Source organism: Amaranthus tricolor, chromosome 1 (genome assembly GCF_026212465.1).
Source record: "Amaranthus tricolor cultivar Red isolate AtriRed21 chromosome 1, ASM2621246v1, whole genome shotgun sequence".
NCBI classification, from domain to species: Eukaryota; Viridiplantae; Streptophyta; class Magnoliopsida; order Caryophyllales; family Amaranthaceae; genus Amaranthus; species Amaranthus tricolor.
In genome coordinates this window covers 2,425,735-2,497,823 of record NC_080047.1, presented here as the reverse complement: position 1 = coordinate 2,497,823, position 72,089 = coordinate 2,425,735, and the positions used below count along the sequence as shown (strand labels likewise).

General features: G+C 31.3%; 4 protein-coding genes and 1 long non-coding RNA gene across 6 annotated transcripts in view; 4 read left to right on the top strand and 1 right to left on the bottom strand.

The window, feature by feature from the left end:
* LOC130798764 (probable BOI-related E3 ubiquitin-protein ligase 2) overlaps positions 1-1,935 on the top strand; it is a 2,054-nt gene extending 119 nt beyond the window's left edge. The window contains exons 1-2 of the mRNA XM_057661865.1: positions 1-550; positions 667-1,935. The exon at positions 1-550 is cut by the window's left edge and continues 119 nt beyond it. Of these exons, the coding sequence (XP_057517848.1) occupies positions 101-550; positions 667-1,185 (969 nt within the window). The 5' untranslated portion in view covers positions 1-100 and the 3' untranslated portion in view covers positions 1,186-1,935. The remainder of the gene's footprint in view (positions 551-666) is intronic.
* Positions 1,936-31,079: 29,144 nt separating this feature from the next.
* Positions 31,080-34,780, top strand: LOC130798761 (uncharacterized). Its single transcript, XR_009039152.1, has 3 exons — positions 31,080-31,720; positions 32,190-32,920; positions 33,817-34,780. It is a non-coding gene; the product is annotated as an uncharacterized LOC130798761 (long non-coding RNA).
* An 11,797-nt stretch (positions 34,781-46,577) lies between these two features.
* On the top strand, positions 46,578-51,598 carry LOC130798753 (chloroplast protein FOR GROWTH AND FERTILITY 2-like). Its single transcript, XM_057661854.1, has 2 exons — positions 46,578-47,420; positions 50,504-51,598. The coding sequence occupies exons 1-2, from the start codon at positions 47,136-47,138 to the stop codon at positions 51,332-51,334; spliced, it is 1,116 nt and encodes a 371-aa protein (XP_057517837.1). The 5' UTR covers positions 46,578-47,135; the 3' UTR covers positions 51,335-51,598.
* Positions 51,599-52,720: 1,122 nt separating this feature from the next.
* On the top strand, positions 52,721-58,287 carry LOC130798742 (CDP-diacylglycerol--inositol 3-phosphatidyltransferase 1-like). 2 transcript variants are annotated; one of them, XM_057661844.1, is made up of 11 exons: positions 52,721-53,092; positions 55,186-55,274; positions 55,373-55,457; positions 55,575-55,624; positions 56,158-56,197; positions 56,702-56,746; positions 56,840-56,905; positions 56,991-57,105; positions 57,193-57,249; positions 57,334-57,432; positions 57,888-58,287. In XM_057661844.1, exons 2-11 carry the CDS (start codon positions 55,214-55,216, stop codon positions 57,945-57,947), a joined length of 678 nt encoding a protein of 225 aa, XP_057517827.1. In that variant the 5' UTR covers positions 52,721-53,092; positions 55,186-55,213; the 3' UTR covers positions 57,948-58,287. The 2 variants fall into 2 exon arrangements, with proteins under 2 accessions (XP_057517827.1, XP_057517832.1); XM_057661849.1 differs by lacking the exon at positions 55,186-55,274 and having other exon boundaries at positions 52,948-53,092.
* Positions 58,288-58,509: 222 nt separating this feature from the next.
* LOC130798734 (chloroplast protein FOR GROWTH AND FERTILITY 2-like) lies at positions 58,510-62,005 on the bottom strand. Its single transcript, XM_057661836.1, has 2 exons — positions 61,492-62,005; positions 58,510-59,437 (listed from the first exon to the last, which is right to left on the bottom strand). The coding sequence occupies exons 1-2, from the start codon at positions 61,774-61,776 to the stop codon at positions 58,607-58,609; spliced, it is 1,116 nt and encodes a 371-aa protein (XP_057517819.1). The 5' UTR covers positions 61,777-62,005; the 3' UTR covers positions 58,510-58,606.
* Positions 62,006-72,089: the final 10,084 nt, after the last annotated feature.

Sequence of the window (72,089 nt, the reverse complement as noted above, 5' to 3'; positions counted from 1 at the left end):
ATCTTCAATCTTGCAGATTGGCTCATTTTGTGGGTAAATTTTGGGTTTTCAATCTTGAAAATTGGTATTATTTTCTGGGTTTTCTATTTTTGGGTTATAAATGGCTATACAAGCACAGATATACCCAGAAAATCTTGGTTTACCATTAACTGGTGGTGGTTTAAGTTGTCAAGACTGGTTTTTAATGTCCAACAATTCAAACAACACCACCACCAACAACAACAACAACAATCTGAATTGTTGTGGTTATGATTTTAGTTTCAACAACAATCTTCAACAACAGGCTATGATGATTCAAGCTCAAGAACAGTATATTCAACATCAACAACAACTATATCAACAACAACAGAAGAATTCTTGTTTTGAGATTAATAAGAATGAAAGTTTTGGGTTATTATCATCATCCAAAAACTGTACAAGTACAACAACTGCAAGTACAACAACAACTGAAAGTGATTATCATATGCCAATAATTTTTTCATCAAATACATTACTTGTTGATCATCTTGAGAAACAGAGACAATATATTGATAGATACATAGCTGTACAGGTTGGTAACGAAATTTAATTTTAATTCCATTCTTTAATACCCTTTTGGATGACTTTTAATGGGTATTTGGCAGATTATGTAATTAATCATTTTTTTGTATTTAATTTTTTTAACAGAATGAGAGGCTTGCAAGAATTTTACAAGAACAGAGGAAACAACAATTGATTGTTGTAGTGAGAAAATTAGAAGAAAAGGCAATGCAATTATTAAGAGAAAAAGATGAAGAACTTGCAAAAGCAACAAAAAAAACATATGAATTAGAAGAAATCGTTAGAAAAATGGAGATTGAGAATCAAGAATGGCAAAGATTAGCAGCAGAAAATGAAGCAATGGTATTATCATTAAACAATACATTGGAACAAATGAAAGATCATGCTTATTGGGTAGCATCAGCATCATGTTCATCAAATGTATTGGATGAAGCTGAATCTTGTTGTAATTTCAACAATTACAGAGAAGAACATAAAGAAAAAGAAGAAATGGTGTTATGTAAAGTCTGCAAATCTGGGAAATCATGCATTTTAATGCTCCCTTGTAAACATCTATGCTGTTGTAAAGGGTGTGAAGCTTTGGTTGATGTTTGTCCGGTTTGTGAATCTCCAAAGGTGGGAAGCATTGAAGCTTTAATCTCATGATCATAATTCATAGGTAGGAAAAAAAGTTAAAAAAAAAAATTAGGATATTAGTTTTTTTTTTTATTATTTTTTTTATTTTTAGGAAAAGTAAAAGGAGAAATTGTTCAGATTTTATTCAGAATCTGACTTCTGAAAAGAAAAAAAAAAGGGTGAAAACAATGAAAAAATGCCCATTTTGATATATCGTAGTTGTTTTTTAGTGTTTTGGTAAATATTTGTCTTTTTTGGCAGTTAAATCAGAGGTGGGTGGGGGAAAATCACAATCAATTGAACAGAATTTTAGTACAACTAGTATCTTTGCTTCTTTTATATATTTATGTCTTTTGGTTTTTGTATTTGTTCATTTTTTAAAAATATTTAATAGTAAATATATGTATACATGGGTATTAATTAAAATTGAATTTATATTTTGATTTTGATTAGTAACTATATAAAAGGCATTTTATTTAATTTATTATCGCTCTCAAATGGTAATAGCTACTAACCCACAAATAAAACTTCAAATGCCGAATAAAAATCAAGTTATTTCTTGATTGTAGTATGTAACAGGTTTGATTTTTATTAGTCCTTTTCATTTTCTTAGCCTGCATTGTATCATAAAAAATCGTCAAATACTCATCTCTATTTGTTCCTTTGAATATATGAGATCGGAAAATGAGGGTGGGTAACTGGGTAAGTACATGGTTTGGCTATTTGGTATTCAAAGGTGTAGCATTTTCAAGTCCTTTTATGAAGGCATTGGATCATTCAAAGAGTCACTTCATGATCTCCAAAATTGAAGGTGACAACGGACTATTATTAATCTAATCTATTATTTACGTTTTTTTAATTTAGTTTTAAATTACTTTTTCAACGATCCTAAATTTAGTGAAAAACAAGAGATCGGAGAATATGGGGAGAAATGGGAATATATAATTAATAACCAATTGTAGTTATCAATTCAGTATTTTCTCATAAAATCGAAGTTTAAAAGAAAGAGACTATCAAGTTTTACAAAGAGAGATGAGCGATATCAAAGCCCAAGTTACTAGCTTGTTCCGCATCAAATAGTTGTGCCAAAAACTTCAAAAAATAAATTACTACTATTTAAATGGATATGTAATAACATTCAAAAAAAAAAAAAAAAGTCCTACATATATACAAAACTAATCCACTGTTATTTGCTACAAGTTTATTATTAATAAGATTTATATTTTAATAATCATTAATTTTGAAATACTCGCTACATTATGCTTATTGACACTATATATCGTTTAAGTTTATTTTATATATTACGGCTAATGTATAAGATTATATATAGACAATGTCTGAATGAATCTTATACTTTTATAATATTAAATTTTTATAATTTTTAAATGTACATAGTTCAATACATTGATAATCAAAAAAGACTTTTAATTACTTAGAAAGTTAAATATCACAACTCACAAGCGTAGTGGGATAGAGCAATTAATTCTTGGAAATTTTTTTTTTTGTTCATAATCAAAATGTAATTAAATAATACAAGTACAATTATTTTGTTTATTAGTATTAATTTAATATAAAATGCATATATCCCAATTTCCTTGATGAGTACTGTATAAATATACATTGACAGATGGGACTGACAGGAGCTTCTTGTTCAAACTTCACAGAAACCCAAAAGCAAAGAGATGGACAATTTTCTGTACCCCACAAGAAAAGGTGCAGTTGCAGCACTGTAAGTTTCCCTCGTATAGCCACTCATTTTTATTATTTTTTTATTCCCTCTTATTTATTTTTTTAATTACAAAAATGCAGTTACTTATTGACCAGGAGAACTTTGATCAACCTAGAATAACTTACCCACGCTTTCCAACTTTATTTACTTCCCCAGTCCCCCCACTCAATTTTCATAATTTCATATTTTGATGTATTTTAATTATTTTACTTTATTTTATTTATATATTTCAAAATAGGTTTATTATTTTTTTAATATTTATTATTTATATTTTTTCCTTTTCATTATTCTTGTTATATTTTTTGTTTACAAAATCTAATGGATAATTTTGATCATATATAGTAAAAAATTATAAAGAGTTGATATTATTAAAGTAATCAATTAGTAATTCAAACAAAATTGCACTTAATTCTATTTTTCTTAAGCATTAATCATAGGAAAAATTTTTATTTTTAATATAACTTTTCACCCATAAGTCGTAAATAATCTCACATTTAAATTATTTTTTTAATCTAACATTTGTCTTTAGTTTGTTATGACCATACCCTCTTATTCCTTGTCCTTAATTTTCTATTAACATACTCAATTAAAAGGCTGACAAACAACAAACTTACGTTGAATTATTAAGGTTAATTTTTTTCTTATTTTATACTCCTAATATATAAAATATAACTAATGTCACATGTATAGTAGAACGAGGAGATGGAATAATAGTAATTTTTATTTTTTATTTTGCAAAGACGGAATAATAGTAATTTTTATTTTTATTTTGCAAAGACGGAATAATAGTAATTGAATAAAAGAAAAGGAGAAAGAAAAGCAGTAAAAGTTAATGAATGGTTCAACTATTACAGAGATAATTACAGACAGACCTAATTGCACTATGAACTCTGCAACAACTGGGAAGAAAGTCCCAAAAAAAAAAAAGATAAAAATAAAAAAAATAAAAGTAGGGAACACCCGACTTTAATGGTGAGCATTGAAAAGGGAAGATTGCCTTGTCAAGTACGTGCAAACTTTTTATTTTTTTCTGGTAATATTGTATTTATTATTTTATTAAATTTATTATTTATATTAAAAAGTCACTCAAACGGTTACATGGGAAGTGGTCCGTACTGTTTGGTCTTATCAAAAGAGTTGGACTTTAGCATCCTACATTTATGATTTTATGTTTATCTTTTTTTATTTTATTTTATTTTATTTATGTCTTTCTGCCCATTTTGCACGGGAATGTGCTCTAATTTTTGCTTCTACTTTTGCTTTCTTTTATGCTCAATACTCATCCGGTCATCCCCTATTCTGTATTCTCTATTCTCTATTCACTATTCACTATTCACTATATTCAATATCCACTTTACCTTCAACTAGGTGATTTTGCTTTAGTTTAACTATTAATTATTAAACTTTAAAATTTTGAAAAAATAAAATAAATAAAATCTTAAATTTTTTAAGTATTATTGCTCTGACTCTTGACTTTTAAAAGTTATTACTTTACGTGTTTTTTTTTATTTTTCTTAGATTTGACTCTAATTTAAGACATAAAATCTTTCTACCTCCGTTTTAGTTTACATTCTTCGTCATAAATCCATTAAATTCAATGAATTTGAGTTCAACATTTTTGTATCGTAAGATCACAGTCTATTTAAAATAAAAACGTTTAAAGTTGTATTTACTTTGATTTAATTGAAGATCGTCTCTCCTTTCCAGTTTAATAATCATAAGTTGAAGTGGACATTCACATTATAAGCTCAAAATTTGGTTTTTATTATTTTAGAGCATTATAAATGAAATTGTTAAAATAATCTCAATTCTCAAGTATGACTTATTCGTTAAAAATAATCTATAGTATTAGATAAGCCAAGGTAAATAAACTATTGTTCTCAAAATAATCTAAAAGAATGCTTTTTACAAAAAATTAAAAATATTTTAAGAAGATGAATGAAACTTTAAATTATTATAAGAAGGTTATTCTAATAATATAAAATATTTTAGGTTAATTAATATTAAAATTTTTTTTAGAAGGAATGAGTTAAGAATTTTTTATCAACTATTAGGATTTTAATCTTTAAATCAGATCAATTTTTTTATTACCGATTACATATTATATATATATATATATATATATATATATATGCGATTAGTATTTTATTAAAAATAATACTCCCTCCTATTCATCTTAAGTGTCCCATTTACTTTATGCACTCTATCCAATGTATTTATTCAATCCTTAATAAATCGAGTTATGTATAATTAAAAATTATAAAAAGTTGATATTAATAATCTTTACATCAAAACGAATCAAATAAGATCCCACATGACTATGTTTTAACTTATAGATTAATAATAAAATGCAATTTAAGAGTGATAAATAAACAGTGTCTCAAAAGTAAATGGGACACCTAAGCTGAATAGGAGAGAGTAGTATATTTTTTTGATATCTAGATTTGGATGGAATGGAAGAGGGTTAATAAAAGTAAGAGCACCTAATATATAGGATGACATGTAAGGTGATGGTATATGATGCTTAGTCAAAATGGAAGGCAACGAGGCAAGCACATTCATTCATCCACTTATTACTCCTATATTCACCAAATTTATTAGGGCCTTCTATTGAAGAATGTAATCATCAATGCCCCCATTTCTAAATTGATGGATCTAAATTCATCTAATAAAAGTTATTTTACCTTTTTTTTTTTTTGGTATGTTGGGCAAGATGTTATCTATGTTTTCTAAAATTGTTAATTTGTTTAATCAGTTGAAAGTATTGACTGATAAATTAATTGTTTAAGTTAATTATTGTGGAGATATTTTAATAAAAGTTATTGTTGGTTGTTGGGTAAATTATTAGAGAAAAATAGGTCAAAAGCTAAAAACCATTGAAAAAAAGATATCATGGAAATTTATCAAATAATTTTTTCATTATTTGACCGATTAAAAATCTAAAAATCAACTAAAAAACCAATAAAAAAGCTAATAGTCAAACACACTTTATTTTATTTTTAACTATTATAGAACAAACTTAAAAATTATTGTCATGTATGAGTAGTTCTATCTACAAACGATTATATTATTTTGGGTATTTATGTTTATCCTATTTTTTCATTTTTTCATTTTACCTTTTTAGGTCAAATTTGATTAGTCATCAGTCTCTGCTGCATAATCATTTACGTATAAAACTTATTCCCTTTCGTTTTTATTTTTTCTTTCCACTTGAAATATATAGAAGAAACCATAGAGAATAGTAAATTAGACTACAATTGTGTAACTACTGATTGTTAGAAGTAATGAATAGATGTTCTGAAAATCATAAATTGCAACTATAAAGATAAAGTTTTATAGAAAAAGTCTTTTTAACATTTATTAAGAGGAAGGACTACCCATAAAAAGAGAGAGTCATGTTACTTTTTAGGGTTAAATATTAAATATGTGAGATCATTTTAATAATAAAAATTGATATATACAGCTCTAAAGGTTATGTATATAAAAAAATTTATTTATATAATTTTATTAAAGAAATAAAAATTTAATTATATTTTATTAGTTTACTATTTATTCTTTCTCAAATAATTTACCATTATACTACGTTAATAAATCTAAGCTTTATTTTCTTAACCGTCTCCTTTTTTTTCTCTCTTCTCTCTCTAAAAAAACTCAAAATCCCCATAGTTGGTTTGTGGCTATCATCAACCTTTTAGTTGATGGTAAGCCTCTAAATTTATCCGTTTTAAGCTTTTTGAATATGATTAGAATAAATATTTGTCCTCTCCCTACAGAAGAGTTGTTCAACCCATTTATTGGGTTGATTCTACCATATATTGAGTTTTGATCTCTCTCTTCGTGAGAGTTTGGTGTTATGAAGTTTGGTTTGTAATTGACTTGTTGGTAGAGATTAATGCGATAATGCAACAGACACCAAAATTGCAATCACCATCAACTACATCAAATTCAATTACATCTCAAGACTACAACAGATCGAAAACTTCTTTATAGAAGGCTGTGTCAAACAGCGATGTGGAAAAGGATATTCAGAATTGTCAGATCTCATATACAACGATCGTAGTGTTGTTAATTTTGAATTATCTTTGATTAAAGTTGTTATTTACTTGCTAACTTTTTTCTCAGATATAGATGTCGTATGACTCTTTATTAATGAATCAGGTATTATTCGAAAAAAATTTATTTTTACTAGGGAAGTTAAAATAATTATAAAAAATATTAATTGTTTTTTAATTTCTAAATTAGATTCTCTTGAAAAGTAAAAATTATTGATAAAAAATAGGTTTTGTTAAAAAATTTAATTTGAGACGATCTCAAAACAAGAAGCATATAAGTTAAAAAAATTTATTATTAGGGTATTTAGTCCAAGTATGAAGCATGTCTCAAGGTGAGACCCTCTCATATAAAAATTTGTGTTTTTGTTATTTTTTTTTATAATTCTAAAATACTATAAATATCATTACCCTTTAATAATATATGTTAGATAAATGAGATTCTTTTGGTAAAAAAACATATCGCTAAATATAAAGAACATAATGAGATCAACGTTGTAAAATTTTAATTTGAGAAAAATGAGAAGAATATTACTCAAAGTGAATCATAAAAAGTAATAAAGTAAATTAAAACATGCCCTCTTTTATTTATTTATTTATTATAATTCATAAAAATTATCACCAAGTTGGCTCTCAACACACCTCTTCCGCTATCCAAAACACCAATATCAAAACACAAAAACCTAAAAAATATATAAGCTATTGAAATTGGAATTAGTAGACAATAATATAGCCTTTCCATACATAACAATGCTATTTGTATACATCTATAAACACAATAACCAAAGATTGCAATGTCAAAAAAAAAAACAACTTACGAATATCATGATGTCAAGAATAAACTTAATTAAAAAAAATTAAGACTTTTAGCATATTGTATAATCCATTAATATACCCAAATAAACAAGTTCAATGACTAGTTTGGAATAAACCATTTTCTCCTAATGCTTACCTAAATTGTGACAATTACGTACCATCTAACAATTCTAACAATGCATATATATAATTATATGTAGTTAACTACCTTTTTTTTATACAATTCTTGATTCAATGGTTTTGAAAACAACATACTCCATTTTTATTTTTTTTTTATTATTATTTTCGTTTGGTTTTTTTGCATAATTTAAAAAATAATATTTCAGTCTTAATATGTCTAAATATGCATCAGAAAAAATTTAAAAATATATGATAAAAAACTATACATTAAGACTAATTTAACAATATTTCATATGATTATATTTTATCTTTATATTTCTCTCAAAGCCTTTGTCAAACTTTTTTTCTCTTAATAAGAAAACATTAATAAACAGAGAAAATAGTAAATATTTCGCGCCTCAAAAGATAAAATTAATTAAATTATGTGTGTTTTATATGTCATCAAAATAGTACCCAAGCATGGAAATAAATCTCTTCTTCACGTAACATGTGCTTATATAATAACCTTAATAATAGTACTTATTTGCATTAGTAGGTTATTAATTTTATAAATAAAAAAAGGACTATATTAAATATTAATTACTCAATACTTATTTGATGCTATTGAATTAGGTAGTTATGAATTGCTACCAAGTACCAATATTGCTTTGGATCCACTTACAAGCAACTTACCTTAGCTTGTGACCTTTCTAATTTGCCATGTCCTTGTCATGAACTTCGTAAGGAAATGTGACAAATTCATGTATATAGTCATGGGTTTACAAATTCATATATCAATTAATGTAGTATAAATTAATTATGATTATTCTACTATTGTTTAATTGTTTTTAAAAAATAGTATATTTGACTTGATTAGGATGCTTTAGCAAGGCCAAAAGGCATGGGATATATTTCTAACTTCTTTTACAAGAGAAATATTTAGAGTCAATTATTTGTCATTGAAATAATTTTAATTTGTTTCTATCTATTTGAAAAACGTAGATTTTTTTTTGGTAAATTACATACTTTTCATTTCAAATTTATTAGCGTATAGGATTTTTCACTTGTAGTTTTGAAATGCAATGCGCATTAAAAAATTAAAAATCACTAGCTATATAAAAATTATACATCCTTAAACTAAAACAACTTCAAATAAAATCATACAATCTGATAAAAAGACTGTAAAATATACATGGTATTCTCATAGTGATTTGTTATATAGAATAATTCTTACGAAAGTAAACATCAACTTATTTCTTTAATATATAAGTAGTGTATCACAATTAGAGCTATTATGGTAAATTTTCTTAAATAATTATATTTTTAAATTTAAAAGCTAAATAAAATTTTCAATTAAAGTTTCTTAGAGTATATATTTGCTTTTTTATGTTGAAATATTTGCTAATTAATACTACTAAAATTTTTTTATCAAAATTTTAATTTCTAAAATATTTCATCAAGAAATAAAAGATACATGATAATTAAAAACTATTTGAGAATAACAAAGAGTTATAATGGTAATGTTATTGAAAGATTACCCAACGTTGACTTAAAAAGAGCGAAAAATTATAATTTATGCTTACATTAACAACAATATTTTTTTCATCAAAAGCACTATATATTAAAAAATAATCTGTCTATAAGAAATATTATAATTTTATATTGATAACATGTAATTGCATCTTTATTTAAAATTTATATTTAGATATATATACTTTTATACTAACAATCATGCATTGCACGAGCTTTATACGAGTTAGGATTCTTTCCATTACTTAAAATGTAATGGAGGATCCATTATTCAAATCTAATGGTTAAAATTGCTTGATAGAGGAAAATAGGGAGAGTTTTGAGATTATATTTTTTATTCTAAAATAGGTGTCAAAATCTTAAAATAAGTAATTGAGAAAAGTAATAGAAAGGATCCTAATACAGTTTATACTATTTTACTATATTTATTTAAGGACAAAATAAAGAATTAAATATGTGACTTTTCAACCTACATATATAGTGATTTCATGTTAGGTTTAAGTTGCAAAAGCAAACATTTAAATGAGATATAAAAGGGCATCTTATTAAAGTCTTATGTGATGCATATATACATCAAACTCCACCAAATCACCAACCCAAATCATCCCATTTGCAAAACTATGTTTATGGACAAATTAAATCTTAATCTACAATATAAACAAGTAGATAAGTATGCTTCCAATAGAATTAATGATATATAAAAAGTAATTCTTTTTATATTGATCAACCTCATTAGTTGACTAGTTCTTTGTCATCCACTTCATATGATGTGTGAAATATCCTTTATTTGACAAAGAGCTCCAAGCCTCCAAGCATACAATGCACTCACATGATTAAAAAAAAATGTGATAGCAATTGTGTGAAGACCCCTCTTTTTTTTATATATAAAGTTTTTTTTATATTGGTACGCTAAGTGAAAGGAAGAGCTATATAAGAATATTGTGTATACTTGACTCAAGTCAAAGAGAATGAATTGTTGCTTTCCATTGATCTAAGTTTGCTTTTTTGTAGTTTATATTTTTTTCATCAAAATAAAAAAAGATTTTTATTTACATTTTACTATAGTTGAACAATGATATTTTTAGAATTATAAGTATTGTATATCTCTATATCTTCATTAAAGTTGGTGTATTTAAAGACATAAATTTATAATTACCAAGTAGGTACCATAGATTTAAAGAAAATAAAATAAAATAAAAAAATTGGGTACCATAGTAACTAAATTTTTACAAGTTGTAGGAATTAACTTCCTTAGATATTTTAAATACCTATATTAATTATTATTTGTTAAGCAAATACAATTTATTTTGACATTTCATAGAATTTTCAAAATTTATACAAGACCCTATATCAATATTTTATAATAAATTCAGAAAAGCAAGGGTAGTAATAGTACTTCTAGATGAAAAGATAAATAGAGTAATAACCACAACAATTAATTGGATATGTGTCTCACCCTAGCTAGATGTGTAGTGTGCATGATAAAAATTACTCCTTTGTGGCTAAATAGCCCTATTTGTTTTTTACACGATAACTAAAAAATTAGATATAGATAATAAAAAAGTAGAAATCTAGAAATAAGAGAAAATATAAAAAATAAAAATGATAGAATTATATTAAAAATAAACTAGTTAATTTCAATATGATGGACTAAAGTCAAAAATTAAACAAATTTAGTAATTCATATTCCAGCAAGAGACCGTATCACCGTGAGACGAGCTTATACCAGCAGCTCATTAATAAAAAATATAAATAAACAATGAAATTTGAATTGTACAAGGTAATAATTATTTTTTTAAAAGATTTACGCAAACCCAATTGAAATTGTCTCATGATAAAACAGTCTCAATAAAGAATTAGCGTATTCCTAAAAGAAAAAAAATAGGGATTAGAAATAATTGAATATAAAACATATAGTCTAAAATGACAATTATGATTTATGACCCCTCAAAAGGAAAAAATAAAAAAAAAATGATGATGAATGCGAAATGTGAAAAGATGGAAGTGGGTAGTACTTAAAATTGACGTTGACGGGGGAGATTTGGATTCTCCATCTGTGATGGCCTGATGGTTGATGGGCATCACCTTTTTTGTTAGTATTCGGTTTCCTTATTTCATGGTCCCTTTTGGGTTATTGGGCTTTGGGCCCACCCCAAAACTAATGTATGCTTCAAAAAGGGTGGGGACGACGGACTCCCTTGCTTTTCTGTTTTTGTGATAAGTCACATTTATTACCCTTCTTTGATTAATGCATCAACTACTCCATTCCAACCTATATCTTAACCAATATTACTCCATTTTTAGTATACACTTTCTTCGATTTAAAATACTCGCTATATTAGATATAATAGTATTATTTATCTTTCATGTTTATTTATATATTAACGTTAATAGAAGTGTTTGGATGGTAGCTTTTACTTTGGCTTTTGGCTTTTAACTTATTGGTTGATCAAATAGTGAAAAAAAGTATTTGGTAAATAACGGCTTTTAAGCCAGTTGAAAAGGCTTTTAAGCAAAAATAAAAAGTTAATCCAGTTAACTTTTTTTTGACTTTTGGCTTATTGACGCGCTTTTCTTTAATAAACAACCAATAATCAATACATAAAACTTACCGAACATCTCCATAAACAAGTTTCTTTTTCAGCTAGCTTAAAAGCTATCAAAAGCCAACGTTTTCACATGGTCAAACCAGCCAACTAAAAAATCCAACAATCAACAGCCAATTGCCAAATTATCCCAATGTATTAGAAGAAATATAGTCAAGTGGAATCTTATTTGAATCGTTCAATCATATACTTTTTTTATATCAAATATTTATAATTTTAGCTAAGAATAGTTAAAAATATAAATGATTAAAATTAAGCATTAAATTGCGTAAAAATTAAAATGTAACATCTATAATAAAATGGAGCAAGTATAATAAATCACCCATATTATTGTATGAGTAATATATATAGAGTTAACTAAATTTTAACTGAATTAAATTTTGAGTACTACTTTAATAGGAAGACCCTACATATACTTGTAATAATAATGTAATTCTACATCATTAGAGATTTATACTACTTACTTTTTCTTTCTTTTCGGATAATGTTGTCACTCATATCCTCTTTTTATAAGGTTTTTATTATTTGAGGTAAAATTGACCGCTTTTTTTTAGTTCTCCCTCTGAAGAGAGTACAAGTATGGATTTTCCTGTCACCTTCCCTCACCCAGACCCTGCTTTCGGGCGAAATATTAGATATGAGGACGATAATGACGATGATTCTCTAAATTTGTTATTGAAAATGTAATTTTCATTGGAAAATATTATTTATAATAGCAAACTCAAAAAGACATAAGAATACAAAGATTATTGTTTCGGTATTGAACAAGGAAGTGCAAGGGACACTTAAAATACCTTAAGTAAAGTCAAAGTCAACGGTCAACGAATTAAAAGTGAGATGTAATCCTTCCGTGAAAGTGACTTGAAGTCCTGCAATACAACACGTTAGCCTTGATTGGGGGTGATGTCTTGAAAAACCCCTCCGACGTTCAAGTCAGATAGGAGATGAGAGATCAATAAATGAACGATAATAAATTAAATGCAATAATGTAGATGTCAAGATATTGATTGTTTATATTTTGGTGTGTTAATGAAGAAGATGATGAGTAGATATTTTGGCAGAGTTTCGATATGGTATTTTTTCTTCGAGTGGTAAATGGTGATGACAACTTCTATTTATAAGGATAAAGAAGGAGTTACTTCAAAAAGTAGGTGGGACTACATGGGTATTGTGGCAGTTGAGGGGAGCAAATGGTTAGTTACTGTGATGAATGGGTAGTTACTTTAGGATTTAGGAAGCTGGTTACTTGACGATAAGTAAGAGGTTGTGAGAGTCAAGGTCAACTATAAACTCAACAAGATATTTTAAATAGTTTCACCATATAATTATTAAATAAATAAACAATTAAATTTTACCATATAACATTTATATAATGGTATCATAAATATCCAAGCAAGATAATTACACATATAAAAGTTTTTTAAAAAAATAGAAATGAAATTATGGGGTACATTTGATTTTTGATCCAGCTTGTACAATAAAAAAGTGGTCCCACAAAAAAAAAGTAAGATCCTTATAATGAGAAAGGTACATTTGTGTTTGTAATAGTAGAGCATGTAGTAGTAGCGTATACCGTGGGACTCAGACGCAGCAGTAGCATTGTGTTGTTGACGCAGATTGTACGGTCCCCCTTGTTTCCATCATCTAAAACAAACGCTTCCCATTAATCTATCAAGGAATATTTATTAAAAAATAAAAAAGTAAAATGGTTTTATCTTATGATAGAAATATTATATTTTCATCATTTAAAAACAAAAATTATTACTTTCCATAGTTAATTGTCACTTTCAAGTTTGGACAATGACTTTTGTTTTTTTCTTGCAAAAGGGATCACATTCAATTAATTAGATTAGATCCAATTTTATCTTAAATTTTTGATATTGACTATTAGAATTTTGATTGATTAGCTTACAGGTATACGTGTACAAAAACACTTCTTTCTAATTTGTACTTAATTGATTAGCATATAGTGTTACACGTATATGTAATGTAGAAGTATAACAACACTACTTTAATTTGTACACCTAATTGATTAACTTATGAAGTACATATAATATATGTCTAAAGAAACATTTTATAAGATTGATTAACTTCATCATCATTCATCATCATACTTAATATATCCCGCTCATAAGATTAGCTATAATCAGGATTTGAGAAGGAAATGACGTCGGTAGCTCAAGTACATATAATATATGTCTAAAGAAACATTGTATAAGTGTTAAGAGATATATGTAAATATCTTCTGCTGTAATTAGTTCCTTAATCCTCTCCTCTATTGTAGTTTGTTTCCATAATTATAGCCTAGAGGATTGCTTATACTGTGTATATATTGATACCTTATTGTATGAGAAAGTCAAGGAAAATATTCCCAATATTCTTTCATGGTATCACGAGACTAGGGTTCTCTCATCTCTTTCCGCTGCGCCCTTCTACCACCATCAACAAGTTACAACCGCGGTCTACACCTTGTGTCTTTTTAGGCTTTTCCCCTAATCACCGTGGATACAAATGCTATGATCTTTCTTCAAAAAAAATCATCATTTGTCGTAATGTAATTTTTGATGAGAATACTTTTCCGTTTGCTACGTTGCATACTCCTCCTGCGGATGCCTATGATTTTATGGGTGATGGGTTGTCTCCCTATGCTATTTTCCACTTACAAAATCCTGCTGCTCCAGACAATCCAACCTCCATTCATCCTCCAACTCCCCAACATGATTCTCTAGCCCACTCATCTCCTAGTGTTGCTGACCCTAGCCTACACGGCCCAACCACAGCCTCCTCTCCTCAGCCGGCCAACTCTCTAAACCGGCCCACATCTCCACAGTCTTCATCATCACCTAACTCCCCTTCCCCACCCATAGCTCAACATGACACTAGCCCAATTTCTACTATTCCTCCTCCTACTCCAATTTCTCGTCCCCGTATGATCACATGGAGTCAGCATGGTATTTTTAAACCTAACAAAAAGTACCAAGCTCATGTTACCATGACGAGGTCCCCTTTGCCTCGTAATCCGGTTGCAGCCCTTCGTGACCCGAACTGGAAAATGGCCATGGATGACGAATTTAATGCTCTTATTAAAAATAAGACGTGGGAGTTGGTGCCCCGTCCGTCTGGTGTTAATATTATTCGGTCCATGTGGATCTTTGCTCATAAAGTGAACTCTAACGGTGATTTTGAGAGGCATAAAGCCCGTCTTGTAGGTGATGGCAAAACCCAACAGGTGGGCATTGATTGTGGTGAGACATTTAGCCCGGTTGTCAAACCGACTACTATTCGGACGGTTCTCAGTCTTTCTCTGACTAAAGACTGGCCAATTCATCAGTTGGATGTGAAGAATGTCTTTCTTCATGGTGAGTTACAGGAAACAGTATATATGCATCAACCTTTGGGTTACAGGGATCCGTCTCATCCGGATTATGTATGCCTCTTGCGAAAGTCCTTATATGGGCTTAAGCAAGCACCCCGAGCTTGGTATAAGCGGTTTGCGGATTTTGTGTTGTCTATTGGTTTTACTAATAGCGTCTGTGATAACTCCCTGTTTATTTTCAGAAAAGGGTCGGAAATGGCATATATGCTACTGTATGTTGATGATATAATACTCACTGCCTCTTCAGATGCTCTCCGTTGCTCTATTATGGCCCTACTTAGTAAGGAGTTTGCTATGAAGGATCTTGGTCCTCTGAATTACTTCCTTGGTATTGCCGTGACACGACATAAGGGTGGTATGTTCCTGTCGCAGCGTAAATATGCCGAGGAAATCATTGACCGTGCCGGAATGTCTTCTTGTAAACCTTCTGCTACACCAGTTGACACCCAGCCTAAACTCAGCTCTACTTCTGGGGTTCCATATGAGGATCCGACTCTATATAGGAGTTTAGCAGGTGCTCTTCAGTATCTGACTTTCACTAGACCAGAAATTTCTTATGCCGTTCAACAGGTGTGCTTACATATGCATGACCCGCGGGACGATTATATGATTGCTCTTAAGCGGATTGTCAGGTACATTCAGGGTACTTTAGATCACGGCGTACATCTATACCCCTCCCATTTTTATGCTATTGTTTCATATACTGACGCAGATTGGGGTGGGTGCCCCAATACGCGGCGATCTACATCTGGTTATTGTGTATTTTTGGGGGATAACTTAGTTTCTTGGTCGTCGAAACGGCAACCTACTTTATCTAAGTCGAGTGCTGAGGCTGAGTATCGTGGTGTTGCTAATGTTGTCTCTGAGTCGTGTTGGATTCGTAATCTTCTCTTAGAGTTACATTGTCCAGTTAAAAAGGCTACTCTGGTGTATTGTGACAATATTAGTGCTATTTATTTGTCGGGTAATCCTGTTCAACACCAACGTACAAAGCATATTGAGATGGATATCCATTTTGTACGGGAGAAGGTTGCGCGTGGAGAGGTGCGTGTTTTACATGTCCCCTCTCGATATCAAATAGCGGACATCTTTACAAAGGGACTTCCAAGAGTTTTGTTTGACGATTTTCGAGACAGTCTTAGCGTCCGTAAACCTCCCGCTTCGACTGCGGGGGTGTGTTAAGAGATATATGTAAATATCTTCTGCTGTAATTAGTTCCTTAATCCTCTCCTCTATTGTAGTTTGTTTCCATAATTATAGCCTAGAGGATTGCTTATACTGTGTATATATTGATACCTTATTGTATGAGAAAGTCAAGGAAAATATTCCCAATATTCTTTCAATAAGATTGATTAACTTCATCATCATTCATCATCATACCTAATATATCCCGCTCATAAGATTAGCTATGATCAGGATTTGAGGAGGAAATGACGTCGGTAGCTCATACCCATAAGATTGATTAATAAATAAATAATTTCAAAATAAAAAATTAAGGCATTTGTGTTGAAATAGAGGAAGTATTTTTTTTATTGTAAAATTTTCAAATATTAATTACCTACAAAATTTTCATTTTTTCACAAGCTACATTTTATTTCCTTTTTTTCTTAAAATATTACTCCCTTTTATTTTTATTTTGTCAAGAAATACCTATTAAAATATAATTATTTTTCAAAGGCTACAACTTACAAATTTCATATGTAACCCTAAATATGAATGTAAAAAAATACTACATTTTATGTCAAAAATATAGCTACTAATTAAACTCATTTGTTTGTCAAAAACTATATTTTAAAATACAATACATTTGTTAGTCATAATCTATGGAGTAGTTTCTAGGTATTGATAAATAATTCTTTTTTAGTGTGTAATATTTGACAAAATTAAAATAAATTATATTTTTGAAAAAAATTTAATTTTCATTGGATTTTTTTAGTAATAATTTTACATATTTTATACTGACAAATTTATAATTGGATAATGATATTTACAATCCAAAAGATTGTATATAAAAATTAAAAATCTCTCTTTATAATTAATGTTTTAGTTTTTTATTAGAGAATTTAGCATGAAAATTGGAATAATTAATATTTTAAGTTTTTATGAAAGAATACAATTAAAATAATAAAATATAATAATATCTTATATTTCTAACACAAATATTATAGAAGTATTGAATTACGTAATTTACTAGATTCTTTCCGATCTTTAGGCTATATGATTCTCCATTTATAAATTACTCCTATAATTATCATTAAGAAAACTAAAAGAAAAAGCAAAAAATCACGGGGCGGGAAGATTAATGTAGTAGGAATGGGGGCCCGGGGGAGAGGGAGCATCTGAGGTAGCTTTGAAATCATGTGGGGATCGATAACGTGCGGTGATAAGACAACCTACTATTAATATTTCCACCCTATTTTTTTTATTAATACCTGATTCATTAATAAAGAGTTAATAAAGAGTCATACGACATTTATATCAGAGATAAAAATTAACAAGTACGTAACAACTTTAATTAAAGATAATTCAAAATTAATAAAACTACGATTGTTGTATATGAGATCTGACAATTCTGAATATTCTCTTTCACATCGCTATTTGACATAGCCTTCTACGAAAGGGTCTTTCAATTTGTTGTAGTCTTGAAATAGAATTGAATTTGATGTAGTTGATGGTGATTGCAATTTTGGTGTCTGTTGCATTATTTCATTAATCTCTACTAACAAATCATTTACAAATCAAACTTCATAACATCAAACTCCCACGAGGAGAGAGATAAAAATCCAGTATATGAATAAAATCAACCCAATGAATAGGTAGAACAACTCTCTTGTAGGGAGAGGATAAATATTTATTTTAATTATATTCAAAAAGTTTAAAAGGGACAAATTTAAAAGCTTACTATCAACAAAAAGATTGATGATGGCCTCAAACTAACTATAAAGATTAGGATTTTTCTTGAGAAAAAAAAAGAAAAAAAAAGAGGGTGGCGGTTATGCTAAGTTCCAACGCAAGTTTCCCGCATTGTTTTATCTTACTTTCTTATCTCTAAAAAATATTTCCACAGTACTCCTTAATCCTTACTCTTTTCTTTTTTTATTTTTCTTTTTCTTTTTTTGAAAATAAAATAAAAAATTTTGAGAGAGACCATATCTAATTGGGTAAACTCATTATATGTTTTTTAAAATATTATAAGTAAATATTTAAAATATTGAAGGAAGACATTCATTATATGATAAGTAAACATTAAAAGTAACATAAGTTGATATTAATCTTTAATAGACTAAACTTGAGATAAAAAACGGTATCTCAAGAGACTAGTTGTTAAATACGGCTTTATAGTATCACGCGATTCTATCCGCGTTTTTTTCTCTCTCTCTCTCATTCAAGTATCATGGAAGTTGGTGCTGCTGACCTGGATTCTTTAAGATTTTTCTTTCTTAAAGATTTTCCACCTCACCATAGCTCCAAGAATCCTCCTTTTTCCAATCAATGCATGTAATATTGTATATTTGGATTTTTTTATAAAAATTAATATTAATAATTCAACTTTTTAAATTATCTCATTTTGGAATATTTTTCAATAATCTAACTTTTACACTTATTTTGCTATTAACATATCATTTTATTTTATAATAATTTAATACAACTGTCTCCCTCTTCTTTTTTCTTCTCCCTTTCTAAAAAAAAAACCCAATATCCATAATTGGTTTGGGGCTATTTTCAACCGTTTTGTTCATGGTAAATCCTTAAATTTGTCCGTTTTAAGTTTTTTGAATATGATTAGAATAAATATTTGTCCACTCCCTACAGGAGAGTTGTTCTACCCATATATTGGGTTGATTCTACCCATGTACTGGGTTTTGATCTCTCTTTTCCTGAGACATTGGAGTTATGAAGTTTGGTTTGTAATTGATTTGCCAAAATTTCAATTATCATCAACCACATCAAATTCAATTCTATCTCAAGACTACAACAGATCGAAAGACCCGCCCGTAGAAGGCTGTGTCAAACAGCGATGTGGAAGAGAATATTTATAATTGTCAGATCTTATATACATCGATCGTAGTTTTGTTAATTTTGAATTATCTTTGGTTAAAGTTGTTATGTACTTGCTAATTTTTATCGCTAATGTAGATGTCGTATGATTCTTTATTAATGAATAAGATATTATTCAAAAAAAATTAATAATTTAACATTGCACTTAATTGCAAAACTTAATTTGTTAAAAAATCATCAAAAATTAAGATCATTCACAATATATGGGTGAAAAATTGAATTATTAATAATTTTTTCTTACTTTTTTCATCCCTTCTTGTCATGTGCTCCTTTGTCTCTACATTAGGCACATTTTTTCCATTAAAACTAAGAAATTGAGAATCGTAAGTTAAAGTGACGACATATTTAAAAATAAAAATGAATATATAAAGTCAAAATAATGAGTTAAATCAAAAATAAAAAATGATAAATTTAATAAAATAGACTAAAATAAAAAAATAACTAAATTAAATATCAGGAAAAAGTAATGATATTTTTAACACTGATTCTTGTTTCTTGATAAATATTCGGTCGCATATTATTTGTACATAGATATGTACTTTTAATTCTTTTATAATTTTTAATGTAATAATAAGTAGGAGTACTTTATAAAACTCATTTCAAACATCCGAGCTATAATTATACTTATTATATTTTACGCAATTAAATGTATTATTTTGATTATTTATACATTGAATTATACATGACTAAAAATTATTAAAAGTTAAAATAATGAAAATATGCGATTGGACTACTAAAATAAGATTCTACTTGACTATATTTTTTTTTTAACATTAGTCATAATATATGAAATAAGTTTTTTTAGTTAATATATAAAATAAATTTGAACAATAAATAGTACTAATAACCGTAATATAACAAGTATCTTAAAATAGATAAACTATTTTTTCATACAATATACATGATTGTATTTGATAAGTGCATTATTTGCACTTATTTATATCATTTTATACTCCTTAATGATGGTCGTTGTTAGTAATTCCGTGCTTATTTTGAAGATTTATGCTACTTTACTCGTTTTGGTTGTTCATGTTGATTTTGAGTGGTTTTGATTGTTTTAAGCATAATTATTATGATTTTAATTATGACGGAGTTTACTAAGAGGATTTTAGCTTGGGTGAAAATGTTCTACAAAGAAAATGAGCAAAAAAGTAAAAGTGTGTTTATAAGGCAAAAGTTTTGAGGTGAAATTTGATACATATTTACTCTTTTGGTCATAACTTTTTATAGGAAGATCGTATTAATACAATGTTTACAGCATTGAAAACTGGACTTCAAGATCTTTACAACAGTATATTATATGCTCACAATAACCGAGTAAGAAATGGCGATCGTTTGAAGTTTGCTGAAAACGTCAGCTAAAAAAGCCAACTCGGCTTCGTGGTCGTGGAAGAGGATGCCGACTAGGCTTTTTCTTCTGGAATCCATGCAGCTCATTTTTCAATAATTTAATTTTGTATTATTTTTTATCTTTATTTTTAAATAACTTCTTAGGGTTAATTTAGATATTAAGAAGGAGAATTAGGTTAAGCCTTTGGTGTGGGGGCTCCTTTCTCCTCTCCTCTCTTTTTCCCTATTCCTCTAGACTCTAGTTTACTCCTTTCCATTAGTTTTGCTGTTAAATTCTTCCTTTAATTTAATTTTTCATTAAGTCTACCATTAATCAATCCTTAAAGCGTTGTAGTTTTCTTTTAGTATTTAATTTCCTTTGTTTTAATTTCTTTGAATTAGTTTAATCTTCCATTAGTAATCCTTTGGTATTGTCATCAATCATCCTTTAATAAAAACTAGTTTTGTTCTTCATTTATTGCTTTTTTTGATTCAATTATTGTGTTCTTTGATATTTAATTATTGCTTGTCTTGTAATTTTTATTTTTATCATTCTTATTCATGTCTAGTCTCATCTTGGGGTTTATATTTAATGCTTTCACCATGAATAATGAGAAGATTCATTTTTTAGGGTTAGGATTTGAACCTAAAAGTGAAGTATGATTTAATGACTTAAAGTGTCTATGAAAGTAGGATTAAAGTGGTTAAATTGTGCTAACAACCCTAAATTAAATATGCTTTGTCGGACTAGTCAATAGAACTAGCGTGTGAGATTAGGATTGACTTTGCTTTAGGGTATATTTTAGTTAAATTCTTATTAATTCGTTCAATAAAACTAGCGTGTGAGAATTAAATTAGTAGGGTCTAAATCTAATAGTTAATCAACAGAGTGAGAGTTTGAGATTAACAAGATCATGTTTAACCACGTAATTAATTTAACATCTCATAGAAACTAATGAGAGTTTGATCATATAAGACTTTGGGGATTTTCAATACCCTAGATCTCTTCATCATATAGTTTAAAATTTCTTATTGCATTTTTAGTTTATTAGTCAAAAACCAATCAAACATATTTTTTCTCTTCAAGCAATAAAATTAGTAAAAATTAGCAAGTTTTTTGTCCTAACTTTTTTGTGTTCGACCCGCGACTATACATACACCGTGCACTTACGGTTAAATAAAATTTGCACATCAGTATTCCACTGAAATCAAGTATTAGCATTATATTTGTGCGAGAGACTTTAATTTAGTTGAGTTTAGCGATTTGAAGTGTATTACAAATCGATTAAAAAATAGTTATATAATTTTAAAATATTTATATTGTTTTAGTATTGTTTAATTATTTTACTAGAGAAATAAAATCACTAAATTGTTTTATTACTGCCTCCGTTTTCATATATTATTCTTAAATAGAATTTATAAATTTTAGTGTCAAACTTTGACTATAACTTCTAATCGATCTGTATGAAACAATATGTTTATGTGAAATTTTGATAGATTTGTTTTAATATATATTTTATAAATATCGCAACTTTTTAAAATTTTACAAAACTCACAATTAAAATATTTAATTATTAAATTTGCATTAAAGTCTGTACAAAAAATAAATGAAAAAAAAAATGAAAACATAGGGAGTATTTAACTTAAAATTCATATCGGCTCACTAAAGTTTTAGACCTTAATATCTTAATCGTTAGTACACTAATTTCGATTATATACGTGAATTTAAACTTGAGTATTAATAATTTAGTTTTTCTCTTATATATAGAAATATATATTACAATGAAAACTTTAAAAGTAATATAGACAACATCAAGTTTGATGATTGCTACTATTTTTACATATAAAAATATATATCAAAGATAATCAGATTTTGATCTCAAGTATGTATAAAAAAAGCAAAGTTTTTATGATTACATAAGACATAATTTGAAAAGTTATAGTACTAATCTACTCTTCCCGTCCTACTGAATTTGCAGCATTTTTAATTTTAATTTATTTTATTTAATTTGTATTATTTTTCATTTTAGACATCCACCACTTTCTTTTAATCTCATCCATATATTTTAAGTTTTTAACCATCTTTTACTTCTATATATATAATTTATTCCCTCTCTTTATTTATTATCACTTTTTTAAAATTATTATTTTTCTCTTTGATGCAAATGAGGACAAATAAGTACTAATTTATTTCAATGTATATTAAATTAATGAGTAAAATTATTACATCACTATAATTTAAATAATTTGTTTACATTGTGCCAAGTGCCACTACCATCAGAAAGCTACCCATACATACCCATCTTTGACATTCTTTTATAAAAAAGAAAAAATAAAAATAAATTTATAAAAAAGCATATGTCAATTTCATGGTCCTATATTGTTTGTCCCCCTTATTCCAAATCAACATCATTATCAATTCCATTTATATTTAAATGATTTGGTAAAGGTAACAAAAACATCCCTTTCATATTTAGAGGAGTGAAAGTTGGAAGGGATGCAATATTTTGGATTAAGACCCTACCCTTAATAATTAAGTAACCCTAGCACTTACAAAGTATACATCAATAATATGAAAATAAAATCTCAAATAGATTTGGTCCATATATTAAATAAGCTATGAATATGGTTGCTTGCCTTTATATGAACCACTAGTCACATTTTTGCAATTTGTGTTCCTACACCTCCTCCATTATCATTGTTGCCAATTCATTGGAAATTAACAACAGAAAATACAGCAATTCATTGACTGCTATGTGTATAGTTCCTTTCAATTATTTTTAAAAAAATTAAATTTAAAAAATAAATAATGGAGGACAAATTATCAATTCATTTATATAAGGAAAAATCAATTTCATTTCAATTTTCAACATAGAAGATAAGTTATTCTTCCCTATCATAATATATTTCTATGTCTTTTTCTTTAATATGTTCATTGAGTCCTTTCCGTTTAAATAACTAATACATTTCTTGTAGCTAGCTAATTTAACTTAATTAAAGGACATATAAAATTGAAAAATATTCTTTGTGATCATATTCAAACGTTATCACTAAATCATGGATAGGGCTGGTTATGGGTTTAAGACTCTATTGGATTCACTTCAAATTCACTCCTATTTTTAGGGTTAAAGTATATTTTTTTGAAACTTAGCGGATTTGGATCCAAAAAAGGTTTGAGTCTGGAACCAGACTCTAGAGTCATCAGGCCCAGATTCGACCCATGCTCTTTATGTAGATCCATTTAATTATTTAAGATCAAATATATATGATTTTCACCACAGTAAATTAAAACAAAATCTTATTTTTGATTAGCTGTTGATATAGTAAACTTCTACAACTTTACATATTATATATAAAAGTGTATATGTCTTAATGAGTTAGTTTATTATAGTTGATCAAATAATTCAAAATGATATCAAAATCATTGTAGATAATAAAAAATATTAATTTGTGCATTCAGATCCATTTTTGAAATGTTGTTTTACTTTTCTTCTTCCTAGTCAAATTTTAAAATGTATGTACAACATAGGCTAATAAATGTCAACAATTGACATTAAAGTTAAGCTACATAATTTAGGTCAAATTTCAATTGCCTTCCAAGAAATGCAAGCAATTAACCAAGCAAGAAAGACCCAACAAACCTTAATAATAATATGAGTTGTACACATGTCTATAAAATCTATTTATTTATGGAGAGTATAAATTTGTCCAAATCAACCTCTAATATGACCTATCAAAACCATAAATAATTAATTAATTAATTTCCCTTTTTGACTTGTATTTTGCATAAATCTTGCTTCTTTGTCTACTCTTTTTTCATCACTCATCTCCACAACCACAATAATGCAACCCACTTTAAATAATAAAATGTCAAATATAGAAATATAATTCATAGAAATTAAACTTGATTTGTCAATTTCATCTTAGCTCAAGATACCCACATTTTTAAAACAAGAAATCTAAATCCAAATACATGTATTTCTGTTCCTTTCAAGTCTTATCATCATATACTGTATTTAATGGACCATTTGGACAAATATATTAATGGTTCACATTAATAAGAAGATATTCTTGGGCACTAAATAGACTAAAACACCATCTACTAAAAAGAAAGCAAATTTGGTTCTTGATGTTTATGATATTTTAATTTATTACTCAACTTTTGGTTTGAATATTATTAGGATAGAATATTTTGGATGATGCAAGATGCTTATATCCATAAAATATAATTTGTTAAGCTTTTACATTAATATAAGGATTTTATTTCATTTTTATTTTTTTAACACCAAAAATACTTAATTAGAATGATCGTACACTCGATTATTAGACAAAATCAGGTCTATCTAGGGTTTATGTTGGTTTTACATAATTGATAATTCATTTTTTATGTTGAGTCATCTCAAATTTAATTACAAAGTCGAATAAATATCGAATTATCAGGTCTATTTTGCACATCTTCAAATTATCTTATTTATTTTGAACATCTCTAATAATAATTATTAAGTTTAATTGAGGAAGTTTTAAAGTTTTAGTCAATGAGTAGTGGGGCCTACAAATTCACATCTTGCACGTTCTAGACAAATGAATGAGACTATTTAAGGTAATCACACATACACCTAATTATTTTTTTGTGATTAGGAGGTGATTAAGCAAGATTTAATGGGATTTATTCAAAGTGGTGGCATTCAAAAAAGGCCAAGATTAGTCACAGTCATGGATGTCAACATGCAAAGCTTCAACTGTCGGTTACTGTTGGCATAAAGGACATACATTATATATTAATGTTACATCAACATTAATTTTATTATTAGACCTTTCGTAACACTACATTTAGGTTTTGCCATTTGAAAAATAACTTCGTGGGGAAACAATATAAGTAGATAAAATAATGGTCCAACTCCTACCTAGCCAGCTAATTAATTTATTGATTTTTAATCTATGAAATTTTACATATTTTCGTGAATAACAAAACTTAAATTAAGAGAGTCAAATAATTGATACACTAGTAAAATATTAGTTAAGTACTTAAAAGACTGATATTACATTAAAAAAATTATGTAAATATCTTAAAATTCTATCGTTCTTATTCCATTAAAAATCTAAGAGAATAAGTTCAAGGAAAATATCTATAAGTTTATAACAAAATATTAAAATTATATCTTGAAAGATTCGAATAACGAAACTTAAATTTCATTTTTAACATAGTTTGATCATTAAATTTTACTTGGTTTTGTGAATTAATTGATTTCTACTGTGCCTTTGGTTGCAATTGATTTCTACACTTGCATGGTAACAACTATTATCAATTTGTCTTAACACATATTTTTATACGTTGAACTTTTTATAATTTTTAATTATGTCAAAATATTAACAAATAAAATATGGCATTGAATAGTATGAAAATAAAATATATAATAACTAATTTCAACCATATGATATATTATATAATAAATTCAAAAAGGAATCAAATTAAAAATATAATAAGCCAAAGGATATAAGTTCATCTAATATATATTATCATAATATAAGTTTTTTATTTAATTTGAACTCGTGTTATTGATAAAAAGTTTTAAAAGAGTAATTGTACATTCATTATTTGAAAAAAAAAATTGGGCAAGAGAAGATATGGGCTAGTTTCAGGCTGCCAAAGGATAGTGATATGTGGGCACAAAGTTAGGCTACAAGTTAGTTGATGCATGTTTTGGCAAGACATATATTAACAATAACTTTGATATAAGTATCGTTTTATTGTTTTGTATTTTCATTGACAGCAACTTTTTATATTATGGAAAATCTACAAAAGTTATGATATATCGTACTCTACACGACAGCATCTCAGAAGAAAAAGTCGACTATTCATTTTTAAAATTTTTTATTCTTGGTATTACTATTATGCATCATAATAACTAGCTAATTATCAAGTTTTATAATATTTTAGGATAAAAATATTCGGATAATTATTAATTAAACTTATTATGTAACAGACTATTCTTTTCTAAATATAAGTTTAATATAACAAAATAGTAAGTAATACTAAAGCGAAAGTCTATCAAGTCGTTATCATTGCAAAAAAAAAAAAACAATAGTATTTTCAAAAAAATACAACAAAACTTAAAACATTAAAATATAACTTTACTTATTACATCTTGCTTTAATACATAATTATCGTTATTACACACCCATTATATAAATTACATACATACTATATCCTAATATCACATAAACGATACAATAACTTCTTAATAACCTTATGTAAAGTCACCTGTAACATCTGCTCTCATTATATGGGAATCGATCAGCTAATAAGCCGAGTATAAAAACTTGCCAGCATAATACAAGTATTTAAATATGTGCATTTCAATAAGTAATATGCAAAATGATTTATGCAATATAGAGGATTCATTTTTTTTTTTTTGTTAATTTTATACATGTAACTTCTGGTCCTTCTGCTTGAGTACCGGGGCGTGATTTACTAACACTTCTACTTGAGCGTTAGGGCATGAAATCCGATTACTTATTTAATGAATGCTACACATATCATCTTTGTTTGATACATATAAGGGCCTGTTATGGTGAGGTAAACCAAAACTCAACCTTAGTGGGAGTTGTCACTCCTCCAGTACAATGTTGTTCGAGCCACAGGTCAGGTTAAATAAACTTCCTATGTTCGCTGTATTTTACGTGCCGGAAAACACGTCCAATGTTTTTTACATACCAGAAGCATGATTCGACATTTCCGTACTATCAAGCCTTTTTATTATCATGTTACTGTTTTCATATAAATGCAACATTACAATAACATATAATAGAAATAAATTTATAACAATTTAAATATAAATAATCTTTTATTATAAGACTAAATCAAAAGATAAATGGGTCTTTAGTATTTAATTATAGATTAATTTTCAATTAGTTTTATTAATTTCTTAACAATGAATTTCTTAAATGTCTTTATCATAAATGATCAAATAAATAGTTTCATCATAAATTAATACTAAAAATATCTTTAAAAAGGACATATTAGGTTTATTATAGAAGCTAACTCATTTATACAAATTTTTAGAAAATAAGTTTTTATTTTATTTAATTAATTTCTTAATAGCTTAGTTTTACATTTAGTACATGAATAATTAATTTTCTTAAGATTAAAATCCAAAAAAAAAAATTTCAAAATTAACTTATTATTAAATGAGTTGCTGTATATTTTTATTTACCAAAATAAAATAATTTTAATTATTTTTTTCACTTTTCTTTCTTCTCGTCTGTTATAACAATTTAGATTAATAATTTATTTCTTTAAACTTTAAATATCACAAAATTTCACAAAAATTATTTAAATGAAAAATAAATGTGCAGTAACATAAATTATTTTTCCAGAATTATATATTATTAATCAAAATTATGAATTTCCTTATTTTATGTATTTTTTTATCAAAAATTTATAATAATATTTATACTCAAACATAATTCACACAATTAATACACAAATTATATCTCATTAATATTTATGTACAAAAAAATTTTCGTTCAAAAATGTTAATTATTTACTATTTTATTTAAAATTATTTCAGATTATGCGGTTTTAGGAAATTAAAATGAATAAATCATATAAATTAATTTTCAATGAATTAAATTACCAAAATTTACAGAAAATTTAACTTAATATTATAAACACATATTAAATTTATGATCATAATTTCATGTAAATAAATATATATAAGAATTTATAACTTAATAATTTCACTATTAATCGGTTTCTTTGTAGAATTTCTACCCACAAAATTAGCTTCCTCCCCTTGAATTTCTATAATTAATACTAAATACTATTATTAGGGAATGCTTGAGGATTTTTGGGAAATTTTCTAGGATTTTTAGCGATTTTATAGGAATTAGTTTTTATTTGTGATTAATTTTCTGATTTTCTTTTTGTTTTTTTTTTCTTTCTTCTCCAATGTTAGTTGCTGTATATATAAGCTTGTGTTAATTTTTATTTTTATTTTTTTATTTTGATTTCTTCATGCTCAAATCAGTATCTAGAAGATATATATATATATATATATATATATATATATATATATATATATATATATATATATATATATATATATATATATATATATATATATATATATATATATATATATATATATATATATATATATATATATATATATATATTCATAAAATAATATAGGAAATTATTATAGGTAATTTAGCTAGGATTAAAATTTTAAATACAATATAATTATTAAACCGAGAGAGAAAAAAAATGAAATTACCAGATATAATAATAAAAAAACTTATAATTTAAGCCTAAAATTTTATTGTAAGAGAAATAAAATATCAAATAAATCAAGAACATGGGAACAAGTGGAGGAAAACGGAATTAGAAATAATCAAATAAAATGATAATTGAATTTGTCAAAATATTTAAAATTAAGAAAAAGGGTCTGTTACAGATTAGCATTTTCGATCTCTTTAAATATGGTATAAAAATACTCTAACTTTGATTTTTCATTATATAGCAAATTCAAAGAGACAAAAGAGTATTATTTATATATGTTTATCTGCATTCGTAATTTAACCGACTATAAAATTAATTTGCAATTGTCTAAAAAAATTCAATGTATACACAATGCCCGATTTTAGGCTGGCCTAAAACACAAATCGGCCTGATAACCCGAACAAATCCCTTCATATTGGACCTATATAGAATCAGAGTATATGAGTTGAAATTTGGACCGTTTTAGATTGTTTTTTTGTTTGTGATGTGCGTTACTTTTAAGCTGTAAGAGATGAGGATATGAATCTGATGAATTCTAACAGCACAAAGAACGTGAATTCTAACATCACAAAGAACGTGAATTCTAAATGGAATGTATGTTAATATTGACAAAAGGTTCCGTTACATATTGATCAGTTTGTTAGATCATCTATCATGTATGATATGTGTCGTACATGCGACCTCGGCCGTGTTTAATAAGATATATTATCATTATCATTACCATGTAGCAAAGATAAAGGTAAATGACACATTCAGTATCCCGCACAAGGTAGGGTCTGAATGTCGGTTTTTTTGCTGAAAGATGCGGACAAACCATATCTGTTGTAGTAAAAAACGTATATATTTTCGTGTATAATGTGAGAGTATATACTATATAATCATCATCCATCGGTTTAAACTTTTGATTGAATTGGTTCCTCTATGTTATCAAAATTAAAGCGAATATGATAAGAGGTTACAATTCTTCTCACTCATTTCAAGTAAAATATTTGTCGCTTAGTATGAAGATGACATGTACTGTTTCTATACTTCTAGCCCTAAAAACTCTCACGTGAAAAGGTGTTTTAGTCTGTTAGAATATATAACATATCTTAAAACTTCAACTATCAACTTAAATTATTGATTGAGCTGGTTTATTGAGATATAATAAATGCACTCCCATTAGTACTACTATGTTAAAAGGTGATATGTTATGTATATATTTTTATGTGAACACGTTAAAAATAATCTTAGAGCTACCTTAACCCAAAAATTAGGATTGTTTTATGTGAACATGTGGTCGATATATACATAAAATGCACCTGCTACAATAAGTAACATATTTTTAGGCATTGACAATAAGAATAAGTTTTTTTTGGTTCCTTGATATATTAGTAAAATTTTATCATCATTTCATACAAGTGAAATTTTTAGGTTAGATCGTGCTAGAATCTTATGTTGCATTTTCAATTTTTGTCCATTGAATTCTCGTGTGAGTAGATATAATAGATTACATAACATACTATAGTGCTTCAATCATAAATTAATCCCTTTGATTAAATCAATTATGATCTAAAATTATTCAGACTCCAATATACTTCTATGTTATAAATAGTAATATCTATGTAAATGGCATACCTAATAAAATATTCATCTGTCTCAATTAAAACTTAGTCGGTGAATATCAAAATAATTTTTTTTTGTAATAGGGTCTCAGCATGAGATGTTATTTATATATGGATTGAATAGACTAACTAATACAAGTATTAATATAAAAGCTTCTCGTCATGAAGTTGTCTCACCGGAAATCGGTTTCTCGCTTGAGAGTAGCTCATCAATACATGCTAGATAGGGTTCTTGATTACACTAATTTGAATTCCATAAAAAGTCCTACGTTGTTAAAACGTGAAGGCCCAAATATTTTAGTCCACTAAGCCAGACAAAATAGCTAAATAGAAGCCCACAACGAAAAATTCCAGAAAAAAGCTAAATATTTTGGTCCACTAAGCCAGATAAAATTGCTAAATAGAAGCCCACAAAGAAAAAGCCCAGAAAACTAAGGACTGTATTCAAATGAGTTGTGGTTGTCATCTTTTCATGTATTCAATTTATTGCTTCCTTGAATACGTGGTTTCATACTGCAAGTAATTGGCAACTTTTGTCAAAGAATGACAACTTTTGAAATTTTTGGGTTCAAATACACTCCAAAAATTGTGGCATGTAGTGACACTTATTTAGCCATGATTATATAAATGTGGTAAACTATTTTGCAATTAGGCACATTTTTTATAATTACGCACACTTATTAAGTGTGAGAATAATAGTCTCTCAATGAGGCTAAAGGTTAATTAAATAATATAATATATGTAATCAATTAAGCCACATTTATAAGCGTGACTAAGTGTCAATTAATTAAAAAAATGTGGCTAAATGTCAATTAAATAAAACACAACTTTCTTGCTTGCAATTTGCAATAAAACCAAAAGCCAATTTCCGTTTGCCTTTCCCAGTTTCAGAGTTTACTCATTCAATTCCCAACACCCTAAAACTAAGCCCTATCCACTCCACCTGGCCACCCACGACGGAGAACGCCGTTCACATCAACCATGCAACCATTAACTGCTGCACGCCTGCCGCCTACCGATCACTGTTGTCTGCTGCTGGAAAGGTCAAAACTCAAACCCTAAAATCGCAAATCGCAACTGCATGGTAATTTTTTTGGTCTTGCTCTTAAATAGTTGAACTTGAATGTCATTTTTTTCTTGGTTCTCATGGTTTTTTTCTACTGTGAACAAATTCTTAGTGCTAGGTAATTTTTTTGGTCTTCCTTTTGAATTTCATGGTTTTCTTGGTTTTCCTCTTGAATTTCATGGTTTTCTTTGTCTTCCTCTTGAAGAGTTGAATGTCATGTTGAAATCCCTAATAAAGTTCCTATTGCTTGGTTATTTTTCACTTTAATTTGTTTTCTAATATTTGAATCAATTTTTTCGTGATTTGGTTTTTACTTGTTAATAATGAGCTTCCTCTTGAATTTCAAGTTGAATTTCTTGCTGTTCATAGTGTGAATATTCTTTTGTTTTCTCTTGCTTAATATCAGCAGTTATAAAGCATTTTATTTTCACTTCCCCGCTAAAGTTTTACTTTATTCTATTGATTAATACGTCTTTCCTCTTAATAGGCCAGTGGATGTGTAGGATTAGCAGACACGTATGGCTCTGGCCATTGTCTGTTGCTGGCCATCGTTAGCTACTGCAAAGGTCGAAATCTATTGATTCAAACAAGAAGCACTCGAATGCCTCTGATCCAGTAACCTTGTGGTGCTCAAGTAGCATCCAACCCAAGTGAGTGTCTGGTATTGTGTTAATTAATAATCATAAGATACTCTTCATGTAGTTAACAAATCAAACTGCCATTGTTGGACTTATTTGAAGACATCTTCAGTGTGTGGTACCTCCTATCATCTTTTACTTGTTCCTTCAATTTCTTGTATCATTAACAAAAGAAAGGCTCTATAAGGCTGGTTGAAGCAGTTTTGTCTGCTCGGTGAAAGCAGGATTTAATCAAAGTGAAAGGTATATAAAGGTTATTTATGCGGAAGGTGGAAGCATGGTTTAATCAAAATAGCATCATCTTTTGTTGTCTGCCATGAAAATGACAATGTTTATGTTGGAACATATAACTTTAGAAGTCTAAAATGAAGTTGTATGCTGGAATATAGAAGTTTAAATTTGTATCATTATTGGTTGTCTTGATTGCTTCTAGGACAGATATAGGGAATGGATTGCTGTAAAGTTTATCTACCCAAAGCCTACAATAGATGATTGGGTGGATGATGCATATGAAGCACACGATTAATGGCCATTTGAGTTGCGCCGTGCATGAGTCATTACAAAAGTAGATTATTTACAGGTTAGTTATGTACTTTATCTTGATGTTCCTTAAATAATAACTTAATGTATTATATTAGTGTTTTTTTAATGATATTATGGCAAGTATTTAATAAATTTATGATTAGTCACTTGTTATTCTATCTGATGCAAGATTTTGTAGGCATTTTGTAAATATGATTGAGATACTTCTCCGGCTATCATCTCTTCCTTCATTAAAATTTGTTTCTTTACTTGATTCTTTTCTTGGGTCATTCTCAATGGAGTAAGATTTTAATGCCCATATGTGTTGTTGCTTGTATGGCTAAAAATTATGCTGGTAAAGTTTTGCTTAACTTATATATTAGGTATTGTTTTAGATGAAGATTCTTCTATTCAAGTTAAAAACTTTGTTGTTAATTCTTTGGAGTCTAGGTGATTTGTAAGGTAAGGTTTTTGTTTTGATTAGTATGGATTGTGGGAAGATATGTTTGTGACTTTGATTTGGGTTGTGGCATTCTGTTCAATTTTGTTTTTAGGCCGACATTTACGCAAAATTTTCTTAATATTTCTTTTCACTACAAAAAATGTGGCATGTAGCTACACTTTTTTAGCCATGCATATTTAAGTGTGGCAAGCTATTTTAGCAATTAGTCACACTTTTTTGTAATTAGGCATGTTTATTAAACGTGAGATTGATAGTCTCACTTATATGTTCAAAAAATTCAGATCTAGAGTAGAGCAAGTGTTTTTTTAATTTGTTCAAAAAATTAGATCTCCATTTGTTCTTTCTACTACTGTATTAATTCCATTTGTTAGTTTTTTCATTCTTCTTTGTTTGGTTAAATTGTTGGTTCGAAAAAATGGCATTGGTTTTGCACAGAATAGTTGTCTTGTGTTGCTCAAAGGATTTTCATTGGATATTTGTCTATTATGCAGGTGTAAGTGGCAATTTTTGATGGTAGTATTGCTGTGTTTGGGATTAATTTTGCTCAATTGAGATTGATTGATGCTTGATCAATTAGACCCTGTGTTTGCATGCTCTACAACTGCTGTGTGCAAGGTATTTTAGCTGTTGTCGGGTTGCTGCTGTTGGCTTGTTGCTGTCAGGTTGCAACTGCTACTGTCTGGGTGGTTGCGTTTCCAACACCTATAGCAGTTGTAGAACATTGTTGTGTTTGTTGTGGGCTGTCTGGTTGCGTTTGCTACTGCTCATATTGAGTGTTGAATAGTTCGGCTTCGGGTTGGCTGCTGCTTCTAATGTCGACTGCCCTGAAGATGCTGATGGCTGGTGTAGCTGTGTGCCGAGTGCTGCTGGCTGGTGTTGCCGTTCTGGTGGCTGGTGTAGCTGTTGAGCGCTGCTGGCTGATGTAGCTTCCGAGAGCTGTTGTGCTGCTGCCTATACATGGTTGTGCAGCCGCTGACTAATGCGATCTTGTAGCTGCGTTTGCTGGCCAGCTTGATGCTGCTCTATTTTGAAATTGTGTTGACGAATACTTGGTCTAATTTTGTAATGAAGTCTATTAGATTGCCATCTCGTGATGTATAGGCTAGGAAATGGCTTTTATCTTTTGAGGTGCTTTGGCTTTCCGAGAGTATGATGAGGGGCTTGATTGTGCTATGGCCCCTTTTGTTTTTGACACCAAGTTGTATAGCTTCCGTAATTTCCCGACTTTTTATAAAATTTACTACCGTTGAAATTTGGTAAAATGTTATGTTTATTAGCCACGCTTATTTGTGTCGAAAAAATGAAAGAAAACAATGGACTATGATTTCATTCAGCCACGCTTATCAAGTAGGAAAGTTTTCAACACTTATAAGCGTGGCTGAAGTAGCTACCAACCACGCTTACTAAGTGCGCCTAAAAATTTACCAACACAAGTAGAGGCCACACTTAATTAAGCGTGACTTAATGTATCAGCCTCACATACAATTGTGCCTAACTGCATTTTAAAGCATAGATAGGCGCAACATTTTTTGTAGTGAGTATGTAATTCCTAAATATTATATACTAATGGTACAAATATGCAATAATATTAAAGTTCAAAAATATGCCAAAAAGAAAATCACAAATTAAAGATCAAAAAGAAAGTGACTAATTGTCGATTATGTTTTCAAGTTTCATTTTGAATTTAGGCTTTATGGGAAGCGCCGAGTCAGCGCTTCGGACAACTCGTCGCCGCCAAGGAATAGCAACTCGTCGCCTGGCTTTCGATTTGGATGTTTTACTGGTTTTAACCGGTTTTTTGGTTGGTTCTAATCATTTCCCTTGATTAATAAACTTCATTTTATGATTATAACTGATGATACATCACTTATTATAGGTTTTGTGTTTTGTCATATGTTAATGTGCTCTTTTATAAATAGAGTTGCATGCAAATGAAACATACACCCTTGAAATCATTTTTCTGATTTTGACATTAGAAGTTAGAAGATATCTTTTGTTCTTGCTTCTTGTTGATGATGTGTAATTGTTGTAAGAGAATCTCGGTGAACTTCTTAAAAAAAAAGTTTATAAGGAGGTTAAGCTCATAGTATGTATTAGATGAACTATTTAACTTATGAATAAGACGTGTTTTATGGTAGACCGTCTCATACAACAGTTTTTTTTTTGTTTATATAATTCTTTTTTTCAATTCAAATTTGAGACTTAGAAGGCGAACTCCAAGATAATGTTGGAATTGGTCTTTTAAGCTTTGGATTTGGTCTTTCAAGTGTTGGAATTAAAATTTTTTATAAAGAATTATTATACTAATTTAAAAATTTAAATCAAATCGACAAGTCTTTGAATTGGCTTTTAAGTCTTAGATTTGGCCTTTTAGGTCTTTGATTTGATCTTTTAAGTTTTAAATTTGATAAAAAAGTATTACAAAAATTTCAAAAAAAGTATCATGGAATATTATAAACCCCATGCAACTTTGCATACAAGTTTTTGAGGGCTCTTTAAATTTAATATGGGCTTTACATGAAAGCCCGGTCTAGCCTAACCCGGTCCGTTTTATCAATAAATTTTTTTATAAACCCATTAATCAATTTATAATAATTAAATTATCGTTTATAATAACTAATTTGTAGAAACGTTAACAATCCTCATTAACATTGTCATTTATAATAATTAAATTATTTATCAATTATGTTATTTATAAAAACCCGTTTATCACTCTTATTAAGCCCTTCTAAAACCCGCTTCATTTTAATTATAATAGAGTACGTTTTCGACATGCTCCATTTTCAATCCAATCCTTACAAAATTCTTCTAAAAATAGAATAGATAAAGACTCCAAATAAAAATCCTACCCGTTTAACAGCCCTAGTCACAATATAATATAATGGATGTCAACATTGCAAAGCTTCAACTGTCGCTTACTTTGGCATAAAGGATATACATTATACAATGATGCTACATCAACATCATTTTATTAGACCTTTCGTAAGGTTTTGCTATTTCAAAAATAACTTTGTGAGAAACAATGAAAGTAGAAAAAATAATGGTCCAACTCCAAGTCTCCAACCAAGCTATTTTTTTTGGAAAAATTACTCTGAATAATATGACCTATTACTGATTTCTCAATAATAATACGAACTTTCAATTAATCACGAATAATACGAAGTTTAAGATGTTTTTTCCGCCGGTATACTTATTATATCTATAACCGGCTAATAGGAGGTGAGCTAATTTTAATTTTTTTTTTGGAGAAAATTAAGGAAGACAAATTGAAGAAGACTTGCTGCTGGTATACTCAGGAAGTCACTGCTTATTGCTTCTCTCTCATTCATGCTTCCAAAACTTCCAAAACTTACTGCTGGCAGACTCAGGAAGTGACTGCCCCAAGTTTCGAAGACACAAATTGAAGAAGCAATACTCGGGCTACATAAACGCATACTGTGGTTAGTTTATTCTTCTCAATTGCATTATTTATCCCTAAATTTTGTTTAATCCTAAAAATTAGGGTTTTAAAAACCCAAATTTTCCAATTTCTCATTCACTGTGATTATTGCTTGATCTTACTCGAAAATGTCTGTTTACTCGAACATGGATGTAATTTAGTGTTTTTTGTTTGTTTTTAGGCTAATGTGAATGATTCAATTACCTTGAAGTTTTGGCATGGTGGTGTAACACCCTTGAATTTCCGACCCCTTAACGAAACAAAAACCGTAAAGGACGGGAGGAAATTTGGGTGTTACATAAAAAAAAAGGAAAAGAATATAGATAAACGTTAAATATTAACTTTAAAAAGGTGAGTGGAAATCTTTGGCAGTATCTATCCTAAAACTGTGCGCCTTTGTAGAAAAACAAAAGTTATTTAGAATCTAATAGAGTAAAGGCATCCACGGCCTATCAAAACTATGTCACGGGGGAATGATTCGTCGCCGGCTTCTCAAATCATCATGCAAAGCATGGATCGTGGTTCCAGTGTCAACCCTTGCATTTTAAAATGACTTAACTCCTTAAAAACCATACAAAGTTATAAATTACGCAGCGGAAATACAAATATACAAGGAAGGACATAAGGCCTCATAACAAAACATACACAACCAAAGTTTACAAAAGATAATAAGAGCTACAAAATCGAAAGATAACGGTATGACACAGGTTATGCTTCCCTCATCACTCTCCCCCAATACAATGCAATGCAAAAGAAGCTCCAATACCTGCTACGCCTGTCTATGATCCTCCTGCTGCTCGACATTAGACCAAAGGCCAATGTGTCATAGCAGGACAATCATAAAAAGTCATCAACAATCAAACATAAACACAAACACGTACACGTCAGTAACTAGCATCAAATATAATAAGGCCAACTACTAGATGATGTAACACCCCGAGATTTTAATGACGTAATTATTTAATATTTTAATAGTTTTTAAAGATTTAACAATTATATATAATTATTTTTGAATTAGTTTTAATAAATTTCTTGCATACATGAATTTAAATGTTAGCTTATATATATATATGAACACAGTGTCAACTGTTGAGAATTATTAAAGTTACTTGTATGATGTCTTGATTTTAGTTCTTTCTAACCTTGGAAAATATAATAAATGTGTGATGTGATAACTTTAAGATTCGTCCATGTCGTCATATTAGCACTACATCAACATTAAGTGTGAATCGTCGCTTTATATTAAGATGATGTGAACCGTTATAACTCAAAGTTAGTTGGTGTAATGAAACATTCGACATAATCCTTTTATTCTTTGCCGATGGAAAAACTTGTGTTATTGTTGAATTGACGATTATGCTTGGTGTTGAATGAGATGCGTACGTGCTAGAAGTAATTGAAAACTTGTCGTGAATGGATGATAGTGGTTACTTTGGCTTTTAGCTGGTATGGCAAAGTAGTTAAGAGAACTTATAAGTTATATTCCTAACTTGTATAGGTTTATAGTTTATAAGAGGAAAGTAGACCCTTAGTTGGGTGACTTTTGTAACTTGTGGTCGTGCAGTGACGCTTGCAGGTACGTACACGCAGTAATTACTTATCATATTCATCGTTTCAAAGTATTATCCATATTACATGATTATATACATTGCATTAGAATTATAGAGCGCCAGAAAGTAAACCATGCTAGTGAAGAGTCATAATAGTGATATAGGCAAGTAGAATAAAAGCCTTAGGAGTCTATGAGAACAGATTTCTAAATAGTAGAGAACGCACAATGATTGTGCATGGTATCGAAGTGATTTCCTACTTATTGAGCCTTGATTTATGATTAGTTGGCATGACTCAACTGGATTATGTCCAGTTGATTTAGTAGTCCCGTAGGTGAGGTCCGACGGGACCACCGTAAGGGGGGTATGAGCATGCTTGGGTCACTGGGCGCCGGATGGCCGATACCGCCTCTTGACCGAGGTGTTACCATGCGGGCCTTACAAACCACAACATGGTGGCCTCTTCACTGGTTTAGTACCCCAGTGTGTTAGTTTTTCCCCAAGGTAGGACCCGAGAGGGTTAGCTGGAGGGGGCATGAGCTCATACTTTGCCATGGGCGCCTGATGGCCGATAACGCCCTTGGCCGTGTCACTATGCCATAAATAGAGAAAGGATCCACTACCTTTGAATATACTCGAGAGATTAGTAGTTTGAAAGAGAAATTATGAGTAAATAGAGGTGTTTAGACATATGAGTAGACTCGTTATTGCTATACTATATCGTTGTCTATAGTTTTGTTCAATGACTTCAATTGTTATAAGTTCATTAATTACTGACGTGTATGTGTTTGTTGTTGTTTACTCATGACTCTCTATGATGTTCTTGCTATGACACATCTGACTATGGTCATTATGTTGAGCAGCAGGAGGATCATAGCTTAACATGACAGGTATAGGAGTTTCTTTTGCTTTGCTTTGGGGGAAAGAGTGAAGTACGGTCGTAACAATTGTGTACAAATTGTCTGATGCTTGTAGCTTCTATATTACTTGTAAAGTTTTCTTTTGGGATTGTATAATTTCTTTTCTATGGAGCCATGTGACTCCTTGTATGATCCATAGTTCCGCTGTGTAGTTTTTAGATGTACAGTAGTGAGAATACTCCTTTAGTATCCGTCAGATCGATGCGTTAACACTAGAACCACGATCCTCGTTAGAGTTGATGATTTGAGAAGCCGATGATGATTCTTTCCGTCATGACGTATTCTTGAAGGCATTAAAGGCCTTAGATTATTTTAGTTATGCTATCCATTTATATATTCTTGTCACATCCTCAGTTTTCAGCAGAGATGCTGCCGAAATTTCCACTTACTCACCTTTTAAATTAATCTTTAGCGTTTATTTTAATTATTTTCCCTTTTCTTTTAATGTAACACCTAAATTTCCTCCCTTCCTTCACGATTCTGGTTTCGTTTAAGGGGTTGGAAATTCAAGGGTGTTACAGATGACATTATATTATAAAACAACATAAGATGACTTCATAAGACACAAGCACAGATAGTAACTGTTTATCGGCCACTTATACTTCTTAATTTCATTACGTTCTTTCCAACCCGAACCATGTGTTCTTGGGTAGAATGCAGGTCTTCACGCTCCTCTTTTCAAAACATAAACTCTTGCAAAACACGCATAGTATCAACTCGACCAAGGCATTAACAGAATACCTAACACATGACCTTATAGAGCTTGTCTATTTTAAGGTAAGTGTGATCATAGTCTGTAATACCCTTGAGGTAGGTTAACTTAGGCACACTTCTCACTAGCATAAACTATTCTATCAATAAATAGATATTCTATCAATGAGTAAACGTTCTATCAATGTGTAAGCTTTCAATCAAAGAATGAACCTTCTATCATTAAATAACTTTCGATCAATGACTAAACTTTCGATCGCTGAATAACTTTCTATTAGTGGATCTTTTCTCTACTTTATGGCATAAAGACACGGCCAAGGGCGTTATCGGCCACCGGCGCCCATGGTAAAGTATGGGTTTGCAAGGCCCGCATGGTAACACCTCGGTCAAGGGGCGGTATCGGCCATCCGGCGCCTAATGACAAAAGCATGCTCATACCCCCTTACGGTGATCCCGTCGGATCTCACCTAGGGGACTACTAAATCAACCGGACATAATCCAGTTGAGTTACGCCAGCTAATCATAATCTAATACTTTATCAGATGGGAATAACTTCCACTTTCGACTATTAATGAGCGCCCTGGGATAGCAGCACGCTAAAACCCACTGAGCCACTCAACAAAATATGAAATTCACCTATAAAGGAGTCATTCTAACTCCAAGTAAGGCATAATCCAATTCTTAGATAAATAAGGGGGTGGTCCCCGCCTCCCAGTAAAACTCTCATTCTCTATAACTATTCTAAGCGCAAGGATTTCATAGTCGATAGCTTTTCGTATAAAGTGTATTCACTAGTATCTCATAGTTTCGATACAATGCATATTATCACAATAAACAATAATGTCTTAAAGAAATTGTATATAAAGGGTTTGTTACTGCATGTACTTACCTGTAAGCGTCACTGCACGACCAAAAGTTACAAAATTCACCCAACTAAGGTTCTATTTTCCTCTTATGAACTGGAAACCTATACAAGTTAGGAATAAAACTAATAAATCCCCCCAACTACTTTGTCATACCAGCTAAATACCAAAGTAACCACCATCACCTATTCAACATGAGTTTTTCGATTATTCTAGCACGTACACAACTCATTCAATACAAATCAAAATCATTAACTCAACACAACATAAGTCTTTTCACCAATTTAAAAGTAAAAGCATATGTGAATCGTTCCTTTTTATCAACAAATTTTGAGTATATCGGTTCACGTTACCCATAAATAACTAATCCAACTAAGCCTTACAATTTTAATATAACACTTATTCGAGGATAAGGCAAATTTTAGAGTTATCGAATCGCGATATCATTTGTTACATTCTCCAAAACTAGAAAGAACTATAATCAAAACAACACGACAAGTAACTTTAGTAACCATCGACTATAAGTTGACATTATGCTCTTGACTTACTAACATTATGCATTATAACAATCTAATGAGAGTACTTGTAATTTGTAACAATCAAACCACAACAATTAGTAGCTATTATTCCAAATTTAACAACCAAAATCACTTCCATAGACAACTAAAATCATCACCATTATTATCACAACAATAACCAATCAACTAAGTCTTAAAACAACTTTTAAGGTTATTTAATTAATCATCACCAAAATATAGCATAAAACGTAATTTCATTTCTAAATTCAAACCCTAGTCATTTCATGTTCAAAAATAATACTTTTAACCATTATCCATAGCAAGAATCAATAAACTTATACACCACCATAATGTAACATGAAAGCCCACACTATTACTAATTTCAAAGATAACACCTTTAATTATTACTTATAGTAAAATTCAAAGAAACTAACACACAATCAACACAACCCATAATATCTAATCACACTTCAAACCCTAAGTCATAAATATGTTCAATTCATCCATCAAACTCTTACTCACAAAAAGATTCAATGAAATTAATACAAAAATCAATACTAAACTCATAAACTTGATAACAATTTCAATTAAAGACAAGAGAAAATCAATTAGGGAAGAGGATATGGCTTTCTTAGGTGAATAAGAGAAAGGGATGAAGAGAGGACTGGTTAATGTAGTGGTGGAGGTACAAGACTCACGACCGGCTGGAGGGGCTTAGTCTGTTGCGAGCTACTCATGGTGGAGGAGAAGGAAAGCAGGTGGCCTGCTGGTGGTGTGGTGTGCTGGCAGCTGCTGTTTTCTTTTGTGGGCCGTGAGGGAGAGGGAATTGAGAGAGGGAAAGAGGAGAAGAAGGAAGGTGGGCGGCGTGATTCTTTGTGAGTGAGGGAAGGAGTACTCACAACCCTAACCCATCCTTTTATATTATTTATCTATTTATTTATTTATTTATTTATCTAGATTCATCTTCTTACGAGGCCCAAATTAAGAACTCACCTCCGTATGCTCACACATTTTAATAAAAATAATTATTTTGATTCGAACCTCTTTATTTAGAAATCGTAATTGTATTTTTAATATAAATATATGTTAATATTTGAATTCGTATATGAAAGGAATTTATTAAAACTACTTCAAAAATTAATTTAATATAATTATAAAATACCCAAAAGTCATTAAAATATTAATTAATGACGTCCGAAAATCTCGGGTGTTACAGGTAGGGTATTCAAAAAAGGAGTTGTGGGGTTTGAGTATTTGTATGGGATATGTAAAACCATCTCCATAGACCCAGATAAGATGTCTTTTTTTGAGTTAGAAGGAATTGTAAAGGAGGATCTTGGAGTAAAATATGAGTTTTGTCTTTGGTATCATCCTTAAAAACCAGGAAAGCTCTTAAGACACGGCCTTCAAATGACATGTGGTATTTGCATTTAGGTTGGACATAACAAAAGAAATTGTCCGAAAAAGGGTAAAGCGATTGAGAAACCACCTCCATTGAAGAGAAGTAGAGGAAGACCAAAAAAGATTGTTGATGTAGCAACCAACACACCAGAGTAGGGATGGCAACGGGTCGGATCCGGGCCGGGTCCAGGTGGACCCGAATCCGGATCCGTTATCAAGAGCAGGATCCAGATCTGGACCCGGATCCGCGGGTCCAATTTTACAAGACCCAGATCCGGATCCGTGGGTACTGCGGATCCAGTACCGGATCCGGGTCCAAAAACGGGTCCTATTTATTTTTTTTTTTTAAATGTATTTAGATTGCAATAAAGCGATATTTATGGACTAATGCTAATAATACATATAATTTCACAATAAATCACCCAAAAAAGTATTATACAACTTACCATTAAACTCACATACACCAACATTAATCAACCACTAAACACAAATAAACAAAAAACAACTCCACATAAATCAAAAATTACCATTAAACTCAAATAAATCAACATAAATCAACCACCAAACTCAAATACATCAACATTAATAAACCACTAAACTCAAATAAACAAAAAACTACTCCACATAAATCAAAAATTACCATTAAACTCAACACAAATCAACCATTAAACTCAACATTAGACATATATCTACTACTCAACATAAATCAAAAGTAATGTAGGAAAAAAAAAAAGACATATATCGACCTGCTGGGCTGCTGGCTGCGACCTGCGAGTCTGCGACAATGGAGTCGGCTGTATCTGTATGGGAGGCGGCGGCACTGGAGACGGCCTTGGAAACTGGAGACGGCGGCACTGGACTGGAGAGTGGAGAAGGCTGGAAGGAGGAAGCTGGAAGGAAAGAAGAATCGCAATAAGGTTACTGAAAAGGAAAATAAAATTTTCAAATTTCAAAGTTTTAATTAAACTGAAAACAGGGGTCAGGGGTAGGGTTATAGCCTTATAGTTATAGGGCCTTAGATCCGCGGGTCCGGATCTGGGTATTTTTCCCAGATCCGGACCCGGACTCGTGAAATTTAACAGGATCCGGATCCGACCTGGATCCGACGGGTCTATATTTTTAAGACCCAGATCCGTGAAAACGGATACGGATCCACGGATCCGGGTCGGGTCCAGTACCCATTGCCATCCCTACACCAGAGTTATCCCATCATGACATGTCTGCACAATCTAGTTCTTTAGGTAAAGGCAACAAGACAATTAGAATAGGGGAAAGGAGTAGAGGGGGTAAGATTGGTAGTGCAAGCGGAAGGAGTGGTGTCACTACTGCTAAAAGGGGAAAGCCAAAAAAGAACCTTCTTGAAACAGTATCAACCCAAGCATCGACAACAAAGAAATAATGTTGCAAGACTAAGTGTCATTTTGCTGCTCTTTTGGAAAACATAACTCTTTTGTATTATATTCAGTTACCATTATGGTGCAATCTATGGCTTAGAACATTGTTCAAATGTTGCATTTTGGAAAACAATGCAGTACTTTTATATGTAAGGAATGCTTATGTATGTGAAGGTAACATTTTGGCTATAACATGTATGGATTGAAGCTATAATTCTTGAAAAGAAAAAACTTTGTTACACTTTTTCATTACATTGAATTTTCAATACATAAAGTTCCATTACATGATCAAATTCTTATACTTAGCTTAACATAAATAAGAACAATCCAAATAAAACCCCTGATGCAACAAGCACAAAACTTAATGTTTTTTGTGCATTTACATATTCAACAACTTTCAATTTCAACATGGCTTCACTTTCTTTCAACTTTGCATTCTTGGCCTTCAATTTCATTATTTTATCAATCAACATAGCTTTCTATTCTTCCAAACAAGAAGAAATTCCACTTGAATACTCTACATCTTTCTCCTACTTAAAAAATTTACAATCTTGTGCCTACTCTACATCAAATCAAATCATGAAACCCTAATTGATAAAGAAATTAAAAATTACCGTAAAACAAAATAAAGCTATTAAAAAATATATACTTACTGGCCAAAATGCTCATCCATAAAACCTCTCACCAACCCTTGTTCCTTTTTTGACTACTTGTAAATTAGCATGAACACCATGTTTACATGCATAAAGGAATTCCTTTTGCAATTGATGTTCTAGATTGAGATGATGACGAAAGGGAATACATGTTCAACATCAAATTAGTTTACCTTTGATAATAAAAATGGAAAAAAAATGAGAAGAAGTTGAAAAAAGTAATTAAAATGGAAGAATAAAGTGAGGAAATGAGGTAAAAAATCTGAAAAAAAGAATGAAATAGAGGTAGGAGATGAAATTTGATGTGCAACGGTCATAAATGACCTTTCTACTGGTTACAAACCAATTAGGTATACCAGCGAAAAAAACATCTTAAACTTCGTATTATTGTAGTGAAAGGTCATATTATTTAGGGTAATATTTTTTTTTAGGGTTTTGATATACTTAATTTTTAGAGATAAGCATAAAAAATTACAAATTTTCTCAATTAATGCAATTTGTATTCTTCCAAAAGAATCTAATTCAATCACCATCCAATGCTATTATAAACATACTTAAAAAGCAAAAATAAATAAATGCAATGCTACGAACAATATGAGTTTTTCATGATTAATATTCATTAATCAATTATGTTTAACTACAAATTTGGACCAAAAAAGAGAATTCTAGATTTATATAAAGCTTGAAAAATATTTCTCACCTTTAAGTCATCCAATGTTCTCTTGTTTTTTTTCGAATCTTGGGACTCTTTGGCCGCGCTTTCCTTTATGAGTGAGTATAAGCTATCGCTTTTCTTCCCTCTCCAGATCTTGATCATAGCTTTCTATACCCGAAATACACTGGGCATAATGATAATGACATAGTCCATCTTCATGTCATCGACTGCACTATGCTTGTAGGAGAAAACAATTTGATATTCTTGAAACAATCAAAAGCCCATCAAATGAAATTTTTTTTGGGCAAGTAGAGAATGAAAATACTATAATTAAAGTTGTAAATGTAACTTGGAAAACAAATCATACCCTGTAACTGAAAAAATTCAAGAATACTAAAAATATTAAATTAGAGGTTGTGAATTACAGCAGTAGACAAAAGATTTTATAAAAAGAATTAAAAACAATATTTAATGGAAAATAAAAAGAATTAAAAACAATATTTAATGGAAAATACAATTAAACTAGAATAACAATTAATGAAAATTATAATAGTAAAAATAGAGAAAGAACTAAATAAAGTAACATTGAGCATATATGCAATTGAAATACAAGAGAGTTAAGATAAACCTAAATAACTTTATAGGGCAAATACAAATATAATTTTATCAAATACAGCAGAAAAAAAACATATATGATATAATTAATTACACAAAATCAAAAGAAAATAGGAATTCTCCCTTAAGAATAGTATAGGTCTAAGTATGATGATGATAAACTTCAAATTTACTTTAATTAGTACTAATTAAGGAAAGCCATAAAGGCTCTAAGCCTACAACTTTGGGGGTGTTTGATACATGACTTTTGGCTAAACTTTTTAATTAGCTTATTGGCTGGTAAAACAGCTAAAAAAAGTGTTTGGTAAATGGCTTTTAAAGTCGTTTAAAAGCTAACTTTTAAGCCAAAATGAAAAAGTTGCTCCAACTAGCTTTTTTGGTTGGATTTTGGCTTGTTGACTCACTTTTTCTTTAATAAACAGCCAACAGCCAATATTCAAATAACCAAACATCTCCACAAAAAGCTGGCTTTTTGAGCTAGCTTAAAAACCAACAAAAACAGCCAATATTTTCAGCTAATCTAACAAGCCAACTAAAAAAGCGAACCACCAACACTCAATTGACAAACATTTTATCTTTAACCAATCTATAGTCGGTCAATCACCAAACTCGCTCTCCTCCAATTTCCCTTCTTTCCTCCTCTTCTCCACTAAATCTCCCACTCTACATCATCTATTTGTTTTTTCTCTTAAATCTGTCATAAAACTTTTATTTTCAATAAATTTCATACGAAACGCAACCGGAATTTTAAGAGGGGCAAAGAGCGTATGATGATGATTACCTTTTAATTTAATTAGTCAATCCTATTAAGAATGTCAAAACACATTTCTTGTTCTACACCTAATTGAGGAAAGCCATAAAGGCTACAACTTTATCTTTAACCAATCAACAATTACCAAGTCACTCTCCTCCCATTTCTCTTCTTTCTTCCTCCTCTTCTCGACCAAGTCTCCCTCCTTCCCTTTTTTCCTTCCTATTACAACGTAAACCCAATTTCTTCCATACATTTCCTCACTTTTATCTCCATTTTTTGTGTTAGGATTAGGATAGACAAAGCAAGTAGGGGGAGAAAGAGGATATAAAACAAGAATATGGAAAGACTAATTTGCTCATCAACACTCCCATCATCTAAATTATTGAATCATAAATCCTATTTCCCACAAATTAGCCGTGTTAAATCCCGGGAAAATGGGGTTTTTCTTCCTCCATTAACCGAGTCTTTTCGATTCAACTTTGCCCCCTTGAAACGCAGCCAATTACAGTTGCGGGTTTCTTGTCTTTCCAACCCAGTTCATGACCCGTCGATCATTTTTGACCCACTTAATCCAAATGGATCTTCACTGGATTCTTCAAATAACAATTCTAAGTTACAAAAGGTATGCATTTTGTTGCTCCCAATTTCTTGGATATTTTGTTTGTGTCTATTATAGAAAGATTGGAACTTTTCTATAGATTTGTTGGGATATGATTGTTACGTCGTGATATGCGTATCAAGACTTCAATTGAGTCAAAGTTTCCTGAATTTAGTGTAAATAAATTTATTGGCGATAAGGAAAATTGGAACTTAGAGTAGAGGATGAGGAAGATTGAAAAGATGGAAATGATATGAAGAATTTAGTTTTAAAGATTGAGATTGTAGAAAATCGAAATGAGTGGAGAAAGATAATCTATTGGTTCATATACCCGACTTTAATTTTGGGAGATCAAGGGTTTGTCATTGTTGTTTTTCTTTCAAAATTGAATTTTGCTTTGATGGTTAGATCATTTAAATTAAGGAAGAGACTTAAGAACATGACAATTGTATGCAAAATCAGACCTTTATGAGATTTTTTGTTAGTCTGTTTTGAGGGGTAGGCAAATTATGAACTACCCTTTAATGGGCTGTTTAATCACTAGATTATTTTAACTAAAATAACCAGCTGATTTTTTTGGGTTAGGGTTGAATATACTTGTGCCCTGGAACATGATAGTTAGATTTACTCTTTTGGGATTTTGAGGTAACATAGTTATGGTATATGATGGATTCATGATAGAACTCCAATTATTATGAAGGGTTTTCTTAAGAAAATTACTTTAGATTGTTGATTATGAGGTGTTGCAATAATGAGACAGTTAGCCTATGAGGTTTTTGCCTTTTTGGGATAAGATATAAAGGCATATGGATTAAATATTTGAATGCCTTATATATTGTGGTATCTTTTGCACATAGATGGTGAATTGGGATAATTAGTGATGGTGTGAATGAGCAGCTTCAAGCTTGTGTTGCAGAGTGGCGTGAGATTTACCTTATCTAATCTGCTTTTTGATTCACTGTATGAGTCCCGAAATTGTTTTAATTCACTAGTTTTGGTTCGCAATTCGTAGGGATTAGTGAATTGGGTAACATTGATTGTTAAAGTAGTCGTAGATGCGCTTATGCAATAGCTTCAGGTTAAGGTTATTGATTGGAATCTTTGAGGAAACATGAGATCACTCATAACGCTTTTTGAGTCATAATTTTTTAAGGAAACATGAGTTTTGAGGGGGAATATCCTCTTTATTTTAGTGTCAAGATATCTGATCGGTTTTGAGAATTGACTTCGCTATGGAATGTTGGAAACTCCAAGTTGCTCTGATTCTTTTTTTGTTTCTTTGCTTTTGAGAGCGAGAGATGACTTTTATAGCTGCATTAGCAAAACAATCAAGAAGATTCATTGTAGGACTTTGTTAAAGCCATATGGAGTTGTTGACAAAGTAAGGTATTACAATCTTGAATCTAAAGGGTGAATCATCTTTAAGGATATTAGACTTTTTTTATATGTGGGGTTGGAAGGTACTACAGTAGTGAATTTGTTTTGCAGGTCTAACAATTTGGAGACATAAACAGAGACTTGACCTCATTCATGGGATTTGCATGACTTTTTGTTTTCTATTTTTTAATACTAATATGTAGGAATGTTAAGTGTATTTTTCACGGACGTGTTTGAAACATATCGTAAATAGTATGTTTAAAAACAAAAATGAAACCTTTGCCATTACTGAACAATTAGCCTTGAGTTCAAACAAGCTCTTTTGCGCATAGTTAGACTTCTTCATGAAGCAATATGTCGTTGGCAATGACAATGAGGAGCCTTGATGCTTCATTACTACACTAATGCGTGGGTCTCATGCGGAAATGTTGGTTTAGTTGACAGAATGAGTGAGATTAGAGACAGAAAACTGTGGTGTCATCTCACTAGAGTCTAGAAATACAAGTTGAGATATGGGTAGATAAGATAGTGTGTTTGTGTCTTTTTACCTTTTTGCTATTGCTTTGCATCTGGGATGCAACTCAATTGGAAAATACTTATCATGAGTCTGTTTCATTGAGCTGGTTTTGTCATGATTTTTCCCTTTTAGCTTTAATTTGTTACCATTGAAAGCTAATGGATAGTTAATTATAGCCGAATAAAAGTAAAATCTTAGTGACGATTTTGCACCTTGATTTATTTGGTTCTTGTTGCTAACCTCATATTGTTGGAATTTAGACTTTGGCATTGTTGTGGATAGTTAATTAGGCTACAGATTTTCAATTTTCAAGAAAATTTGTGAAATTTAGAGCGATGTGGAATTTTTGAGATTAAGGCTTTGACATTGTTGATATGTGGTTAACAAAGCTTGTTAAGATGTTTTTTTTTTTTTCACTTAAAAGGGAAAATGATTTTTGAGGATGTCTAGCGCTTTTTTTCCGAGGTGCTAGAAGTGACTAAAGTAATGAATTCTTTTGTCAAGCCTAGCAAATGAAGTTATACAAAGTACGAGGCCTGACGCCCGAAACTCATTCTTCTGATTTTTTGGTTCCTATTCTTTACTTTTTCATTCTAATTTTATGTGTGGGAATGTAAAATGCTTTTTACATGGATTTGGTTCAAACATGATTTTTTTGAGCATCTTGAGCAATATAGTTGATTGTCGTAAAACAAAATTAGAATATTTCCCATTCTAGAACAATCAACCTTGAGGTCAACGACATTTTTATGCACGTAGAATCCTTCTTCGACCGACGTTTCATTGGCAATGAGCTGTTTTGAGTCTTATGACGATTTACATACTACTCCGAATTCTGATTACCGGTGTTTCATGTGAAGTGCTATTGATCGACTGTACGAGTGAGTTTAGAGATAGAAAGTAGTGGTGCCATCTCATCAGGATTATGGGCTAAAAGTAAAAGAAGATAACATTGCATACATGTGTCTTTTTCAACCTTTTGTTTGTTTTTTTCAACCTTTTGTTTGTTGGGCATCATGATGATCAACCTGTCTGAATGATCTAGTTTGTTCTGCTTTTTCCTTTTAACTTTATTTCTTTACCATTTGGTGTATGAAACTATCCTTAAAGCAGATATATGTGGCTATGCCTTATTGCTATACCTAGTCGTCCTTAGTGCCTTACTGATGTTTGGAACCATTGTACATACTGATGTCTGTGCATCTCTTTTCAGGCAGTTGCTGCTGCAAAAATTGTTTTACTTTGTGCTCTTACTATGGTTATAATAAACCCAGTTCGCAAATTACCCGCATTAGCAAGCTTGCAAACTGCGACTGCAACTGGAGGTGCTGTTGGGAGAGGCCTCCTTCGCACTGAAGTATTGAGTAGTGCGTGGACTGGTTTCTTTGCTGGTTGCTTGCACACATTATCCGGTCCTGACCACTTGGCTGCTTTAGCTCCTTTATCAATTGGCCGTTCTAAAATGGAAAGTGCGATTGTTGGAGCCCTATGGGGGTGTGGCCATGATGCCGGGCAAGTGATTTTTGGCTTACTCTTTCTTCTCCTCAAAGATCGTCTCCATATTGAAATAATCCAAACTTGGGGCACTCGAGTGGTAGGCTTAACTCTCCTCGTTATTGGTGTCATGGGTATTAAGGAAGCTTCAGAAGTCCCTACCCCTTGTGTTGCGTTAGAAAATGGGGAGTGCGATGTTAGTGTCTATGAATCCGTTGAAACCCCTCTTGTCGGCAAGAAAAAGAAGATTGGATTTGCAACCTTTGCCACGGGGATAGTACATGGGCTTCAACCCGATGCCCTAATGATGGTTCTTCCTGCCCTGGCTCTGCCCTCGAGATTGGCTGGTGCGGCATTTTTATGTATGTTCTTGGTTGGGACTGTTGTGGCAATGGGAGGCTATACCGTATTCATTGGATCTTGTAGCGAGGCATTGAAAGATAGAGTTCCTAGAATAACTGAGAAGCTCACTTGGGCTGCTTCTCTGGTAGCTATCGGCCTTGGATTAGCCATCATCTTTAGTCAATCTTTTGGGTTTAGTTTGTATTAATTAGTTTATAATATTTTCATGAAGATTTTGGATCGTAGATTAATTGTCCACATTGAGCATTAGAAAGGATTTTCGGAATCAGCAAATTGGTTTCCTGATACAGATTTCATTCTAAGTTTCTATTGTTCGTTTTACAGCAATTTGCTCCATTCCACATTTAGCATTAGTTTATAACCTTGAACTGTGGTACTTTGTATCTTTTGAGCTCCAATGGCCATAAATGTATGAATATTTCATTCGTAAATGTGGGTATATTTTGAGTTACTTCCGTGACGCAAGGCTACAAATCTTTCAGAGCTTTACCTTTATCTGAGATGAAGTTTACGATCGTAGCGTGCAAGTAGGAAATGTGACGAACAACACTCTTATCGGACGATAAGATTAGTGTCTAAGAGCATGAGCTGTGAAGAAATGAAGATTTCATAAAAAGTGGGGTACGCATGAAAAGTATAAGCTCGTAGTTACAACAGCAAAAAGCTACACATTGTAAACGTAACCAAGGCATGGAGCAAGTGATTTCACCGACATAATTCTATGGCACGAAGTGTTTTTTTTATTAATTAGTATTCTGCAGTTTAAAAAGTGGTGGGTACATTTAGCAATTTCTATGAAACAGAGAAAATATTATACGGCTATTGCACGAATAATGACTGGGCGATTAGGTTGGACTGGAGGGTAATAGGTAAAAACTAATTTTTTTTAAAAATTTTTTTTATCAGTTATACTTTTTAAATACATCAATTTTGATGTTAAGCCTTATAACTTTAAATTTATTAATTAGTGACCGCAATAATAGTATAGTATATTAATTAATTAATATTATAATACAATAACTACTTTACCACGTGTTGCCTCTACAATGAGAGTTGAGAAGCTCTACTAATTTGCCACATATCAGCTTGATATTAATATTTGATTATTCAGTAGTTGTTTAAGCTCTTTCAAGAAATAAATTGAATATTATTTTTAAATTTTACTTTTATTTGCTTGCCCATGAACAATAATGTAATCCTTAACTATTTAAAACCTAATATTTTATACAATAATTTAATTTTAATAGTTTATTAGTGATTCAAACTTTAGAAAAATCATTCTTAAAATTAGTTACAATACTAAAAAAAATTTCTATCTATACAAAATACAAATTCTACTAAGAATCACATTAAAAATACTATGAATAACGTTAGTTATAGAAAAACATAAATTATATTTTTTTAATTCAAATCAAATTAGAAATGAAATAAAATATTTAAATATTAAATAGGAACATCAATAATGAAAAAGTTTAATTCAAAGAAATTTTTTTTTTGCTTTTTTTGAATCAACGAAATAATTTAATATCAATCAAATAAATTATAACATTTTTATTATGCTAAGAATAATTATCAAAAGAGTTTAATTATTATATATATTAAAAGTTAAAAAATCTCGTGATATTACACTAGTAAATTATATAATTAAGCTGATTAGCTTAATCTCATATATAAGTCCTACGTCGTTGAACCATGAAGGCCCAATCATTTTAGTCCACAAGCCCAGATATAAAAATCACTTTTAGAAGCTCACAAAGAAAAAGCCCAGAAAACTTATGACTTTATTCAAAAGACATTAATATTCTTCCATTGATTCCAAATTTACATGTGAATGCCACTCAATACCCAAGAGATTGAAAACTTGTTTTGCAATCTCATTTGTAAATTTGGGATCAGTTCATCATCATCTGTTCACTTTTTCTTTGTCCCATCAATCAATTCAAAGGTAGGATTACCCATTTTCTCTTTATTTTTTCTTTCCCTTTGTATCGATTTATTTTCCCTTTTTTTCTTTTTGTTGATTTTTGTTGGGTATGAATTTTTTGGGTCAATTGCGTGTAAAGATGATGTCGTTATCATTCTTCTATTGAATGATTTCGTTATCGAAAATCTCAATTTCTACAAATAGTATAGTATGTGGAAAATTTTGTTTCTTGATCGTTTTATGTCTTCTTTGACTATATTCCTGTTACTTTCAAATGAGTGGTGGTTGTCATCTTTTCATGTATTCAATTTATTGCTTCCTTGATTATGTGGTTTCATACTGCAAGTAATTGGCAATTTTTGTCAAAGAAGGACAAATTTTGAAAATTTTTGGGTTCAGATATAGTCCAAGGAATGGACTTTAATTGGATAAGGATATTGTGTTGGATTAAAAAATGGGTTCTCATGAGGTGCATGGATTTTCCAATTTTGTGGGTGATGTTAACAGTTTGTGGAATTTGAGGATTTTGTTATTCTTAAGCAAGGGGATTGAAAGCTATAGAATGAGTAGGGTTTTAGCTTTAGGGTTTTCCATCAGGTTTCAAGTACTGTATTGTGAGTTAAAGGAAAGCTGAATGAACATAATGACCATCATCATCATCATCTTACCCGGTATATATCGCTCATATGAAATGAACAAAATGATATAGTATGATATAACAACATTCCATTAACCCTCATTGGTATTCAATGGGTTCCATCTATAGGGTCTTTGTTAATGATAGCAAATATGTTAGTTTTGGTTGATCATCGGTAGAAAACATCATTTGACTCCACATTATAAGAACGATATATGATGATGTCTTTTTTTCATTTCTATGCATCTATTATTCGAATCAAAAACCCGTAAACTTGGAGTTGAATTGGGGATTTTACTTTTTATCGGGTAATAGGGTACAATGGGGGTTGTGAAAATCATCTATTATCTTATCTATAAGAGAACTTGAAACTAATGGGACGAGTGGGCTTTTAATTGAGGTGTGTCTGTGTGTTCCATGGGTGCATAGTAATTGAGTTCTTGACTTGAACCATAAATGACTGCTCGAGGTTTTTTGTCTGTATTTGTGTAGAAGTGTGAACTAAACAAGCATACAACCCGTAAACTTGACTTGATTTAGTGTTTCACTGGGATTTTTAATCACGAGTTTGGAAAGGGTTTCTAGAATTGAGTTGGTGATCCTCTTGGAAAAGTTTCTAGAATTGGGTCGATGTTTTCATAGTTATTCTCTTGTGCTAAAAGAGCTGTGAATGTTTTTAAATTTTATGAGATACAGTGAGTGGGTTGGGTATGTACATTGGAGTAGAAATGCTCATATATCTAGGCTTGAGCCGAAGGTGGATTGTAACTGAAGGATGTGCCCTTATGTAATAATCCTGGGTGCATGACAATGGAGTTAATGAACAGGTTAATGAATGAAGTGAACAATGAATAACTGCATGTGGCTCTTCACATTTTCATATATTTATCAAATGTGAACAAATAGTCTTTGAATTAGATATATCTTGACTCAATCAGTCGTATAATGAGTGTGCCTCATGGTTTTGATTGGTTTATTCGGCTTTAGTGTTCAATGATTGATGAGTTAATTTTTGTTTTTTTAATGAATTGCTTGTGTACGTATTACGTAAATCTTCTGGTTGAGTAATTATCCTAATGATATTATGCATATGAGTACTTGTTAGCTTAGCTGTGTTGCTTGCTATGGTTGTATCCAAACCTAAATACAACCTCTTTTGAATTCCGCATTGTTCACCACATTTTCTTTTCGACCTCCTTCAAAAGTACAAAAAAGCTTATACAAGGTATTTAGTAATTTACAGCAATATCTTGTACACATCCGAGTGAATATCAGCAATTTTCACGAGACACAGTGAGTTTTATGTTGAGACACTGAGTGAATATCATTGTATTGTTTTATGTTGAGAGAGCCTTAAAATACTTCCGTTTTCATTCTCTGCTCAGAAGGTTTGATAATACGCATCCGCAGCTGATGCACGTTACTGAATGTATATACATTTCTTGGTGGTATTGACTGATAGTTGCAACATTTGTAGATCATACGATACAATTTTGTAGAGAAGAATGGCAGATAAATCAAAACCTAGGATGTTAACAATATATTTATATGTACCTAATATCATTGGTGAGTTTGGCGCTTTGTCTTATAATATCTCTTTGTCATATTCTTTCGTTTTTGCGAATTTCCATGTTATGCATTAATTTTGCCGTATGGTAATGCAGGGTACATTAGAGTATTAATGAATTGCTTTGCGTTTGCAATATGCTTTTCTCATAAAGGTGTTTTCTCCGTTCTATATTTTGTAAGGTAATTTCTATTCATATCATATTCTCCTTTCCATATGGATGCATTATGATTTTCCATGTTTTGATGACTGATCTAAATCTGGATGCTTAAATATATACGACCTCTGTGTGTTTGCAGCTTTGTATGTGATGGTATAGATGGCTGGTTTGCTCGTAAACTCAATCAAGGTATTACCACTCTACTAACAAGCTCTTCTCGAGAGTGGTTTGTATTAGATGTGATGTGGCAACTTAATGTTGTTGTAATGTGGAAAGATCGAGAAATAACGGTCTTTTCGGTAATCAGTACTAAATGGTGGGAATATCTCTTGACAAATTTAATGGTCATGCTTATTCTCTTTTAAAAATTTTATTTTCTCTACAAAATTCATTCTATTGCATTACTATTTGAAAATGTGCTATTAGGTGATAATGGAAAATTGTAAACAGAATACTTTTTTATGATCAAACTTTCATTACTGTGGGAACGACATGATACATATCATAAAAATTTACATTACAAAATAATTTTCATTACCACCAATTAGTACCGATAACCAAAAGGGCTGTAAGAGTCTAATTTAGTTCTTATTGGAATCAGAAACTTGTTCATAGGTTTGCGTAAGCGAAATTTGAAACTTTTCTAAAGCTAAACTTAAGAAATCTGAATTAAAAGGTTTATTCTTATATCATAACTTTGATTCTGCCAATTTTCTCTCCAGTCTCAACTTTTGGTGCTGTTTTGGACATGGTGACAGATAGGTCAGTCTTCTATTTCCCATTCATGTTTTCTTGACTGTAAATTTCCCCTCCTGTCCAAACTGATCGCCCAGCCATTCTTCGTGTAATAGACGTACAATATTCCCTCTGTGGCTCTGTCTCATAGAAATTGCTGCATTTTTCTATTAGGGATGTCTCACTTAAATTGTTACATTTCTATTTTAGGTTGTCCCCACCACTTTTTATAAATCTTATACACATATTTTCTCTCTTCTAATATATCCATACAATTCAAATTTTATACACTACATGAATGTAGCACTCTCTATGGGACGGATGACTATTAGCTTTGACGTTGTGATTACCCTTTTAAATTTCATTTCTGAATAATTTACTGTATTGTTTTTCTCAAGCCTATCAATTTAAATGACTTTCAGAAAAATTATTGAATTTTTAATGCATGGAAATTCTCTTAAAGGTCTTAAAACTTGAGGAAACTTGAGTTATCATTTCCTTGCAATGACCAAGTCTTTCTTTAAATGACAGGATAAGCACAGCTTGTCTCCTAGTTTTACTTTCCCAAATTTACCGGTAAATTTCAAATTTCTCAATTTTTTTTTCATACTTGGTGCTTATTTCCTTTAATGCATAAATATGGATTAGATCCTTGTGCTCATTTTCCAGACCTGGCTTGGTTTTCTTATCATTACTTGCGTTGGATATTGCAAGTCATTGGTTCCAAATGTACAGGTATTATGATCTATCGGTATAACACTCTCTTTAATCTATATTCTTTTACTTTTGGTTTAGTTCATTGGCGGTTTCCTTGGTGTAGTACTTTCTTGTCGGGAAAGGTTAGCCATAAAGATGTTAAAGATAGCTCGAGCTGGCTCTTCAGGTTATATTACGGGAACAGAATGTTTATGGCATTCTGTTGTGTCTCGTGTGAGGTAATCGGACTTTGTTTTGCATTCGTAAGTTGGTACGATTCTTAACATTTAATGATTATCCTACTAACGTATGGATCGAATGTTTAGGTTCTTTACATAATCCTTTTTCTCCTTGCGAAGAGCCAGAATGAAGATTTGCTTAATGTGAGACTCTACAATTCTGAAATATGGTACATTTGTCATGGTTTTGGGAATTCTTACCTTTCCAAACGCACTTATTCACTACAGGTTATAGTTTCTTCTGGAAGACAGAGTTTGGCTCTCTTTATTCTAGAAGCTCTGGCTCTATTTGGATGGGCGGTTAAACAAGCCGTCAATGTAATACAGGTAACTATGTGAATTCTTGTCTTCGCTTCTGTAACTATGTATCGTGATTTGTGATTCGTGATCGATAGAACGTTATATATTCTTCTTTGATTAGGATTCAAAAGTTTCTTAAAATTTTATTTTTCACTATATTGGATACAACTAATCTGATATTTGAGATCACGTTGTATTGACGATCATCTATTTTTATGGGTGTTTGGCAAAGTTACAATTTTACATGCGGTGTTCTACGTTCTACATGACAACATTACTAAATTGAGGTATTGGACCCCTTTTTAGCCCTAGGTAAATATCTATCTTGCCTAGGGTCAGAAATGGCCTTGACCATGTTATTTTCTTGGTGAAATCACTTGCTCCGTGCCTTGTTACCTTTGAAATGTGTCGCTTTGCTTTTTATAACTACGAGCCTATACTTTTCATCCGTAACCCCCCTTTTCCATTCCTTGTATTTCCAGCTAAAGACCGCAGCAGATGCATGTGTTCTGCATGACATAAACTTGAAGCAGAAGTCATAAATCGGTCACATTTCATATGCTCCAATCTTCTAAATACTCTCATTTGAGCGTGATGATGCGAACAACTGAACGGGGACTATCGTCTTATCAGGAATGCTAACATGAACTTTTTTCGTTTCTACACGAACAACTTTCCTTCATTGCCAATAGGACTTTCGAGATTTACCATGAAGAGTGTGCTTGTGGACAAGAACCTTGGTCGATTATTAGTTTGATGCTAATGTAATGTTCTCATGTTATGGTAATTAGTGGTCATAAAGAAATTACACAACTTACACTTGTATCACATCTCATGTTTCAGGATCATTCTTCAGAAGAATTTAGGCATTTCAACCATAAATTTTGGCGATTCTTTTAAAAGTATGATATGAAGCATACTTTTAATCATTCGGATTTTCTTATGGAAGTTTTTATGTAATCTTCATTTCTTCTCACTCTTAGACACTAATCATGTGTCCGGTAAGTATGGTTCGTTTCATTTCCTACTCGCATGCTAGGAGTGTAAACATTCGTCTCAGATAAACTAACACACAAGAAATAGAAACTATGTATGAAATCTGTATCAGGAAACCAATTTGCTCATTCCGAAATCCTTTCTAATACTCAATGTAGAAAAATAATCTACCATCCAAAATCTTCATGAAAATATGATAAACTAATTAATACAAACTAAACCCAAAAAATTGACTAACGATGATAGCTAATCCAAGGCCGATAGCTACCAAAGAAGCAGCCCAAGTGAGCTTCTCGGTTATTCTAGGAACTCTATCTTTCAATGCCTCGCTACAAGACCCAATGAATACGGTATAGCCTCCCATTGCCACAACAGTCCCAACCAAGAACATACATAAAAATGCCGCACCAGCCAATCTTGAGGGCAGAGCCAGGGCAGGAAGAACCATCATTAGGGCATCTGGTTGAAGCCCATGTACTATCCCCGTGGCAAAGGTTGCAAATCCAATCTTCTTTTTCTTGCCGATAAGAGGGGTTTCAACTGATTCATAGACACTAACATCGCACTCCCCATTTTCTAACGTAACACAAGGGGTAGGGACTTCCGAAGCTTCCTTAATACCCATAGCACCAATAACAAGGAGAGTTAACCCTACCACTCGAGTGCCCCAAGTTCGGATTATTTCAATATGGAGGCGATCTTTGAGGAGAAGAAAGAGTAAGCCAAAAATCAATTGCCCGGCATCATGGCCACACCCCCATAGGGCTCCAACAACCGCACTTTCCATTTTAGAACGGCCAATTGATAAAGGAGCTAAAGCAGCCAAGTGGTCAGGACCGGATAATGTGTGCAAGCAACCAGCAAAGAAACCGGTCCATGCACTACTCAATATTTCAGTGCGAAGGAGGCCTCTCCCAACGGCACCTCCAGTTGCAGTCGCAGTTTGCAAGCTTGCTAGTGCTGGTAATTTGCGAACTGGGTTTATTATAACCATCGTAAGAGCACAAAGTAAAACAATTTTTGCAGCAGCAACTGCCTGAAAAAGAGAAGCACAGACATCAGTATATATAGTATGCAACGTTAGCTTCTTAAACCTTAAACCCATATTCCTGATGAGATGGCACCACTACTTTCTATCTCTAAACTCACTCATGCAGTCAATCGATAGAACTTTCACATGAAACGTTAGTCGAAGAAGGATTCTATGTGCATAAAAAAATGTCGTTAACCTCAAGGTTGATTGATTGTTCAGGAATGGGAAATATTCAAATTTTGTTTTACGCCAATCAACTATATTGCTCAAGACACTCGAAACATCATGTTTGAATCAAATCCATGAAAAAAGCATTTCACATTCCCACACATGAAATTAGAATGAAAAAGTGAGGAATAGGAAACAAGAAATCACAAGAATGAGTTTAGGGCGTTAGGCCTCATACTTTGTATGACTTCATTTGCTACACATGCCAAAAGAATCCATTACTGTGGTCACTTCCAATACCTTGGGATAAAAGGGCCCTACATCCTCAAAAATCAATCTCCCTTTATGTTGGAGACTAAAACATGTTCACGTCGCTTTATATTTCACAAATCTTCTTGAAAATTTAACATCTCTATCCTAATTAACTATCCACAACAATGTCAAAGTCTAAATTCCAACAATGAGGTCAGCTACATATACCAAATAAACCAAGGTCCAAAACTGTCTATAAGATTTTACTTTATTCGGCTCCGTACAAAATTAAATTTGTCACTGCTATCCATTAGTTCAATGGTAACAAATTAAAGCTAAAAGGGAAAAATCATAACAAAACCAACTTGATGAAACATACTCATAATAAGTAATTCCCAATTGAGTTGCATCCCAGATGCAAAGTAATAGCAAAAAGGTGAAAAGACACAAACGCACTATCTTATCTACTCATATCTCAACTCGTATTTCAAATGAGATGACACCACAATTTTCTGTCTCTAGTAAAAGAAGCATCAAGGCCCCAATTGTCATTGCCAATGACATATTGCTTCGTGAGGAAGTCTACCTATGTGCAAAGAGCTTGTTTGAACTCAAGGCTAATTGTTCAGTAATGGCAAAAGTCCTATATCCTTAAAAATGATTTACCCTTTAGATTCGAGATTGTAATACCTTAATGAACTTTGTCAACAACTCCATATGGCTCTAATGAAGTCATATGATTAATATTCATGATTCACTTTACATTATGCTAATGCAACTATAAAAATCATCTCTCACTATCAAAAGCAAAGAATAAAAAATCAGAGCAACTTGGAGTTACCCATTTTCCATAGCAAAGTCAATTCTCAAAACCGATCAGATATCTTGAACATGAAAATAAAAAGGATATTCCCCTTCCGATTTCATGTTTCCTTAAAAAATTATGACTAAAAGCATTCTGAACAAACTAATGTTTCCTCAAAGATTACAATCAATAATCTGAACCTAAAGCTTCTACATAAGCACATCTACGACTACTATAACAATTAATGTTACCCAATTCACTAATCCCTTAACTAATTTGCTTCTCCATAAGCACATAAGAAAATTAGGTAAGGGTTGTTCATAATTTTCCTACACCACAAAACTGACTAACAAAATATCTCAAAAAGGTCTGATTTTGCATACAATTGTCATGTTCTTAAGTCTCTTCCTTAATTTCCATGATCTAACCATCAAAGCAATATTCAATTTTGAAACAATAACAACAATGTCAAACCCTTGATCTCTAAAAATTGAATTCGGGTATATGAACCAATAGACTAGTGGTCATACACATATATTATCTTTGTCCGCTCATTTCGATTTTCTTCAGTCTCAACCTTTAAAACTAAATTCTTCATATCATTTCCATCTCTTCAATCTTCCTCATCCTCTATTCTAGTTCAAATTTTTTACTTTCCTTACCGCCAATATTTTTATTTACACTAAATTCAGGAAACTTTGACTCAATTGAGGTCTTGATAAGCATATCACGACGTAACAATCATATCCCAACAAATCTATAGAAACGTTTCAATCCTTTTATAATAGACCTAAAGAAAATATCCAAGAAATTGGGAGGAATAAATGCATACCTTTTGTAAATTAAAATTATTATTTGAAGAATCTAGTGGAGACCCATTTGGATTAAGTGGGTCAAAATTGATCGACGGGTCAAGAACTGGGTTGGAAAGACAAGAAACCCGCAACTGTAATTGGCTGCGTTTCAAGGGGGAAAATTTGAATCGAAAAGACTCGGTTAATGGAGGAAGAAAAACCCCATTTTTCCGGGATTCAACACGGCTGATTTGTGGGAAATAGGATTTATGGTGCATTAATTTAGATGATGGGGGTGTTGATGAGCAAATTAGTCTCTCCATTTTCTTGTTTTTTATCCTCTTCCTCCCCCGACTTGCTTTGTCTATCCTAATCTTAACACAAAAAATGGAGATAAAAGTGAGGAAATGATGGAAGAAATTGGGTTGATGTTTGTAGAAGGGAAAAAAGGGAAGGAGGTAGATTTGATGTAGAAGAGGAGGAATGAAGAGAAATTGGAGGAGAGCGAGTTGGTGATTGTGGATTGGTTAAAGATAAAGTTGTAGCCTTTATTACTCTACTTAATTAGGTGTAGAACAATATATGTGTTTTGACTTTCTCAATAGGATTAACTAATTAAATTTGAAGTTTTTTTAAAAGGATTTAAATATAAAGTTTATCATCCTCAAATTCAATATTTCCGCTCATAATTATTCACTTAAGACTAATTTCATTCTAATAAAATAATATTTTTTTTTGTCTTTCTCATAATTCACTTGTTGCATTTTGTATGAAATTTATAGAATATGAAAATTAAGTTGGTGAATAAGACAAAACAAAATAGATGTTAAAAAAGAGTAACTAAGATTGAGAGAGAATAAAATTATGGACGAGAAATATAGAGTGTCCATTGCCAAAAATGAAAAGAGTGTAATATATATGGACAAAACTAAGATAGAAAGTGATGTAAATTGAGATAGACAAAGTGAAAGTAATTCTTTGTTCTCTTTACTTGCACAACTCGAAACACCATGTCAATACACATTGTTAACTATTAATATCTCTACTTTATACGTAAGCAAAAATTATAAAGGAGAAGATAAATTGAAAATTTTCACCTTGAGGTGATAATTTAAAATTTTCAGTTCGGCTAATCCTAGAAAAATCCTATATTTACATTTGTTTTGTATAAAGGATTTTGTGGCTTTAACAGTCAGGTTTTCAAAATAAAAAAACGATATTAAAGAAATTTGTAGGTCAAAAGTTTAAAAGATAAGTGAGAAATAGAATTTTAAAAACTAATCACAAACACATGAGATTTTTAAAATTATAACTTTACATTATTAAAGTTAATTCATTGAAACTATTATATATTGAAATAAGCTAATAAGATTTCATATGACTATATATTTTTTTAATGTTAATTTCTTAACAGAGGTTAAAGTAAAACTTACAAATAGTGTAAAAGTCAAGTATTTTAAGTGTAAAGAAATACTTTGTTCAAACACTCTATATGACCTCTGAACACTCTAAATCGCCCTCTAATCCTAGAGTTGAATGAAGGAGAATAAGTGACTAAGTGAGAAGAGGAGAGAAATAGAGATGGTCAATGGTTATTAAGAGCAGGAGGTTAGGTTTCTCTGTCTCTAACAGATTGTCACATTTTTCTTTTTAGTATGTCTCTTTTATATTACTACACCTACACTATCCTTTTATAAAAATGTCCCACAACTTTTTTTATTCTTATTCATACATTTAACTCTCATTTGATATCATCTATATAATTCAAGTAGTTTTATTACATAATCTTTGTGCAATATACAATTGTGCCAATAAAGGGATTACAATATAAATGATTTGATTGACGAGAAAAATGTGATTAATTCAATAATAACTATAATTGGTTAGAAGTTGATCCAAATAAGTATGAGTTTGAAATGGATTTAGCTCATGATATTTTTATTGTGCAATTTTTTTAATATTTTATTTACAAGTACATGCTCCATACTCCTCTCTCTTTATCCACTCTACTTAAATCACATTATCTAAATCATATTCTTTAAATTTAGGATTAGTACATATTATTTTATTATGCATTAAGTCCATACGAAATCAACTAGCCAATAATAATACTTTCTCCGTTCCTTTTTGTTTGTCTATCTTACTTTTTCACGTATTTCAGCATAAATTTTGAGTCTCGATATGTCATAGAACGCAATAAAAAATTGTAAAAATTATATATCAAAATTTTTTGCATCAAGAAAAATCAAACAAGATCCCACATGAATATATTTTGTCATCAATATATACTTTAAAAATCAAATTTAAATTTTTTCTCATAAAGTAGAAAAATTTAAAGTGAATAAACAAGAAGGAATGGAAAGAGTATTTGAAAAGGTGATTTTAAAATTTTGTTTGGATTTTAGGGGGTGTAGCAGCAGGCCTTTTTTGATATTTGGGCTTCAATAATTGATTTGTTGTTAGGTTTTTATGGGCTTGTATTAAAGGCATTCTTATGAATTTGAGGCTTTTGTCAGGGATTATAATTCCTTTGAAGTAAAGGCCACATTGCCATCTCACATGATGCATTGTTCAAGAGAATATGATTATCATCATCATCCTATCCAATGTATTCTACTCATTGAAAGACTATGGGCTGGGTCTGGGGAGGCAAGAACAGTGGCAACTCATACCCATAAAGAAGAGCGCTCCAAAGGAGTCCCCCAGCTCGCAAAAGATAAAGAGACGTAACTACACAGGAAAGATAAATTAAATGCCTATAAATAAAATAAATAAGTAGAACCAACTACAAAAAAAAAACATAAAAACTAATAAAAAAGGAAACGAGAGAAACAAGAGGGCAAGAACACTAAAAGGTAATCTAAGAGGACATCAGTAATCTAAAACATGAATATGGCGCCTACAATTACCCCTATTCCTAGTCAGGCCCGCAGAGAGGTTTAACTCATGCAAGTCAACATTTATTTGCTCATCCCAAGTTCTCCTGGGTCTTCCTCGACTCCTCTTACCCTCTACTATAATGCTTTCTTCCCTCCTCACAAGGGCGTCGAAAGTCTTTCTCTACACATGTCCAAACCACCTCAATCTATTTTCGCGCATTTTTTCAGAAATAGAGGCTACCCCTAGTTTGTCCCTAAACTCTTGGTTCCTAATTTGATCCATCAATGTGTGCCCACACATCTACCTCAGTATACGCATTTCTGCAACTTTTAACTAATGTTCAAAAATCTTCTTTACAGGCCAACATTCGGTCCCATATAGCAGAGCAGGTCTGATTGTCGCCCGGTAGAATTTTCCTTTTAACTTGCTTGGGAATTTCCTATCACATAGCACTACAGTGGTTGCTCGCCACTTGAGCCAACCCGCATGTATAAGATGATTTACATCTCCGTCAATCTCCGGAAAAGGCTCTGTTATCCCCACTGGTGTTTGAATGTTAGTCGAAACTCTGTCATACATATCCCATATAGCCTCAATGTACATTGAAGAAATACCTCTAGCCTTGAGGCTATCCCAGATGACACGTCGTGGTATGCTATCATACGCTTTCTCCAAGTCAATGAACACCATATGTAGATCTTTCTTTCACTCCCTATATTTCTCCATCAGTCTCTTCAAAGCATGAATTGCCTCAATGATTGACCTTCCTGACATAAAACTGAATTGGTTCTCTCTAATTATCGTTTCCTATCTAATTCTCCCCTCTATCACTCTTTCCCACAATTTCATTGTGTGGCTTAGAAGCTTGATACCTCTATAGTTCCCACATACTTCCGCATCGCCTTTGCTTTTAAACAAAGGTATTAGTGTGTTATTCCTCCATTCTTCTGGCATCTTATGTGTCCTCAAAATAATATTAAATAGGTTAGTCAGTCAACGAATGCCCTCTTCTCCTAAACCCCTCCACACCTCAATCGAGATGTTATCTTGCCCGACTGCCTTTGTTCTCCCCATCTTTTTGAGGGCTTCTCCTACTTCTTCTGAAGTAATATCACTTGTTGACCCATATTCCAGTGGTCTTTGGACGTCAGAATTTTGATTATCCGCCTCCTTTGGCCCCCTAGACTCATTGAGTAGCTGAGAGAAGTACAAGAGTCATTTGGTTTTGATGTCCTCTTGTCTTAGGAGAACTTATCCTCCCTCATCCTTGATGTATTTCACTGCCTCTAAGTCTTGCCGCTGCCAGGTCCTAGTCCTCGCCAACTAAAAAGTATGCTTCTCCCCCTCTTTGGTATCAAGATTCTGATACAAGTCCTCATAGCCACGGTTTTTTGCCTCGTTTCCGCTTTCTTTGCCGCCCACTTTGCTTTTTTATAGCTCACTCTCTTTTCTATCCTATCCTCCTCTTCTGTGCATGCTATAAATTCCTTAAATCTCTTGTTTTTATCTTTTATCTTCTTTTCCACCTTATACCATGACTTTTTAAACACTTTTGGTTTACCCGACGACACCCCCAAGGTCTCTTTTGCCACTTTTCTAATGGTTTTTTCCATGTTCACCCACATTTCATTCGCATCCTCTGACTAACTTGGGAAGTCCAATAAACTTATCTTGCTTAACAAGGTAGTGACCATATCCCCTTTAAGTCTTCCCCACATGATCTTTCCCCTGGACTCGACCTTCTTCTCTACGATTTTCTTCCTCATCTTGAAAACCAGTATTAAAAGCCTGTGTTGGGTGGGCATCTCTGTACCCAACACCACCTTACAATCCAAGCATGAGGCCCGATCTCTATTGCGCAGTAAGAAATAGTCAACTTGGGTTGCATGCCCGCCGCTCTTATATGTGATCAAATGTTCATCTTTCTTTCTAAAGATTGAATTTTCTATAACCAAATCTTTTGGTAGCGCAAACTCTAGTAAATTCTCCCCACTCTCATTCCTTGCCCCCAAACCAAACCCTCCATGTACCTAGTTAAAGTTGTTTGCATCTCTGCCTATGTGTTCGTTAACGTTTCCTCCTAAGAAAACTTTCTCATCTTCCGGGATAGTTCTCATGAGGTCTCCTAGGTTATCCCAAAACTCGCACTTCACCTGCTCATCGAGCCCAACTTGGGGCCGTACGCACTGGCAATGGATATGATCTTTTCCCCCACTACTATTCTAACTAGTAAAATCCTGTCATTACACCTCCTTACTTCAACCAATTGCTTTAGGATATCATTAGACACTAAGATGCCAACCCCTGTTACGTCTGTCGTCCAAACCTGCATACCACAACTTATATCCCTTTATACCTTTTGCTTTTTGCCCCTTTCACCTAGTCTCTTGAACACATGTTACATGAATCCTGTATTTATAAAGCTCATTTGCCAACTCTAACAACTTGGCTTCTAGGGTACCTATGTTCCAAGTCCCCACTCTTAGTTCTAGATCCTACTTACGTTACCCCCCTTGACCCCCTCTCCTTGGACCTGACGTCAGGTGACCATAATTGCTTTCTAACTCTATATTCAACTACTACGAACTAAGGTAAAAGGTTACAATCAGATCACTAACAAATAGATGAAATAAGTAAAAACGTATGAAAACAAACCTTTCAAAAGGTATGAGAACACTCTAAGATATGAAAACAACAAGTACATATACAAAATACAACCAAAAAACAGATCTTCCAAACCTAAAACACCAAACAATATTAAAAAGCAAGCAGTTAAATAAAACAAACACTAAATAGATAGAGTTAAGTAAGAGATGCACAAAAATTACTTAGAGAACTAGTATACGAATAAGAAGATGAAGGTTAAGGAGGGGTATCACCTGCATCTCGATTGGGTGATGACCGGTGTACTAATGCCGACAGTGCTTTCACCTTTACAAAAATAAGTAGTAACGTAGTAATTGCAGACCACCGTGGGCTCAGAACTCCTTCCGAAACACGGTAGCCCGCAGCCGGGAGGTGTTCTGCAGTCTGGACGGCAGCAGGTGGCCGGTGCAGCAGCAATGGACAAACAGGCTTCGAGTTGCGAACTTGCGATTTAGACAGTGGTGTAGCAGCAGTAGAGGGTCGCCAGAAGCAGTGGTCGGCCGGCATGCAACAGTAGGATAGACAGCCATCAGGTGTGACCAACGTCCTCTGTCGTAGGTGGGGTGAGTTGGGTTTATTCTTAGGGTTTGGAACCTTGATTGAGAAGAAGAGGAGGAAACTGGAAATAGGAGAGAACACCAGCGAAGAACGATTATGGGTTGGTGGCGATGGACGTTGGTGGGTTAGTGTTGACGCGGGACAATGTTGGTGGGCTGCTCAGGCGATTAGTTATCTAAATATCAATAACTTTTTGGTTTGAAAATTGAATATCCACCCGTTTGAGTCATCATACTGGTCGATAAAATATGATGTGGATTTGGATAACTTGACTTAAATATTTGGTATATTCTTTACACACGTTGGACTTGCAAATTTCTGGTCAAGTTCATTTCGCATAATTGTATCATGTATGATTGTATGTGATGCAATACACTAACGATAACCATAGTAAATATTGTGTGATAGTGAAAAAATGTATGGATAAGACGAAAATATAAGTAAATGTGAGGATGAGAACTAAAAAAAATATAAATCATAGCCAAAAATAGGCAAATTTGAAAAAATAGATTAAATAAAAAAGTGCGGCAATTTTGTGGGACAGACGAGATTACTAATTATATTTGGAGGCAAAAGAGAATGATATGAGTATTTTTGGAGGGAAAAGAGGTTGGCTTCAAAAAATTCATTTTGCCCAAATTGATTCTAGAGAAAAAACACATGTTATAGATTGGAGTTATGTATATATTTTTTATTTTTAGTTGAATTAATTTTTTAATATAATATTAAAAGACAATGTAACAAAAGATAGGAGTTCAAATCACTACTAGTCCAAAATGTTTGCCATGCATCGTCTCACTTTTTCAATGAGATGACTTTATATTCTAATTTTCTTTATACTCCCTATATTCCTTAAGAGAAGTTTTTTATTTTCATTTTGGGTTTTAAATTTGTTGTTCCTATAAGGAATCTTTTTATTTATATCACAAATTTTGGATAAAAATAATCTTGTCTATCCTTATTTTATTATTTTAATAATATTTATGGTACGTATATATCTTTTGCTAACTTTATTTTAGCATTTTTATATTCTCTATGGTCTCACATGTTTTCCATTGACTTTATAATAATGTTTTTTATTTGTTGTGGTCTATATATTTTTTTCTACTAACTTTCTTTTAATATTTTTTAATGTTTATTATACTCACTTTTTATATCAAATTTATTATTTAATAAAATAATATAATCACTATCTTAAATATTTTATTTCTCTTAATCCCTTACACATTTTTTGTGGAAACTTCATTAAGGAATTGAGGAAGTAAAATTGTATCAATTAAGCTATTTAGTTTATATATAAGCATATCTCACGGTGAAATTAACTCTTACAACAATTTGTATATATATATCATAAAACTTTAGCCATAAAACAAATTTGTCTACTCTTTTGAAAGAAAATAAGCCTTTTTGAGGTACCAAAATTGAGAAAACATTCTAAAAAAATTGGAAAGAAAGAAAATAGGAAAATTTGATTTTGAAGGTATGAACTTTAGCTCATTTGCTTTTTAAAAGTTTGAACTTTCGTTTATTTTTTAAAAGTTTGAACTTTCGTTTATTTTTTAAAAGTTTAAACTTTAGGGTGCATCTGCTTCTAAAGGTTCCTCCGATTTTAATAACCTGAAATATCAAGTTACCAACCTCTTCTCTTTGTTTTCTTCATCTGATTTTTTTACTTAGCCAAGTCTTCTTCATTCCTTAATAATAACATCTTCACCATTTTTTCCTTTCACTATTTCTTAACTATTTGTAAATTTAATTACAACTTTCCCTATTAAATCTCAAGAATAAAAGTTAATGCTCTAAATAATCACTATTTAAGCCATGATCAATTGTTCAAATTACAAAAAAAAAAAAATTAAAAAAAATCAAGTACAATCAACAGCCACAAATAAAAAGTGAAATTGATGCATAAAGAATCAAACTTGATTACACAAAAAGCAAAGTATAGAGGAAAAGAAAGAAAAATCCAGATTCTAAGAAGGAAAAAGCAGCCAGATGAGAATCAGGGGAAAAACTCCAATCAAGAGCAACAGTTATGGGCCTTATGGCCCTAGCTACATTGTTTGCTATGTTATTGTTACCACCTTCCTCCATTTTTGTTTATTGTTGGGTTTTTTCTAATGGGTAATTTTTTTCCCACAAAATAAAAAGAGGGTTTTAAGATTATTGTTGAGCAATGGTGGATTTTTTCACATATTTAATTTTTCCAATTTAATTTCCTCAATTTATGTTTTAATAATCAATTGGGTCCTATAACTTCACCATAAAAACTTATAATCCCAAACAAATTAAACTGGATATCTCTAAATTTGCAAAATATATTTAGGATAATAAAATTGACAAAAATCATTCAAATGTTTGGTGAGTTTTTGGTTGGTACAGGGGAATTCGATTTGTTGTCATGTTCGACTCCTTCAATGGTGATCAAAGAGTGGAATTTAAGGTGAAACTTGCTGAGGATGGAAGGACAAAGCTTAAAAGCTGAATTTACAAAGAAGCCATTAACAAGGAAGAAGAAAATTGTTTTTGGTGAAAAAAAACTTATTTTGTTAAGAGGTAGGGAGAATATAAGGAGAAATATTAGTATAAGAGATAAATTTATATCTGTTTTTATCTTTCTACTACTTCTCATATATTTACATTACAATACCATGTAGGTATTTATAGAAAAGGATGGGTGAAAGGTTACAAATGTAGCACTATTCATGAATGACAATGCATTCACTTGTATTGTCAATCACAACACTTCCCCTTGAATGCATTCTAATTATGTAAAAAAAAGTAAAATATTATTACAATATTTTATTTAATACTGCCTCGTTAAAAACCTTGTCAGGAAAAACCCAATGGGATAAAAACCTGAACGAAGGGAAAAAGAGTGCAGTGAGAATGATTCTCCCCCTAAGTTCAACAGATATCTCGTAGATGACGCATTCCAATTTTATATACAAGTTGCTCGAATCTCTTTGATGGAAGGGACTTTGTGAATAGATCTGCAAGATTTTCACTTGATTGAATTTGTTTCACCTTTACTATTTTATACTTCTGGAGGTCATGTGCAAAGAAAAGTTTTGGTGCTATGTGTTTGGTTTTATCCCCTTTTATGAAGCCTCCACTAACTTGTTCAATACACCCGGTATTATCTTCAAAGATTACAGTTGGAGAATTTATTATCGAGTTTATCCCACATTCTTCTTGAATGTGACCAATTACTGACCTTAACCAAACGCATTCTCTACTTGTTTCATAAAGGGCGATTAATTCTGCGTGGTTTGATGATGTAGCTGTCAGTGTTTGTTTCGTGGATCTCCAAGATATTGCGGTACCTCCATATGTGAATACATATCCATTTTGTGATTTAGCCTTATGGGGATCTGATAAGTATCCAGCATCTGCATATCCAACAAGTGTAGCATCTTGCTTTGATCTATAAAATAGTCCAAGATCTTTAGTTCCTCGAAGGTAGCGCAACAAATGTTTTATTCCCCTCCAATGTCTATTTGTTGGTGAATTACTATATCTAGCTAATAAATTAACAGCGAAAGCAATATTAGGTCTTGTATTATTAGCTAGATACATCAGAGCTCCAATTGCGCTTAAATATGGCACTTCAGGGCCAAGAATCTCCTCGTCTTCTTCACAAGGTCGAAATGGATCATCCTTTTGTTTTAATGATCGCACTATCATTGGGGAGCTCAGCGGATGAGCTTTGTCCATATGAAATCTTTTTAGCACCTTTTCTGTATAGTTGGATTGGTGCACAAAGATTCCACCCCTTAAGTGCTCCATTTGTAACCCAAGAAAAAACTTTGTTTTCCCAAGATCTTTCATTTCAAATTCTTTCATCAAATATTTTGCAGTTTGTTCAAGCTCTTTGGGAGTTCCAATGATATTTAAATCATCAACATAAACTGCAATTATAGAAAATCCTGATTGAGTTCGTTTAATAAATACACAAGGACTGATTTGATCATTTTTGAATCCTTCGTTCAGGAGATATTCACTAAGACGGTTATACCACATTCTTCCAGATTGTTTTAGTCCATAAAGTGACCTTTTCAGCTTTATGAAAAACATTTCTCGTGACTGGTGGTTTTCTGGCAACTTAAGTCCTTCAGGGACTTTCATATAAATGTATGTATCAAGTGAACCATATAAATATGCGGTCACAACATCCATAAGTCGCATTTGCAAACTGTTTAAGACAGTTAGACTTATCAAAAATCTTAGTGTAGTCGCATCTACTACTGGAGAATATGTTTCTTCATAATCAATCCCTGGTCTTTGGGAAAAACCTTGCGTGCCTTATATCTAACCACTTCATCCTTTTCATTTCTTTTTCTTACAAACACCCATTTATAGCCGACCGGTTTTATACCATTTGGTGTTTGGGTAATTTGTCCAAAAATTTCTCGTTTCTCAAGTGACTTTAATTCTGCTTGAATAGCATCTTTCCATTTTGACCAATCATTTCTACGCCGACATTCTTGTATCGTTCTTGGTTCTATATCATTTTCATCAAGTGTTATTTCGGTGGCGATTGAATGAGCAA

What these genes read in the sequence shown, in the direction of transcription:
- LOC130798753 (XM_057661854.1), top strand. Translation starts at nt 47,136, where the DNA reads ATGGAAAGACTAATTTGCTCATCAACACTCCCATCATCTAAATTATTG. An exon ending in ACAATTCTAAGTTACAAAAG is followed by an intron (nt 47,421 to 50,503) that starts GTATGCATTTTG and finishes ATCTCTTTTCAG; the next exon opens with GCAGTTGCTGCTGCAAAAAT.
- LOC130798734 (XM_057661836.1), bottom strand. Translation starts at nt 61,776, where the DNA reads ATGGAGAGACTAATTTGCTCATCAACACCCCCATCATCTAAATTAATG. An exon ending in ATAATTTTAATTTACAAAAG is followed by an intron (nt 59,438 to 61,491) that starts GTATGCATTTAT and finishes TCTCTTTTTCAG; the next exon opens with GCAGTTGCTGCTGCAAAAAT.
- LOC130798742 (XM_057661844.1), top strand. Translation starts at nt 55,214, where the DNA reads ATGGCAGATAAATCAAAACCTAGGATGTTAACAATATATTTATATGTA. An exon ending in CATTGGTTCCAAATGTACAG is followed by an intron (nt 56,906 to 56,990) that starts GTATTATGATCT and finishes TCCTTGGTGTAG; the next exon opens with TACTTTCTTGTCGGGAAAGG. An exon ending in TCTGTTGTGTCTCGTGTGAG is followed by an intron (nt 57,106 to 57,192) that starts GTAATCGGACTT and finishes TCGAATGTTTAG; the next exon opens with GTTCTTTACATAATCCTTTT.